The 71,487-nt window shown below is 40.2% G+C and overlaps 4 protein-coding genes across 7 annotated transcripts in view; 2 read left to right on the top strand and 2 right to left on the bottom strand.

Annotated features, from left to right (window-relative positions):
• LOC130572729 (dipeptidase 2-like) overlaps positions 1-12,658 on the bottom strand; it is a 13,607-nt gene extending 949 nt beyond the window's left edge. Inside the window, exons 1-11 of one of the 2 annotated variants that reach the window (XM_057364618.1) lie at positions 12,412-12,658; positions 9,006-9,258; positions 8,121-8,247; positions 7,510-7,639; positions 7,040-7,181; positions 6,129-6,198; positions 5,455-5,631; positions 4,872-4,959; positions 4,211-4,286; positions 2,529-2,664; positions 1-1,275 (exon numbers count right to left, since the gene is read on the bottom strand). The exon at positions 1-1,275 is cut by the window's left edge and continues 949 nt beyond it. In XM_057364618.1, coding sequence (XP_057220601.1) covers positions 1,090-1,275; positions 2,529-2,664; positions 4,211-4,286; positions 4,872-4,959; positions 5,455-5,631; positions 6,129-6,198; positions 7,040-7,181; positions 7,510-7,639; positions 8,121-8,247; positions 9,006-9,139 — 1,266 coding nt within the window. In that variant the 5' untranslated portion in view covers positions 9,140-9,258; positions 12,412-12,658 and the 3' untranslated portion in view covers positions 1-1,089. Of the gene's footprint in view, positions 1,276-2,528; positions 2,665-4,210; positions 4,287-4,871; positions 4,960-5,454; positions 5,632-6,128; positions 6,199-7,039; positions 7,182-7,509; positions 7,640-8,120; positions 8,248-9,005; positions 9,259-12,411 lie in introns of those variants that run through there. The other variant, XM_057364619.1, reaches the window with a different exon arrangement.
• An 8,062-nt stretch (positions 12,659-20,720) lies between these two features.
• On the top strand, positions 20,721-29,323 carry LOC130572691 (galanin receptor type 1-like). The gene is made up of 3 exons (XM_057364545.1): positions 20,721-21,444; positions 22,318-22,383; positions 28,808-29,323. Exons 1-3 carry the CDS (start codon positions 20,737-20,739, stop codon positions 29,123-29,125), a joined length of 1,092 nt encoding a protein of 363 aa, XP_057220528.1. The 5' UTR covers positions 20,721-20,736; the 3' UTR covers positions 29,126-29,323.
• Positions 29,324-30,717: 1,394 nt separating this feature from the next.
• On the bottom strand, positions 30,718-33,598 carry DDX28 (DEAD-box helicase 28). The gene is given in 3 exon segments (XM_057364614.1): positions 30,718-33,483; positions 33,485-33,558; positions 33,560-33,598. Coding segments are annotated over 3 exon segments (1,983 nt in total). The 5' UTR covers positions 33,584-33,598; the 3' UTR covers positions 30,718-31,598.
• DUS2 (dihydrouridine synthase 2) lies at positions 33,224-50,069 on the top strand. 3 transcript variants are annotated; one of them, XM_057364615.1, is made up of 16 exons: positions 33,224-33,288; positions 33,612-33,751; positions 34,615-34,660; positions 35,439-35,530; positions 36,460-36,503; positions 37,172-37,232; positions 38,358-38,405; positions 39,000-39,065; positions 40,695-40,765; positions 41,198-41,284; positions 41,395-41,563; positions 42,576-42,697; positions 44,284-44,427; positions 44,986-45,073; positions 45,693-45,766; positions 46,954-50,069. In XM_057364615.1, exons 2-16 carry the CDS (start codon positions 33,629-33,631, stop codon positions 47,189-47,191), a joined length of 1,473 nt encoding a protein of 490 aa, XP_057220598.1. In that variant the 5' UTR covers positions 33,224-33,288; positions 33,612-33,628; the 3' UTR covers positions 47,192-50,069. The 3 variants fall into 3 exon arrangements, with proteins under 3 accessions (XP_057220598.1, XP_057220600.1, XP_057220599.1); XM_057364617.1 differs by lacking the exon at positions 33,224-33,288 and adding an exon at positions 33,317-33,475; XM_057364616.1 differs by lacking the exon at positions 33,224-33,288 and having other exon boundaries at positions 33,483-33,751.
• Positions 50,070-71,487: the final 21,418 nt, after the last annotated feature.

Below are 71,487 nucleotides of genomic sequence, written 5' to 3'. Positions count from 1 at the left end.
AACTGACCCCTCAAAGATGTTGTGCTGCCATCTTATAATTTCATCATGAATCTCGGTATATTTGACTKAAATGTCTATTTTGAGCCTCAGAARAGCAGGTCTATCTCAGTCCATGCTYTTCTCTACAACAGTGGYTTCTAACCTCACAYACCTTGTGTATTTCAAAATGCATTTCAAAGGCCAAAACTGCAGATTTATAATAAAAAGGGCTCTGTCTAATCTCATGTCTATGTCCATTGGCCATGGTCTGATTTTAGCCAGATAGAATAAAAATAAAATAATAAAACATGTTACTGATAAGGATAATTGTTTAAATCTCAAAAGATTTCTACAACCCTCTTGTAAGTCAGAATTCCTGCTTTGTCCTGGCTTATTCTTGCTCCCATCCTCGTGAATATACTGCAAACAGCTGTCCCCAAATTATAGAAAACTATATACAATGTGGCCTGGTCACCTGCACCTGAATGCAAGAGGTCTACCTCCACCCTTCAGTAACTGTCCAGTTGACCACAGTCCTGGTCAGGATTCAAAAATAAGRTTTAGTACTTCAGGATGGGTCTCTAAAGCAGTGGGAGGCAAGCAGCCCAAACTGGAATAGGCTTGTCATTGATTTTGTCATCTTAAAAATCAGAACAAAACCCCAAGGAAACCAAAAAAGCACTCTTCTCCATAGGGCAGCCATCAACTATTGAYGAAAGTTGTATGATTTAACAAGAAGTAATATTTGAAAATGCATTGGACAGATGTCTTAATCACAATCTCTAGTTCTTGTGTGGAACTGCTGGTTCTGGACTCCAGTATTTATGCCACAATACCAATAATAAAACTATGCATCAAGTATTATAGAATATACTTTTTCTCTTTTAACAGTGTTGGTCCTGGTCTAGCSGAGATGCTACAGAATTTATCACTTCAAATTCTAAATGCTTTCGCTACATCATTTATAGTTTACATGAATTTTCAAGTATGCAGGTGAATTTATAGAAATTACATTTAAAATTAATTATAGTTTTCCATTAACAAAACACAAAAAGAGAAGTAGTTGCATTGCAGAGTACTCRATAAATCTCTCTCTAGACTCCACAGATGTTATGATACATAATACAGCATTAAACATGGTGCAATGGTCAGACTGAAGGGCTGTGCCACAGAAGGAAATCCAAAGGATGTGGCTGGCTGAGGCTGAGCCTTACGTAGGTCTAGGCGACAGGAATGTTGTACTTCTGGCAGAATTTCACTTTCACCTACGTCCGTTACTCCAAAAATGTTCCGCACCTACAAAAATTCAAAAGGTTGTCCCTGAAAGCCCGACTGGCACAACAGCAAAAGCTTTATGCGGCTGGTAAATTCAATGCTATTTCAAGTTACCCAACTCAAATTTTATTGCAAAACCACATTTGAACATGAGGAAATCAATATTGTGCTGATTGCATTCCTATGAAACACTTCCCAGAACTCAGCACGGATGTTACAGGCAAGAGTCACAGGTCTGACTGCTCTTATTCTTGGTTCTCTACATATGGAGCAAACAAACTCATGAGCCTTCTCCCCTGAAGTGAGCTCACACCCTCAAGACAGAGCTTCAACATCTCTAATTTAGAAGGGAAAAAATATTATTAAATCCCACTGATTGGTTAGGTGTGATGAATTTGAGCCTCTTCATGATGTCAATCTGCCACATGATGAGGCCAGCATTAGGTAGGTATTTTGACAGATTAACTGGAATAGAGCAAATTTCCCTGCTTTCTGTTCATCCAACAAGCCAGAAAAAGACAAGCAGAAGAAAAGTGAGTGAAGACAGTRAAAAGACAGTGAAATATATGTTGTCTATAATGCTTTGTGTATAGTATCTACTTAGTTATGCCTGTGAATAAATACAGTAGGAGGCAAGCAGCTGGAAGTTTCAACAGAAGCATTTGTAAAAGTTACCACTGAGGGGGCTCTACTCTTGTACAGTCTCCTTCCCTCCTCTCTTCTCATCCTTCTGGATTAACTTCTACCATTTATGTCTGAAACTCATTGGGATCTTGTTGTGTTTATGGCTGGTGAGCGATCTGGTCATGGCAGARGCCTCTTGAATAGCAGCCCAATCCCATGACAAGAATTAAATTGATTTGCAGGAGTCAACATTCCTTCCTGCCCAGTGAACACAGCCAGRCTGTGATCTGGTGCATCCGCAGTTTCTCCAAACCATGAAGTGATTCCATTTAGAASTCACTGATGTGTGCTTATCAGATTACTGCAGAGAGAAAAAGTYACAAAGAGCTTTGTCTGCTCTCTCTCTCATTTTCCCTTATTCTGTTAACGCTCTCTTGCCATCTTGGTTTCTTTCCCAGCATTTGGAATTACTGAATTAGGTGCTTACATTCCCTCATATCTCTCTCAYTGAATAAAAAAGAAACCYCAAAATAAAACACAAAAAAMCAAAAAATAAACCACGAAACACCCAAAAATAAACAAYGAAGCACCAACAGTTCYTCTTTCCCTCTTAGTAAGAATCAAGATTCCATTTGGGATTTTAATCTTACCTTTTCCACTTCCCTGAAGACACGGAGAAAGTTTTCCCTGAGGACCCCTTTCAGTTCAGTTTCATTCCATCCTCTTCTAAGAAGTTCCTCTATCAATGAAGGGTATTTAGAGACATCTTCCAATCCCTCAGGGAAGCTGTTGATAAGAGTCACACAAGAACACTCAACACACATCACTGAAAAATTGAAGAAAAATACTTTTAATTAGTCTTTTGCTCATATTGATATTGGAGTGAGCTCACTATGGACCCAGTTCTTCCTCTGAGAACTCAGCTGYCAAACAGAAACAGGACTGGGACACAACAAAAGGCTTTTTCTTCATCTAGGACCCAATAAACAGAACACAAATGGAATGAAATTGCACTTCTATACAGGCAAAACAACAGGATTGGGGGATATTAGAACAAAAGAGGAAAAGAATAACCAAAAATTCATGCATACGTTAGTCCACACTTTCCATCTGGCCTTTAGAGTAAGAGGAAACAGCTGCATCACAGATGAAGTTGGCACAATCCMCTCGTGTAACTGAGAACAAAAGGAAACCTGCAAACTCATGATGAGCTCTGGAGCTGCAGACAATTTTGTGAGCTCTTTTGTTTGCAAAGTATTTTTTCCAAAAAAATGTAATTAGAATATTAATATTGGTTTGAATTAACCCAATTGTTTAGGCAGTGGAAAGAAACCTATCTGGAGCCTTCCACTGAAGAATTAAAATAAGCAAAACTGTGGAGGGCCAGACAAAACTGATCTATGTCTTATGCTAATTCCTGTCAGAATAAGAATAATAAGAAATAAGAACCTGCAAAACCTGCATTAAACAGCTGTTTTCAATGGTATGTCCATGAGACTTTGACATGGTTTTGATTTTTTTTTCCTGTTCCATGAAAGTATGATGATAACCATCATCTCAAGAAATCTGTGACATTGCTTCCAGGAATTAAGATCTTAACGCCACCACCAATCTAACCGATGGTCTTTGAGAAAATGCATCTGATAAAATGTGTTCTTTTGCAGCAAACTCTGTTTTTATTTTGAACATTATAGTTTCAGAACTATCATGTCTTGGAACATGATACAATGGCTTTGTATTTGTATTTTACAGATGAGAGCCTGACTCTGACTTTCATTCCCAAGCAAGTCTGACTCCAGGAGAAAAACAAAAAAGAAAAAGGAGATGACRATTAAACAGAAAGATAAAAAGCAAAAAAAAGTTCAGGGTTACAGCTGCAAATGCCACCTAATCTGCATTTATTTCCTGTGCTGTAACAGCAGTAGCCCAAGAGTGAGGAGAAGTTCTGTGGTGGCTCTTCTAGCCCCAAGCACTTCCCAAGCCTCAAAAGCAGGAGTAGTTTCAAAGTATCAAAACACTTCATGCTGCCCTCGAGGACAGTGGAGGAAGGGGTTTTTCAGCCTCTCTCTAGGCTGAACCATTTACCACATAAAGGTTGAGGCAGCATTTCTGTCATTCATTTGTGGCTTTTGGAGAAAAAGAGCCTCTATCACTGGTTTTGTATGCACAAACCATCATCTAGAAAAGAYGATTGCAGAGTGCACGAGGATCCATTTCTGCATTTGCAGCACTGCTTCATACAGTTCTAAAAAGAAATGATTGTGCCCTTTTAAATTAATCAAAACCTGCAAAATTTAAGAAGCACATGTRATGTATGTCCACCTTTACCAACCTGTTTGCTCCATCATAGTCACCACCAATTCCTATCGATTCTGAGCCTGCTATTTTCTTTATATGGTCAAAATGATCTGAAAATAAATACCAAAGAAAACAACATCTGAGCATCCAGCAAAAAAGAAATATTACAGTTTGCACATATTGCCACTAGGAGACAGATCTCCTTAATTGTTCTTAATCAAATCCATTCTTAAAAAGTCAAAGGACACCCCATCAGGCAGCAATCTTCAAAACAACAGCTACACTGATTAAATGCAAATGAGGAAAGAGACATGATCATCACAGCACATTAATTCCTAACAAGCAGCCCAATTATACCAATCAAATTTTCATTATCCATTACATATCTATGTTTTCCACTCTTAATTATAAAGGCTTAAGGTGTTCTCCAGAAAGTAATGACTACTTTGGGATTAATGGTTGTTGGCTCCATTTGTGAGCATCGTGTCCTYCAGCTACACCCACACACCTTGTACCTCTTGTTATTGTTTAATGACCCTAAACTCAAAAAATACCTAGGGCTGGGCTGAGGTGTGGATGCAATAATCAAGCAGTACCATTTGCATGACCTTGAAAATGATGCATGCAYCAAGAAATTAGTAGAATCTATATGAATTCATAGAACCCACAAAAACTACAATATATTGACATCAAACCTGCAAGGGTAGAAACATTAACAGACTTCCTGCCACAGGCCAGTACGTCTGCGTTGAAAGTCACCATGATAATTCCCTTRTTCATCTTCTGAAAGATAGGAAGAGACAGGTGATGGGTGAACAGTCGTGTCCTGCAGACTTTGTGGGCGTCATGTACTGAACCTTCTACACCCATCCATCAGTGAGAACAGCAACACTGYGGTGGCAACACAATGCTTTCCTCCCTGTCCTTTCCCTGGGTTCATTTTACTTCATGTGGATTGAATCAGCAGAAGTGCCGTGACTACATCAAATAAACTGAACCAGAATTTCCAAGTATTGGCAAACACATTGTTTTTGTAGTCAAAGACTAAACATAACCCAAAGAAAATGTCTCAGAAGCAAATGTAAGCTGCTGCTCAGGGATCTGCTTCTAAATCAAATTCAGAGATGAGGAGGTGGAAAGAAAACASCATGATCTGAATGCAGAGGTTTGCTGCAGCCTAGGCAAACATTGTCGTTAAAACAAAAAACAAAAACCCCAAGAAGCAAAACCAACAAATTCCTTCCTCCAAAAGACAAACCCAAGGACCTTATCACTCACCAGTTGCTGGAGGATATCATCAGGAACATTTCTTGAGTGATTACAAACAGCAAATGCTGACGAGTGGCTGAAAATTACTGGTGCTTTTGAGATATTGAGTGCAGCTTTTACTGTGGAATATGAGGTATGAGATAAATCTATCAGCATACCCAGGCGATTCATCTCCTTTACCACTTCCTAAAAAAGATGTACAGACAACAGTGTCAGTATTAAATTTCCTGAAAGGAAGCTGTTAATTGATATATGTAAACAGATAGATTAATTCTGCAGCTGTCAGCTACTCATAAACATGCTGTGCCTGTATTGGTTTCTATGTACCTATCAATTTAATTGTASTTTATTCACTTCAGATTAGCTAGCACACCACCAAACTTAGAAATGCTCAAAACTTAGAAAACTTAGTCAATCTGAAATAAGTAATTTGAAGTGTTATTCACATCCCACTGTTTGCCCATATGAATTCATATATCTAATCTGGTTGTATTTCAATCTAGCACTTCTTTTACCTTAAGAAACATCACAGGGAATTTGGTTTGACTAAATCCTGATCACCTCCTAACCATCAAGAACTTCCAGTAATTAATTTTTAATKAGACTTTGCATTGAGAAGATATGGCCARGAGTTGTTAGTTGCATGACAGATTRCCCARATTAGCATTGAAAGAGATCCTTACTTGGCCAAATGCAGTCAGACCAGTAACACTAGGATAAAAGTTGTGTATTCCTTTAGATGATGATTCAGACCTTAAAAAGGGGAGTGAGGGAGGAGAAACATCATRTTATTCTGGAGAACACAGTATCAGCAGCTGAAACCTCTTACACTACACACAATAAAAATTATTACCATGTCACATAGCCAAATGTGGGGATGATGAGCTACATAACATGTATCTTGCTCAGACAGTGCTTTTTAAGTTCATAACTGTTTTCAGTTCACTAATGTTGATGTTTGTGAAGGAATTTAAGACAGGCAGAGAGGTGATTGTCAGCAATTTTCTGTTTACACAAAGTTCCATGAGAGAGCAGAGACACTGCAATGGCAGTTCCCTGTGCAGTCCCATGCACAGAATTGCCCTTTCCCTCAGTCAGTGCAAGAAGGTATTTTGTCAGTCCAGCAGAGAGAAGTTGCTAAGATTCTGATACAGGATCTCAATACCCATCTCTGTGAGCTCCACACAGGCCCTGAGCTTTCGAGCTGGCCAGAGGGGACAGTGTTGGAGGCTGCTGACTGCTGAGTYCTTGCACAGCATTTACCCTCTTTTATCTACATCATGTGCATTTTCAATACTTCTCTTTTAGTCAGTTTTGATCTGTGTCACTTTCCTAATATAGCAAAGGAGGTAGCAATTTTACCATCTTTGTGCTCTTAAACAGTTTAAAAGTGTCGAAATTGTGAGCATAATAAGCACTACAAAACAGATACAGTCTCCCACTCTACAYGTGGCAAATGATTTATCCCCAAAACCTATCACCTTGACTTGGTTCAAAGTCTTATCAAGTTTGTGTCTGAATCCATATTTCTCCCATCATGCAGCTGCCACTGCTTTGCAAAGCAGAGTCACACAAAAACATGCTCATGAGTTACCAAGGRGTGTTGCAGGAATGTGTTAAAGTCATGTAGCGAACACCCAAGTCATAGTACATCCTCAGTGTTGCCAAACTGCTGTCAATGGAGTGGCCACCTTCTACTCCAATCAAACATGCAATCCTTCTGCTGTCAGAGATACCTGRAAAACACAAGGGAAGGTAATTCCAAGGTAATTCCAAAGTAATTCCATGACAGATAAGAAGCCAGCTCAACCGAGCAGCAATTTTTTGTGTAAATTATAAGCACTAATACATATAATTTCACAGAATAGGAGCTTACAAAATACATATTTATATGGGAGTTTTTCCCATGACTGCAGTGGCCCAGGACTGTGCACAGTCAGTGGCTGTGGTTCAGAGGAAAATTTAGTTACTCATTAAAGCAGAATAACTTGCCTGCTTTCATCCCCCTGCACATACCTCCTGCAATCACATTTTTTTAAATTATTTTGCAGGAAGGAGCCTCACCTTGGGAAGTCACCACAAGTTCCAGCTCTTCATAGCTGTTACACATCCTCTTGACAGCATCGATCTGCTCTAAGGTCAGGCGCACAGCATCCTTGTTCTGAGCGCTGCAAAGAACATACACTGACCAAAACTGAAAGAGACATTGACAAGTAAACCAGATAACTTGTGTTTTGACTTGGAAACTTTCATWTGCTCATAGTTCAGGAGCACAGACCAAAATAACTTCCTGCAGTTTGCAAGGGAGTTGCCTCTACAGCTTTTCCCCCAGAGAAATGTTAAGATGCAAGGCAAGAGCACCCACTCCAGACATGGTTAAAGCCTCCTGACCCACTCAGCTACACCACAGTCCATGCAGAAAAGCAGATGTAATCTTCCTTTAAATTATATATCACAAAACAAATGCTCCTGTTTTGACTAAATGTAGCTGAATTATAAAACCCAAACTTTTGAAACACAAATGTTATGAAACTATGTCTGTGGCTTTTCAGTTTTATTATTTTTTTCTTTTTTTGACATAACGAAATAAAATCAGGGGTAGGAGTATTTTTGTGATTGAGAAGGAAGCAAATGTAAATATATGGTCTCAGACTCACCGCCGTGGCAGTACATACCTGAGCTCCCACATAACCAGCCTGAAGTTTTGCAAGGTTTGTGTGGGTCTGGTTGAGTTCTCTTAAATTGACTCTACTGAGTCTATTTTGGTAAAGTATTCTCAGCTGCAGTACCAAGTCATTGTGGCTAGAATGGAAAACAGATAGGTCTTGTGACAGAAATAAGTTGTTATCTTTCTAACCCAAATGTAATTTCTTCCAATGTTCACAGTCCCTTAAACCATTAATTGCCAATAATCCTTGCAGCAATAGATGCCTGAAAGTCTCCCTTCTTTTCTGCCTTTTCTGCCTTTTCTGCTCCTCTTTTCCAGCCAGCAGGTTGGGGGTGTACAATGAATTGGGAGAGGACAGCTGGCCCCAGGATATTCCAGACCATATGGGTCATGCTCAGCACATAAAGTTGGGCAGAAGAAGAAAGGCATGGGACATTCAGAGTAATGATGTTTGTCTTTGCAAGAAAACATCATCTGTGATTGCTGAACACCTTAGTCATGGGAAAGTGGTGAATAAAATCCTTATTTTGCTTTGTGTGTGTCTTTTGYTTTCCTTATTAAACTGCCTTTATCTCAACCCACRAGTTTTCTCACTTCTCTGATTCTCTCCCACATCCCACCAGAGAGATAAGTGAGCAAGAGCTGTGTGAGGCTCTGTTGTCAGTTGGGGTTAAACCGTGGCACCCAACCAGAAACCCACCGTGGTGTTTAGAGTAACAGAATCCTACATTAAATATCCTCTGAAGCCAAATTCCTTCCCCATACATCACTGCAACAGTAGCTCACTGCTGTATTCTCATAGTCCGTGTCTCTGCTAATCTAAACACGTTCAGCATTCCCTCCTCTCTAGCCAGGACTCACAAAGAGGGAGCATTGAACATATTTCATATACCCATCGATTAAACGTGCATCTTGCATCAGCTCTATGGCTCTTTCTCTCATTGATTTCTCACAGCTGAATGGCACCGTGTCAGAAAAGAGCAGCAACAGCCACAGCAACTTTGCTGGATTTCTCTTCATTTCCATTTTTGCCACAATTGTTCRCTGATGACGATGAAACAGCAGAATTTCCAGACTGAAGTGGTTGTAGCATTAATAGTACAGGAAGCTGAATGTCTCTCCTTCTTATAAGGCTCGCATGAATTCTGACAGAGAAAAGAAAAAAAAAACAAAGAAATAATGGTAAACAGAAGGGAAAGTATCATTGGAATCTCTGAAACTGCCAAAATTTTAGGATTTTAATGTCTCTGCCTATTGTGCTCTTGCACATCTGACCACTCCTTAAAGGCTGCTGCTGCCACCAACTCACTGCTGAAGAGAACCAACTGCTCAGGCAGAGCTGGCAGCCTGAGCCTGACACACCCTGCCCTCACACCTCCCAAAAAGCAAAACAGCTCAAGAAGATTGTTTATTATATTGACTGGCCTGTTYTCTTTATGTGGGAAACCTCACACTGAAACGAGCACTATCCTGTTTTCTGAGAAAGTCCAAAAATGAGCTGCTACTGAGTGCCTTGCCTTCCTAAAACACACAGAACTCCAGATCGTTGTCAGAGGAAAATTGTTGAAATCCAACAATTTTTCAAACCTTAGCAAGCACAATATGTGCCCAACTTAAAAAGGGTCACTTCATGAGGAAATGTGTGTGACAACAGCTTCGAGAGTAACAGAGCACCTCCTGCCCTTTTTTAAATGCAGTACTCRAACACTTGGACAACAGTCAAAAACATTTTTGCAAAGAGATTAGAAATAACTCCTTCTCCATGTAAAGCAAATGTAAGATCTACCAGGAGGTAAAAATACCTTTCCAGATGAAAGACTGGGTTCGCCTACACCCCACCCAGAGTTATTGGCAGCATTGCCCATCAAGCTGAGAAGCACTCGCTGCCAAACTGGAGGCACATGCCCTCACGGGACAGAGGGATGATGCAGCAGCATGGCCACAGCTGCCAAATAAGGATGCAACAAGGGGGCTTTGCTCTTTTAAAATAGATGGATTTTAAAGGAATTTTCAYAGTAGAAAAAGGAAGTTTTTCTGTGTGCTTCTGTCATTTACCATCTTTGGAAATRTGGGCAAGCTGCCTGCCCCCTCCTCTCCTTTCCAGCAGGAAAGACCGGATCTCAGTGCAGAAGATTCAGTAAACAGCTGCTATTTAAGTGAAGCAAATCTCAGTTAGGAACGGCATTCCTTTCATTCTATTTGCAGTCCTTATTTTCCATTTTATTTTTCATTAAGACACTTAACAGCCATTACATTATTCCTCAAATCTGTTGAATAATTGTGCCAAATCAAATATACAAAATGCATTGAAATAGATYCTGTTGCTCAAAATAGTAACATATCCTGAGAAATGAAGAAGGTTCATCCCCTCCACAGTCCAGTTATGCTGGGATCTCATGTRGATAATCCTAGTGCTGCTCTGAATTACCTGCTTCAGATCATGGCAGCAGCTTTTTTGCAACAGACAACACAAGGTGACCAGAACCTTCCTTACTGACTACTGACAAAAGTATGAATTCTCCCTTTTCTTTAAATAATAATTTAGCATAATCAGTAAAACATAAATCGCAAACATACTTGCAGGAGCAGAACACATGCCCCATACTAAGAATCTTTTTTAGAAAAGATTGATCTCTGAAATTCAGGGTAGTCTTTCAAATTTTTTGTCAGTTTTTCTTGAAATTCCTTCTGCCATCACYAGCACTAAATCGTGATTCCTGATTCCTGACATGTCAGGTTCACCTCTTCTGCCTGGGAACTCCCTTAGCGCTGTGTTACAGTGCGTGATTTCCAAACTGCTCTTCCTTCCCTGCCTATGCAAAGATGCAATGAAGCTCCACCAAGTTCCACCAAGCAGTGAGAAAAYACCGTGCTTATTGCTTGAAACAGGGGTGGAGGGGAATAAACACAGTGATGTTTGGAAGGCATTTCAGGRCAGCTCATCCCAAACCTCCTGGGGAAAAGGAATCCTCTAGAGGCCGTGACAGTGCTTCCATACACACAGAACGGGGGCTGCCCACGTTTTTCCAATCTAAAGAGAGCASTTTGTGTTATTCTGGTCATGCAAATCACACGTTTTGAGGAACTGTGATTCCTAGAAACACAACCATTTTCAAAAAACTTCCCCAACAGCAGTGCAGTCTCAGAATAGCAGCTCTTCTTCCATAAATACACATCAGACATACACATGCACTGTGAGACCCAAAAACTTTAGTGGAACAGCACTTCAAGAGAAGTGTAAAGATTAGAGAGCAATCAGAAATGTTTTCTTTTCTGCTCTGTGGCAACCATAGAGATTTCCCTCAAATGTCAAAGCACAAATGCAGACTTAACCTTTTACCATAAATGCAGACTTTGTCACAACAGGGAAAAAAGTCCTTGTATCTCTAATCTAGAAAATGTTAAATTTGTTTATGGCAGCTCAGCATGCAAAATGTTAAAGAGAGAAGGTCAAAAAACTGCCAAAGCAGCAAAGTTCTGATAAGTTAGTACCGCAAATGCAAATTAGATTCTGTAGGCATGTTTTTGGTTGAAAATCCCTCAAGCCCAAGTACAGGACAGATCTGCAGCCTGAATCTGTAGAACTCAGATCCTGACAAAATTACTCTAAAGGAAAAACTAAGGTTTTATAGCTTATTTTCTGCTCTGTCCTCATATACATATAGAAGTCCATATAATYTGTCAGTTCAAAATGCTTATTGGGAAAGTAGTAAACCTTGTTCACACAATAAAACTGTTCTGATGCTCCAAAAAGACTGATACATATTGTAGGTTTTGGTCCAAATATTTACTAYTTTTTCATTAAGTCAACAACACTTTTCAGGAAGATTTTTAAGCAAGAACTATACCAATGTGTTCTTCAAGTGGTTTGACTGCTGAAACAAATTATTCTTATCTATACATTACGAAATCTCTATTCTCCATTTGTATGTGTACAAAAATGCAATTCTTCGTGGCTATAAGAATTTTCAATAGATTTGCCATATCAAAGCATCTTCTCAGTTTCATGCAAAATATTCTTTATACTTTGACAGTGAGAGTCACTTGCCTTTGAAACTGTTTAGGTTAAAAAAAAAAGACACATAATTATATCATCATTCAGAGATCACCTATTGAAACTCAAAGGAGTATTGCAAGCACTACACAAAATTAAGAACATGGTATATTTGCACCCCTGTTTAAACAACATTTAAAATACGAAACCCACACAGCTTTTCCCCATGCTAACTGAGCAGAGCTGAGAAGTGGAAGTTGACATGAGATTTATAACTTTTCATTTGTTTATCTAAAGCAGTTACCTTCTTCAGATAATGCAGCCGAGTCKAAATCCGCATTCAGCTGTGTTGGATACAACAGCTAAATCTTGGCACCAGACCTGCCTGGCATCACAGCAGCAAGCGAGGAACACCCTCTGCTTCTTCAGCTCGTGTCACAGGCAGCACACACAGCAGGCATTTGGAAATTGCCACTCTGTGAGATGCAAGGTCTGTGAGTGAGCTTTCAGCTCAGTTACACCCACGTGGCGGCCCCAAGCCTTTCACTGTGCCTTGCTGAAAACCCAGTATTTCCTCCCTCTCGTGGCAGCCTGGCTGTGCAGTTCACAGAGCATCCCCTCCCTAGCAGCTGATGGGTTCAAATTGCTGCTTGTCTTGTTCAGAAACAGGTGCCTCTCACCCCAGGATAATTCAGGAAGGGATTTCTGGTGGGATGTTATCTAGTCCAGCCACYGGGTCCCAGGTGAGGTAACCCCAAAGGCAGATGAGGTTTCTCAGGCACCCATCCAGTGGACGTTTTGATCTCTTCGATGAAAAAGATTCTGCAAACTTTCCAGCCCCCTATTCCAGCTCTTGCTTATTCACATCGACTAAACTTAAGCCAATAAATGTCTCTGATCTGATTTCCACCTCAAACTGTGTCCTTATGCTCCAGAAAAGCCAAGTTCACCAACTCCCTGTTCATCAACAGTTTTTGCTGAGCCACTAAGCACCATCTTGAGCTTTTAAGAGCTCACCTCTTCGCAGGGTGAGAAYATAACTGATTTTTAAAGCTGCTAAAAGCCGAATGCTTAACTTGGTTCTTCTAGGTTTCTTCTATGATTTTATTCCAGTAGCCCTGGATTAGTGTAGGCAGCTGTCAGTGTATTATAATTCATACAATGGTGGCATTTGTGATGTGCATCCTTCCTGCAGAGTTCATCTGGCAGGACTGGTGTCTTAATAAATGTCCCAAGAGCTCTCTTTATTGTTCAGAGTGTTGCCACACAGCTGTCTGTCCCTGATAACAGCTATCCCTGTGTTTGTATCATGTTCTATTCACCTCACACATATTTTGCAGCAAACTGAGAAGCTATAAAATAACTGCAGCACTTTCACTGCAATCAGCTGCTGTCAGGAGACAGAGGGATAACATAATGTGTTGGAACTACATTTCATGCAAGGAAGGSTTGTTCCAGCCCAGGGCACCTTCATTAATTTCAGTGCCTACACATCCAAACCACTTGTGTTCTTGGCACTGGCACAGATTAAACCACACGTGACTACAGGTGGGAAAGCTGGGCTTTGTACGTGCAGGTGCCTCTTGCAGCAGGCACTTTTAACTGTAATTTGRTTTTTCATAAAATTCTTCTATTCTACCAGCTCCAGGCATCCACTACACTACATAGTAGCACCTCAGCATTTGCCATGGATATTGTTTTGTGTATGAATCAGCTTTAAAACCCCGTTGCAATGGCTTAGGGACCAGCCACATTGACATGGTATTCTGGGTCCTCTTATCAAGTATTYGAACTTGCTGTCTTGCTTCTGTCAATTTGGCATTTCTTGAGTGCACTTACCAGTGTTTTAATTAGAAACTGTTACAACAAGTTGGGAAGAGGAAATCCTGCATACCAGGATTTCTGTTTGCATAAAAATGGCAATACAAGCAGACTTTACTTTTGCAAGTTGAATTCCATCTGTTTCTTCTACTCATCTCAGCATGAGTTTCAGGCCCTAGAATGAAGGGAGTTCACACTTGGAGGAGGTGGTGGTRGGATGTTCTTGGGTAATTTTAATCTGTKTAAATCAGCATGGTTGCAGCATATYTCTYAGATAAAGCTTCAAGCGAAATGTTAATCTAAACTTGAGAAATCAAAGAGGTTAAGAACCAAATCAGTAAAAAATCTCTTTTTTCCATGTTGCTCTACTTTGTGGGTGCCTGAAGCTGCCCCAGATTCGCTGCTGGTTTGACCAGCACTCTGAAGTCAGCTCAGATGATGCCCTGCACTCTCAGGATATGTTCTGTTCAGGATATGTTCTGTGAACRTTCAGAACCACATCAACGGGCACCAGCCACCACACACAAAAGGAACAGGAAGTACAAAGATAAGTTTTTCTCTTCACGGAGTAAAGATTCCATGAAACACATCAAGATACCACCAAAGCTCCTAAGAAGGAAGTGAGAGTTGAACGTTGCCCTTTATAATGAACGCAGATACCTTTCAGGATGAGCACAAATTAGAACTATTCTGACACCCATCAACATCTCTTTTCAGCAGGTTTTTAAAAACTATCAAGGTTTCTGTGGGTTCTCCTGGCTCAATACTCTTACTGAAATAATTTCAGTAGTTTCTTGGAATGAAAGACGGAGAAAGAAGCAGCAGGGGAAAAAAAAAAGCTGCAATAAGCTTATCTAGTAATTTAAATTATGTTTATTTTAAAATAGTATTAATATTTACAAATGATAATGCCCAAATAGTGAAGCAAACAAAGCAAGACCTCTGTTTGTTTGGCTACCCATTTGTTCTACAAATATATCAGATGTCCTGTTTAACTCTTTTTATTCAAGCAAGGTGAAGATTCTGCCACGAGATGGCAGGAAATTCTCCAATAAAATAATATGTAATCTGTGATCTGATGATAGATTGCTAATTGGCAGAACTAGACACCACTTCTGAGAACCAAGATAAAAACCAGCTGCTTCAGATGGGTCGGCTTTTTAATTTGGAGGTTTTTCTCCCAAGGGAAATAAAAAGAAAAATCTTTTTTGAAAAGCCATTGAAGAGGTCACAAAAGCCTTGAGGATAGCAGAAGCTGTTGCCTACTCAGTTCTAAAATTTTATCCAAAAAGGTTTCCAGAAACAGTTACAAAAGGAAAAGGRRRAAAAAAAAGTKATTTCCCCACTCTGGATTGWCTTCTATAGAAACAMTTTTTTCCTGTTTAAAAGCAGAATTCTCAGGGCTCTGTTTCTGCCACTTCCCACTCCAATGTTTCAGAGCAAAGCCATTCATACCAGTTTAAAGTCGCTGCTGCCCTTGTGGCTTTAGGCACYCACAGCCACGCTGGGCAGTGAGCTCTACCGAATGCCAGCTTTCTGTTTTACACTGGTTTCTGAGRAGAGCCAATCATTTTGGTATCAATGAGGAAATCCAATTTAGAGCAAGTGTACTTARCTTCATTATTGCTCATAATAATGGGTTGATTGTTTTTTCCCTTGCTTTTCAGAGACTTTGCTTTGGGTTTTTTGGGGGCGATGCCAAAAAAWTTTCATCACTGCCTGATCTGAAGCTGTTATCCAGATAATCCTTGAGCAAAGCCTGGTTTCTTATTTATTCCTGTGCTCATGAGAAGATCCCAAYCACCTTTAGCTACAAGCTTGTCAGTACATGCAAGGATATTGGAGGAGGTAGGTTCTCACACCAGCTTTCCAAATAATCAGTTGTGTGCCAGTCTCTTCATTAGCAGTTCTGAAAGGCTTAAGCAATGACTTCTCTTTGATGTGCATCTGCAAACAGCTGTACTGGGCACACAGGAAAGTAGTGCTTATTTTCCTCCCCCAGAAGCATTATGAACATGAAATCAGCATGGAAATAAATTGACTGGTCGTGTGTCTTGTCCAGACAAAATCAAACAAACTGGAAACTAAGTAAAGTTGCTCATTCAGTCTGTCAGAGACTTTAATGAAAATCTAGAATTTGCTGCAATTGTTTTAAGCTAGTTGCCTCAGAATCTGACACAAAGCACAATCCTGGGCTTTTGAACATCCAGAGATGTGTGCAAATAAGAAATCCTAAAATAATATCTTTTTTTTTATGTAAGTATTAAGAAACTTCCAAATACTTTTGTCTTGGGATCTTTTTGTTAGACCAGAAAATTTATCAGCCTAGGATCTATTATTTCTGAGGCACTTTATACAACATATTKTGTTGCTTAAGAAGAGGTTTCTTTAACTGAGGAATTTGGCAGTAATTTGAATGAGTAGAYAGAAATTTGCCGTGGTTCTATTGGAAAGAGAGCTCCCTTGCAGCAATGAGACCAAATCACCATGGAAACTTTTTGCAAAGATGGTATTAAAGAGTAGCACATAGACTTCCATCTCTCCTTTTGTAATAAGCAGCATTTTGTGATACAGTCTGGAGTGAYTGAGTAAAGGACCAGGACTTTCTCAGAACTGTTGCAGAATTCTGTTATGCTCCAGAGCTGGCCAGATGACAGTACATCTTGTTACAGATAGTAAAGTTATAAGAGATGAATGGACAAGTGATCTCACCCAAACAGCTTGGTAAAGTCAGGTTTATATACATGCAGGAAAAAAAGATTTGTGAACTGGCCTTTAACCAGTTTCTCACCATGAGAAGCTAACGAAGTGTTCTCACATTGTCTAGAATGATCTGGTTTTCACATCAGGGWGGATGAAGCTCACACACTCCACTGATGCTGTAGTGTCTCCTTACCTTCCTTCRTGTAAACACCAGGTCTGGTGTTGAGCAGGGTGCAGCACCTCTCCAGGGTGAGGCTGTGCTTCTGGCTTTCACAACACAAGTGTCTCAGACTCTGCACTGGGATCTGATTGTCCTTTGTATAGAGTCACATATGTATTTACAAATATATCACATTAGGACACAGATTAAGACATCTTGTTCTTCTGTGCTTAGGCCAAACTCTGAGAGATCTCTCACATCATTTTGTGTCCTCTCCTTCACAGAGGAGCTGTGCACAAAACCACAGATGCACACAGGAAGAGACACATTGTCTTCAATGTGATGACATAAGCCAGAACAYGTTACTTATTCTCTACAGAACGCTAAATAAATGTCAACAAGCATCCTGTTTTGAAATTTAGCATGGTTTTGACATATTCTTGTGCTGATTTTACACATATCTACCAACACTGTATGCTAAAGTCTTCTCCCTCTGTAGCTTTATTCCAACATAATTTCTGTTAGAGCTAAAACCATAATTTTTTACTCAGTTGGTTGGCAATAAACGCATAACAAACTGTAAAACAATTTTACCTGCTTTACCAAAAATTAAACTGCAGAAGAAAAATTGCAAACAGTGTGGATTTTGGCTGTTTAAAAGTTGCTGTTTTATTTTTATTATAAATTCTAGGTAAGGCAAAAGCAATTTGTAGGGTATTTATAACAGCTGTCTGTCCAGAAGGACAACAGGAAAAAGTTTTATGAGGACATAATGGCCAGAATGAGATACATAAGTTCAATTCTTATCATTCATCCAAGASACTCTAAGGTTACAGCTCACAAAAAGTGAAAGGATTTGCTTATTTCTAGCCCTGGGAGGTTTGTACTCCTTGCAGCACTTCATCAGAGCTCCTCCAGGAGCAAGACTAACTGGAACAGCTCAGCCTGGGGGCTGGTTTAGAGAGTTATCAGGCCCAGGTAYCAAAAAGCTGAGCCATGACTATCAAAACAGCATACACCTGATTTTCAGTGCAATTAGGAGCTGAAGCACCCATTAGCAATCAGAACATGGACAAATTAGTTTGTACCTACACAAGCTAAAAATGTTACCATTTAAATACTAGTATTGAATATTTTGGGCTTCTTTACTCTGCCTGTATTCTCAGGGTTGACATTCTTCCACTTTTCTCCTTACAGCAGGACTGCAAATTTTTTTTCATAGAGGTCCAGGATTATCTTCTGTCAAAAAGATACCTCTGATGCCTGTTTAGTCAGAGATGGAAGTCCAATGCTTCTAGCCCAAGTCAACTCAGACAAAGGCAACAGCATCTGCCTTCCAAGTCAGTCTTGGTTTTGACCATCAGGGTTGTCTTGTCAGACTTCTACATTTTGCCCCCACAGAGAAAGTATTCAGTGTCTTTTTCCTACATCCTTCCACTCATTTTTAAATATTCRTTGCTTCACCTAAGAAACAACAGARTTTCTAAAGAGCAGCAGAATTTRTACAGGCGAGATATTTCATGCATCTTGATCCACAGGGCATTAATTATTTCTGGTTTCCAAGTGAAGCACTGTGAATTTTAAAGCACCACACATAATGTGGTCATTTCCAGCAAATCATACATTACAGGTTCATTTGCTATTTATGCTTCTGGACTTACTAAAGTGACTTGACCTTCCCCTTCTAGCTGGACAAATGGAWAGGTCTTACAGCAAGTGCTTTATCTTGGCATAGTCAGTTCTTTTTTGACTGCATTTGGACTGGGAATTCTCGAGGACAGGGGATTTCTCCCTGTCAAAACCACATGATTTAGAGCAGCTGAGAAGTGGCACAATGGAGGAAACAGAAGAAGCAATCTTTAACTTTCTGAAACTTTTGAATGCCATGGTGAGCCTACTTTCAGGGTAAGTTTTCAGCAAAGCTTTTAAATTAACACTGGAAATTATTTCCTCATGAGTAAGACCAGCCCGGAATATTCCCACACCAGCCAAGCTCCGTTTGAAATCAGATTTGCAGCATCATTAGCCTTCTCTAAAATGCTGCATGTATTATATGAATAGTATTACAAGAAATAACCTTACAATGGTCGCATATTAGCACAAAAGGAAAAAGGGAAACCCATTTAAGTTTCATGATTTAAGGGGGTGTRTGGGCACAAGAATGAGAGAGAATCGGAGCAGACAGAGTTATGTACGGAAATGTTTGAGGGATGTTTGAGGGAAAGAAAGGCTGAGGGCGCCACGGGAGCTGCCTGAAGGCAGAAGGAGGCGGAATGTCAGCAGATGGCACTCGGGCTGCAGCACAGCCCCAGAGCTCACACGGTCCCTCAGAGATCCCAGCAAACACACCGAGCGGTCGGCAATGGGAAAGCTTAAAGGTAATCTGCCACGACAAGGGGAGAGCATCTTTTCCCGTGCAACTTAGGCATTTTTCCCTCCCTGGTCACCTTCCGCCTCACCCCATAATTACCCCGAAGCTGTAGAAACAATAAGGGATTTAACTCCAGCTCCGTTTYTAAGCAAGGCTACGATCAGAACAGCCTAAGGAAGGCAGCACTGTCACCGCTCAACAAGAGCTTAGAAAAAAATCGCAAGGCTCAATGCCGAACTTCGTTTCTAAAATTAAGGTGCTGCCCCTTAATGTCCAAGCAGTGGACATTCACAGGAGGCAGTGGTGTCCCGCTCTGATCGAGTGCCTGGAGCTGTAACCACTGAGAATAAAGGTGAGTGCTCTTCTCTGCAGGCAGCTGCCCTGCATCCATAAATCGCTGTGTGCAGGTTCTGCTTCTGTTTGCCGAAACTTTGTTCCCTCCTCACTGCCWGCAGAGTTCGCAGAATCCCTTAAGAAATGTGAGGAAACACAACGCTAAAACTAACCTGCCTAATACCTTATAAAACATATGTACTGTTTCTATAAGTAAGCATTAAAACCACGGTAAATAAGTCATTAATCTTTAATAAAACTTCTGTTAAAAAAGCATATTTATATTCCCTGGCAGGGAATATTAGAGCTGCACACAGCTACTAAGACTGAACATTTTCTTTTCCAGTGCAGGTRTTGTTGGCACTGCTGGGCTGAACCCAAAACATCTTCGAAGCTGGGTCAAAAAGKTCCATGAATATCCAGGYACTGAGGAAATTAAAAAGATGTCCSAGAAGTGGCAGGATCCAGGACTGGCTCTAAAGCTCTCCCAGCTTTTTGTGTTGGAAACACAACTATTCAGGTAGCTTTATGATCTAATGGGAGCATTGAAKGCTATGAAACAAATAAACAAATAAACCCTTCTCTGTTGATTAAAAACAAGTATTTTAGCTTTTTTCCCTTCTTATGCAGCCAGTAATAGCGCTGCCCCTCACAGCACTGCACATGCTATTGTTCAGCAGCTGCTGCTTATCCATCCTTTTGGATGAAATGTTGCTTTGCTCTTCCCCTCGTGAACAGTAATGCATGGGGACAAAGCTGGCCTGGAATTATTGTCTGCAGGGCTCAGGTCACWGACAGCATTTGTTCTCTCTGCCACAGCTCAGCGTGGAGCTGGGAAAGCAGGTATGACAGCCACAGATCCAGGGAGTGTGGGAGGGAAGCAGAAGAGGAGGGGCGTGAGGAAGCCGAGCTGCTGCTGCTCTGCCGCTGTTCYGAGCTCCCGGGGCAGCCTCATCCTCTGCTCTCCTGGCACGGGCTTTTTCTCTGCCACACTGACACCCACTGCCAAACCTGGATGTCACCTCCTGGATGACACAAATTCCTCAACCCCCTTTTCTGCCAGCCCCTGGAATAATCTGTGCCAGAGACAGAGGGAACTTGGAAGAATCATCTGAAGAGAATTGGTCCACGAAGGAAAGACACGGCATCGGAAAAGGCAAAAGTTCACCTCTGGCCACCCCTTACAAACACAGACGCACCTGCCAGCAGGCAGGGCTGCAGTGACTGTCCTTGCCTGGCTCATGGAGGAGCAGGGAGACAAATCTGTGCTTTCCCTTGGAGCCAACACCAGCAAGTGCAGCCTTGACACCAACCAAACTGCGGCCCCAACATGCTGGGCGGGAGCGACCCGGGGCGGTCCGGAGGTGGTGATTGTACCCGTGCTTTTTGGGTTGATTTTTCTCCTGGGAATGGTGGGAAACACGTTAGTGTTGGTCGTTTTGGGGCGTCTCCGGCCCGGGGGCCGCCCATCRCGCAGCGCCACCAACGTCTTCATCCTGAACTTGAGCATCGCGGAYTTCTCCTTCCTGCTCTTCTGCGTTCCCTTCCAGGCCACCATCTACTCCCTGCCAGAGTGGATCTTCGGTGCCTTCTTTTGCAAGTGGGTTCACTACCTGGCCATGGCAACGATGCTGGTCAGCATCTTCACGCTGGTGGCCATGTCTGTGGACAGGTACATCGCCGTGGTCCAYGCCAAACGCTCGCCCTGCATCCGCAGCAAGCGCAACGCTGCCCTGGGCGTGGCGGTCATTTGGCTGCTGTCCCTGCTCATCGCCATCCCCGTGGCCCAGCACCAGGCCCTCATGAGTGGCCATCAGCAGGCMCCCAACAGCTCTTTCTGCTGGGAGCACTGGGCACACGGTTCCACAGCCAAGCAGATGTACAAGATCACCATCCTGCTGGTGGGGTACCTCCTACCCCTGCTGTTCATCACCTGCTGCTATGCCAAGGTGGGTGCCAGGGGTTGAAATAATGTTTAAAGGGAGGGAAAGATCCCAGGCTCTTGGTGGCTTTTGTGTGTACACAGCTACACAGCCAATTAACTGATCCATCCGTTTCCTTATTCTCTCCTGGTACAGGATACTGTTTTGAGTCAGGGGGAGGGAAGGAAAACAGAGGATGAAATCACACAAAAATGATTACAACTACTAAGATGACACCCAGCCTAACACCCGAACCTCCTATAGACTCTTGCTGCTTTTTCATATTTTTCATTTTGTTCTTTCTGAATAACAAATGTTTGCTTCTGGCCAGAGGAAAAACCCACAGAGGGATGAACATTTCCAGGTTATTGCTGTGCTGTAACCAGGTTTCAAAAGCTAGATCTAGATGGTAATTGAGAATTGCCTTCAGTGCTCCAACACACCTTATCACTCTCCTCTGAAGGGAGAGGGCTCTTTGACCACCACATTTGTTTGTGCTGCCTTCAGGAGAGGCAGGACAGTGGCACAGGGTACAGGACCAGCAGCCTGCTCTCTGCCCATGTGCATCATCAGCCTAGGGAATAAATGTAGACAACCTGAGGCACACTATAAAATTCAAAACCCATGTGAAAACTCCTGTGGATTTCAGCACAGTGCCAGCTGAACTCTATATATGCTGAACTGCTGGAAGCATAGCAGTTCTAATGCTCTTTCCAAACCTTATTTCTTGAAAGAGAAAGTGGAGAGTTTAGAATTAAAAGTCTGAAAGCTTCAAATTCATCTTTGAAGTAATGTTAAGACAATTATTTTAAATTTTTGGTGCTTGTATGAGTAATTGAAGTACTAATATACAAAGTTCAATGTTCCATCCAATATATTGCTCCTTTTTCCACCCCCAAGGTTTTATACCATCTCCATACGAAAGTGAAGAACATTTCCAAGAAGTCAGAGAGATCAAAGAAGAAGGTAAATATCTTTAGTTTAATCTGCAAAGTCACTTTTCCCTTCTCTTCCATTACCTGTGATCTTTCTGCTGTCTGTCATTGTCCCATTTACCACAACATCGTACCCAGAGTCTGTGTTATTTGAAGACATGTAAGGGCTAGAAGGACAGCTTAAGAGGGCCCTGTTTTCTTAGGACAAACTACTCATGGGCAATGTTTAGATACACTATCATAAAATTAGTTACAACCACATTTTGTTTGAATGGGTCCAGTTTATGAATAATCCAGAGAGCTGTGACAACTGTCAGTGTTCAAACACCTGCTGAAAAGAACAAATTTGTCTTTAGAAGAATACTACAAATCCTACAGATAGGTATACATCACCAAAAAGAAAAGGAAATGTACATGGTTTGTGAAYGGTAAGCTTTCAAGTTAGAGGATTATTATATTCAAACTACAGCAACCTTTTCAATTCATGCACACATGAAATTTTGCAAAAATCTCCCTTGAACAAAGTTTGCTGCATCCTGACTTCACATTCCATTATCAACAGAGTTTGATCTTTAATTCAGATCCCCACGTGGAAATTTTTATATGTTTGCCATCTACATGTCAATGTTGGACATGCTCAATTTAATGTGTTTTTCCATTTATATGTAACATCTGTGCATTAGATCAAGGAAGATTGTTTAGAACTTTTTCAAGCTTAGGATGAAATTCTGCATGATGAACTAAGACTGTGCCTGCAGAAGAGATACATGCCTGGCTGTTTTCCCATTCAATGCCATACTACCTGTACAAATTTGCTAACCTTGAAAATCAGAAGCTGCAGGATTCCACTTTGAAGCTTTGGATAATCATTTTTTGAGGACAGCCAGCAAGACCACATGCTAAGAAATCCTGTGCACCCCTCTATCACAAATAAASTATATTTCAGTTCTGTTAATTCTTTTCTGAACTCTGAACAGCAAGCCTGTAATTTGGCTCCAAGGAAAGTTAACAATTCCTTGCCTGACAGTGTTGCAAATTGTTTCATAAGAGCCCAGCCCCAGGAATTCTGATCGTACATCTGCCTTAAGTAAGACGATTTAATGATGGAAATTAATGCAAACCAAGATCTATCATGGCCCTGTGGTGCTTTACTGTCCTCTGGAGCACACCATGGTTCCACAGCGTTTACTCAGTTGGGTCTTGCACATCTTTAAAGAACAAATAATAAGGCTTGCAAACTGAACAATTTGCAATGGTTTTTTTTTTCAAATTAAGAATGTTTCTTGGGGTGTGAATTTCACAGCTATTTTGCAATGTCCCTTGAAAGGATGGTAGGAGTTCTGGGACCTTGAGGCCAAAAGCTTCAATTAACAGACCAAATGAGCTGTTTAAAGATAACAAATTAGTACTGTGCTTTTCTGTTGGTTAGCTACAATAGAAAGGTGAGCCGTGCTTACCTGGTGGGTAAACAAATCAGCTGTTCATTGCTTCCAGAGCTGAGTAAACACAGAGACATATGGAGTTATTTGGGACACTCCCTGGAGTGCTGCACTTTGAAGGTCATACAACAACTTGAGGTAAAACACACAGAATTCCTTCAAGGTAGATGATATTCCTGAAYATCTTGGCCAAGAGAAGCAGATAAAAGTTGCACTGTAACTGCTTTCCTACATGSTAAACTAATTATTTGGCTGTTGTTYATGCATACTGAAGGYTTTCATGTAGACAATGAATGGGATGTTCAAGGTCTTGGCATCTGAGGAACAGCAAATACAGCAAAGGAGTGTGGAAGATCCTGGGACTTACTGAGCAAAAGAATATAATTCAGAAATGAAATCCTGCACATTGTCTGGTTAACAGGAGCCCAGGGCAGCAGGAATTAAGAGCATCATTACCAATTAGGGGATAATAGAAATATCCCCATGCTCATACACACTTATGAATACAAAGTGAATAAGTTTCAAGGGCAYCAACAGAGGAGATTAGTGGCATGATCCCAGAATGAGAGATGTGCAGATGAACAGTTTGAACAGTGKAGGTTGCTGGGAAATGAAGAGTCCCTCTTAGCACATTAATCAAAATGAACCGATAACATCTGAAAATATATTTACTTTAATCCCTCTTCTTCTTCATCTGCCATCCCTGTCTCAAAGAAAAAAGACACAGGACAGTGAAAAAGAGTAATTTCAGTGTTTTCAAACCACTGAAAAATTACACTCAAGTGTAATAAACARAAGACCAAAGGGCAGAGATAAGTGCTTCAAAAGTAATTAACAGATGTGTGCGCTCTGAAGCAGAGGAAGCCACTACCCAACATCTAATTTAGTTGAGAATAGGTATGGCATTTTTTGAACAAGCTGACTGGAACATTCTGCATTTATCACTATGAGCATGTTTCTGGAGATCAAATTGTGCTTGGGACCTTTCTGTCAGAACTTTATGGGTRTAAAGGAAAAGAATGTTTGCAAATCCATCAGGGGGAGCCAGATTTGCAAACAAAACAAACAAGAAYGTGGCACCAGGAGTGAAGAAACTGGTGGTTTTTCCTTTGCACGTTGGCTCACAGATGGACTCAGAGCAAAGGGATGTTCTTGATTGAGTATCCCAGAATACACAGCCACAAAAATTGTTTTCCTCAGAGGTTGGTAAGTACCTCCAGAAGTATAGTGGTATATTGCACTGGGCCTGGGCACTGACACAGGGTACCTGAAGTATTTAAATCAAAAGCTTAAAGCACCATGGGTCACTCCTTTTTTTCCAAGTCTTCATTACAGTAAATGACAATGTATAGTGAAGTCTGTAACTCTGCAGTTTACCAAAATCAAGTCTGGGACAATCAAAACATATGCCAATTGTCTCTCAAACTTCAAGAAAAAAAAAAAAGATACAAGTTAGAGATTAGCATAACAGGAGAAAAGACWTATCACATCATCAGATATCAGACATCCTCCTACAGAGCAGTAACAAAGGAAGAATCAATAGTTATTTGCTGATAAGACCATGTAGATGAACAGGCATAGGCTTCTTTATGCTTCTTCACTTAGAAACATGGAAGAAAAAAAAAGAGAAAAAATAAATCTCACCATATTCAGGAAACAGCAGTTGTCTCACTAAYGAAGCCCAGTGCATCTGCAAGCCAGTACTGTTTAATAAAAACCTAATTGAATGTTCTTTCCCATTTTTGTGTGGCTGAGGTACACAGTAGAAATTGATGGTCTGATCAGCTCTGAAAAATGATGTGCAGCTGGGCTGTCTCCAACTGGGACTAAACTAGGAGAGTGACAAGCTCTCTACCCCTCTAGACTGTTTGATGCACTCTATATTTTAATCTCAGGATTGTTTATTAATCTAACATCCACATAGTTCTTCCTAAAATATGTAAATCCATRGAATACTTAAAGCATTTGACTCATTACAGGACAACCTTAATTTTCAATATTCAGCTTGACAAGATGCATGACGAGTTGAGGCTTTCATTAGAAGCTTATCAAGAACAGCTCTAAAACACAATTAAATGTTAAAGACTTCATCATCCTCCAGAATGAGGTATYTCCCCCCAGATGTTTTTTAAACACATTTCCAATTGCTTTTTGAAGGACAGGGGAAGGCTGAAAGCAAGAAATACCTCGACCAGGGCCAGGCAAAAAAAAATAATCAAAGGGCAAAATGGACAAAGAAAGGCAGGAAAGTATAAATGAGAGGTAGATGGCCTACAAAGAAAACAAAAGAATAAGCAAGTAAATTCAAGACAACCTKCATTTGACAGAAAGAAGCGGGGGGAGAGGCAGGAACAGGACTTTATCTAATTATCTGACACACAAAAATATCTCCTTGTCTTTGTTTGACACCATGCTATTGATTCACTGTGCAGCTTAAACACATTTCAACAAATAACACAGTAAGTTGTTTTCTGCTTGAAAGACTTACAGGAGTCTTTAAGTCTCTGTTAAGAGATTTAAATAAGTAGTGGCCATTGTACATATCTATTATGGAGTCATCAAAACTTCCGGGTCAAACCAGATGGTTTGCATTGAGTAGGGACAGCTTGGCCAACAGWAATGCAGTAACTGTGCAAACTATCACAGCCCACAAAAGAAGCTCCAAGAGTACAAAAGCTATTTGGATCAGTCCTCCATGGCTGGTCCCAGACTGTAGTAGYRATAGTTTAAGCTACAACAAAGTTAYCATATTAAAAGGCAAACAGTGTTTTCAGTTTCCATTGTCTTAAGGATATGTTCCCTAACTTGAAATAATAGACAGGAGATCCATTTTYAAAACCTGTTTCTTGAGTCATGAATCATGTACATTATTGCTTGAACATTGCCTGTGTTTTCCATCTGCAAAACCCCAAAAAGCCGGACCCCAGAAACAGCTTTGTCCTATTAGATAACAACTGCAAACCCATTTTGTAAYACTCAGCCCTATGTTAAATGCACGGTTTGTTATTTCACAATAAAAGGGGGGGAAAGACTAGATATATAAGCCTTATTCAAAAGAGTATTTCASTGCTTGTAGCCCCCTAATTTAAGCAGATGGATGCTATGAAAGGTTGCCAGGGTAACAAACCAAAGCTRCTTAACATTGCTAGAGGGTAAAGAAGTAGCACCATTATTGCTGGTGAAAGCTAATGATGGGACCTGTTTATTAATCATTTCTGTGGTACCCATCATACACAGTGGGTAAGCCAGATCCCACAAGACCACTWGGTCTGTGTCTTTCAGTCTCATCAACTTCTAATGATTCCAGTGTATTTCTAAGGGCAAGGTCTGGCTCCCAGCATGGTCAGTTTGAGGATGTTTGGTGGTTCAGTTTGTTCACTCTCAGGGAAACATCTTTGTTATCTCAGCTGTCAGCATTCTAGCAGGTGAAACAAGGAAGCACCTGGAGTATGCCAGGTACACAATGAACCTACAGGCTATTGCCTTTCAAGATTAAGGCAAACTTATTTGAGAGACCTATTTGACAGAAACCCCTTTTTCACACTTATATTGTAATTTTGTTGTCATGCAGTAACATCTTTCTTAGAGAGGTTGATGGGTACAATTAAATGTAGCCATGACAACCACCGATTAAATTAATTTTTGTCCTAGAAAATTATCCCTTTTCTAGGAAAATAACTTTACACTATTCACTGAAAATCAAGCAAGGGATTTGCTGACAGAAGCATTGACTTAGACTAGYAAGGCTGTAAATATTGAGCTGAAATGAAATGTAAGTTTTAATTTTTTTCCACTGCTTTTCTGCTACTTGTACAACAATTCTCCTTAGGGGAAGGATATCATCKGCATGTTTGCAAGTTGTTGTATTTATTAAATTGTAAAATGCAAATGAGGAACACTAAATACCATAGTTAAAAAGATGACACTGTGCAGAGAACCAAGTGGGGAGAGAGGAGGGAACTCACCAGCTATGCATCTGCTACAGAACCCCAGAATGGAAGGATTAAATGAAGAAAATTTGCTCACCTTGTATTACCATTTGTATTTTTGAAAATTCATTAAGTCAGGTGAAATTAGCCCTACAAAAACATTAGSAAAGGATCTTAGGGCCCCCAAGTCGGTAATCTCCGAGCCTTGCTAGGCATTCAGTGAGTGTTCTAGAAGTACAAAGTGAGAGAAAAGCAACATCATCAGCTTTCTTAAACTTGAAAAGTAGGATGCTGCTTCCACAAGCCTCAGGGTCTTACAGAGAGAAAGTTGAAGTGARTTGTAGCTTAATTTTATTTACWGTCACGATTAACCTTAATTTTGTATGGTGATTTCAAAGAGCACTGTTYTCAGGAAAATTTTACCTCAAGTCAAGCTTTGGGATTTACAAATGACAGACTGTGGCAGAGGCTGGCCAGCTCACTGGGGAGCAAGCACTGCAGGGACACACCTCTAACCCAGCCAGCACAGGGTTAGTCCCTGCAGGCACAGGAAGCCTCCCTCAGGCCAATCCAGCTAGGACCATTTCTAAACCAAAGAGCACTGCATATTTAAAATAAATCCTCTATGCATTGGCTTTCTGGGTTTCTCCCATAAAAGTGAWGATACTGGAAAACCTTTCTCTGCAGGCCAGTCTTTATTACTCCTTTCAGTGGCATGTTTCCTTGCAAGCTGTTTTCCCCTGMAGTTATTTTCAATAGCCTTAATGCTCCTCAGCTTCCAAATGTTAGGAAATATTATTTCCAGTCATCCTTGTAACACAGTTAGCATTGTTGCAGCCTTTGTACTGTTTGAAGTTTTACAGACACTGCCTCTATTGTCTATCATTGTTGGCTTGAGCCAAAACCAGTCAATCCAAGTTTAACAGAGTTTTTAGCATCCTTTTTCATATTGGCACAATTAGCCCACCTGGCAGTCATCAGTATTGCATCACCTGTGTTATGCTGCCTTCACTACTGACAGAGGAAAGCATTCCACAGACTCACTTGATCACTGTGATCGTTTAATACACGACCTTGTCTTTYCCAGACAGCGCAGACAGTGCTTCTSGTGGTTGCTGTGTTCCTGCTCTCCTGGCTGCCACACCACATCATCACCATGTGGGCAGAGTTTGGSCACTTTCCCCTGAACAACATCTCCTTCACCTTCCGCATCATCTCTCACTGCTTGGCCTACGGGAACTCTTGCATCAACCCCATCCTTTACGCTTTCCTCTCGGARAATTTCCGCAAGGCCTGCCGGCAAGTCTTCACCTGCAAGTTCTTCCTGCRGCCGGTTTCGGCTGAGAAGCTGGCCAGAGTGCGCATGGAGAACTTCTCTACCACACACTCCACCACGAACGTGTAAATCAGGCTCACAAATATGTTTCAGGAGGGAGAGGAGGGCAGAAGGCTCTGTCTGGGGAGAACAGGTGTACAAATGCATTCCAGGGAGCCGTGGAGTCTGCAAAAATGTGGACTTTGCCAGATCACTGGAGTGGTAGGAGACATTTCCCTCTGGCTGTGATGACACTTGACAGAGCTTGTCTTAGGGTGTCTTGTTAGACACTGGGCTATGTGCAAGAGAAGTACCTGAACGCCTGTGAGAGAGAGCCCAACTGCACTTGTGGTTGTGCCCATAGGATATAAAATAAGACTTACACTGAAGGTAGAATATGTACAGACAAGGAGACAGCAGTTAATTACATCTGTAGACAGTCATTCAGATGTGAACAATGAGTGATGCAATGTTCAGAGAACACCTTGGGAGAAGTCAAACTAAACTCTTTGGATGTCTTTGCTTCTTCAACAAATTTGATTGTATGTGAGCCTGCAGTAGGGTCTCTAAATCTCCTGGAAGGCATTGCTGTACATTTACATGTTGGGCAGTTACACTTCTCACATGACGTGTCAGTGGCGTTGCYGTCTGCATTTGGTGGCTCTGTATCAGCTTATATATCCCAGGGTCTCAATGTCTGCATGCTCCTGTGCGTAATTACTGCTGTTAATCACTGGCTGTGGCAACTGCCTACTGGTGAGCAACAGYAGGAAAGTGGTATTTCTCAATATGTGCTTAAAGAACTGTAATTTTGTTTGAAAGWAGTCTATGAAAGGTTTTGTTCGTAAATAGTGTTCTGTGAGTCTATCTACCCAAGGCTTTTTATTAGCCACTTYATATAAAYGCCTGAAATTTTGTGGTGGGGKTTTTTTSAGGTTTYTTGTTTGTTCGTTGTTTTTTTGACRAACTGTTATGATCAAGAGTGCTCTAGCAACAGTTAAGAGCATTGGTATCAAATTCAAGTAACTRTATCAAGTGCCTATTACTTCAAAAGCAGGAAGAAAATGTCTGAAAGAACTTTATTGTTTCACTGTGTTGTCTAATTTGGTATTTCTGTGTGCCACAATCCAGACTGTCCCGTTCATAGACTGTAAAAATGTGAGTTACAGGAAACAACAAATTAATTGCTGTCCATGCAATAAACAGGTTTCCAGTCTCCAAATGGATCACTCCTCCACTGTATTTCTAAAACTTAGTAGCCTCTGTATTAAATAATTTTACTGCAGTTTGTAACTTCTTTTAAGAGCCCCCCAACTGTGCAGTATCAACAGAGGACATGTGTACAATAAAACAAGGTCATATTGACCCCCACTGGCCTGATCTTCAGGTGCTCATCTGTGCAAGTTTCCTCTTTCTTTAGCTTTTAATCTCAGAGCAAAGAGTAGCTTTAGTGCATTACTTCCTCAGAAACCAACGATTTAGATCCAATGCTGTGATCTTCTCATTTACCATAATKTAGAAATCTACTATTTCTATATTCCAGGTGATAGCACAGCCCTAAGTAGATAGCTGGGAAAAACAGCCACTAAAAGAAAAGATTGTGGTATTCACTGCAACAGAAATCAGAACTAAAATGCTTATTTGTGCAATTATTTACCATGGATTACTAACTAGCAGCTAGATTTGAAATAACCTCAGCYTCACTTCAATTCTCTTGGTTTGAAGCAGAATAGGACAATGGCACAACTTTCAAAAGAAATCCTGCACTCACTCTGTTACTTGAGAGTCACTACAACCTCTGAGTCAACATACATTTTTCATTTAACAGAAGTCATCTTTTGGTGTGTTGAGGTTGGGGTTTGGGGTCAGAAACTGGGTATGACACTAAAGTACGCAGAAAAAGTATGCAGGAGCTTTTAAAATTTTATTTAATACAGCATGAAGGAGCAAGATTCCATTTCTCAGTGAAAGGTAACCATAAAGTAACAAATTAAGGCCCTGAAAGAGCCTCAAGCATTACTGTGCCTTCTCATCCCACTGAACTTCACAGGTCTAGAATTCTCTGAATTAACTGCTACATCACAGGTAAACCAAGTATCATTTGATCTTTAGTCTTTCTGCTTGTATCTGTAACCGGACAAAGGTGTATCAGGGTTTTCTTCCTGCCACCCTAAGTTTTAATAACCAATATTAGCTGATGGTGGTGGGCAGCAATGAAATGCAACAGAGCTGTGTATCTTACAGGCATACTTTCATTTTGATTTAAATTTAAATTATTAAGTCTCAAAATAAGTAAACCAAACCAACTGATTATATAATTCCTCAGTGTTCTCCAAGAGCATCCTGTAACTCACTTACTAGTTTCCTTTGGGAAAGCCACATGTTGTGATGGCCATGGAAATGACTACTGCAGCTTCCAGAACAGTGMACAAAGTTCACCTGATCACCTGGCTCCGAAACTCAACTCTCTATTCTTTCACTTAGCCTTACACACAGCAGCTCATTTGTTGTGCCWTAATGACTTCAAGGTAAGCCTGTACCAGGGACTGCCTGGAAACCCGAATCAACCTCCTTTAGGTGCAGATTTATTAATGGAGGAGTCCATTCCTGGGAGACCTGTCCTTTTCCGGGCTGCMGTCTCTATTTTCCGTACCAGGTCCACATCCCACCGATGGGTGACAAAACTAAGCACAGCTCCAGGCTCCTTGCTCCCAACGCGGCCAACTCTCCCTGCGCGGTGCAGGTAGTCCTGCAGGGTGTCTGGGAAGTCATAGTTGACCACCAGCTGCACACTGCTGGTGTCCAGCCCCCGAGAGGCAAGGTCAGTGCAGACCAGGACGGGCACCTCACCTTTCTGGAAAGAGGCAAAGATGCCAGCTCTAGCAGCGGCYGACATCTGTCCCTGCAGCCTCAGGTGCTTGATTTTGTGGTCGTCCAGGATATAGCCCAACCAGTTGACAGTGCTGGCACTGTTGCAGAAGATGAGAACAGCCCCAGCAGATGATGGGCGCTCCTTGAGCAGCTGYAGCAGCTCAGGCAGCTTGTCCTGGCCTTTGAGACGAACAAACTTCTGCTGGACGTGAGGCGGGAGGCGGTGCAGGCTTTGGGTACTGAGGGTGACAAACCGGCCCACGTCMGTGAACTTCGCCAGCGTCTCGCTGAGCCCCGCGGGGAAGGTGGCTCCGACCACCACCACCTGCGTCCTTTCCTCGTCGGGACCGACCGGCCCGGGAGCGCCGGCGGCCAGGGGCGCGTGTGCCAGGATCTCCTCCAGCAGCCCCGTGAAGGACTCGTCCATCAGCGAGTCCGCCTCGTCCAGCACCATCCAGCGCAGCCTCTCCAGGGCCAGGAAGCGCCGCCGCAGCGCCTCCCGCAGCGCGCCGGGGGTGCCCAGCAGCACGGCGAGGCCCGGCGGAGGTGCCCGCAGCTGCCTCCGCAGCCCGCCCGCGGCCCCGCCGCCCGTCAGGCCGCGCACCTGCGCCGCCAGCTCCCGAGACGGCAGCACCACCAGCCCGCGGGGCGCCGCCGGCCCCGCCGCCTCCTCCGCCGCCTCGGGGCTGCCGAGCAGCCGCTCCAGCAGCGGCAGCAGGTACGCCAGAGTCTTCCCGCTGCCCGTCTCGGCGGCGCACAGGGCACTGCGGCCGCGGCGCAGCGCGGGGATGGCGAGGCGCTGCACGGCCGTGGGCCGGTCGATGGAGAGCCGCTCCAGGCCGGCCAGCAGCGCCGGCTGCAGCCCCAGCTCGGCGAAGGTCGGGCCCTGTCGCGCCTCAGCCGGCGGCACCTGCAGGGCGGGAGCCGCCTCCTGCGAGGGCTCKAGCTGGAAGTAATCCCCGTACGCCTTCCTGTGCTTCCAGCCCGCCGACACCAGCGGCGGTCGTTCCCAGCGCCCCACCGTCTGCCAGCGGGGCTGGCTCAGCTCCGGCCGCCGGCTCCGCAGCAGCAGCTTCCCGGGGCGCGGCGCCGCCGCCTCCCCCTGCCCGCGCCGCCGGCGCTGCGCGCCCCGCTGCAGGCGCTGCCGCAGGGCCCAGGGGACGCGCACCACGGCCCCGGGGGGCTGCGGGCTCCCCGCCGCCGCTGTCCCGCTGCCCGCCGGCCGCCGCGGCACCAGCAGCGGGAGGGCGAGCACCGGCCGCGCCCGGCCCAGCGCCATCGCGGCTCCCACGTGGGGCGGCGGCGCTGCCCGATGACGCCTGAAAGAGGCGCTGGCCCCGGTTCTCCCCGCCCCGCGGAGCCACGGCACAGCCACGCGAGGGGTGAGTGCGGCGGGTGCTGCCGGTCCTTTCTCGTTCTCTTTTCTCCGCTGCCGGCCGAGAGCTGTTCCCGCGCMGCGCCCGCGGGATTGACGCGGCCTGAGGGGCTCGGCAGGGCCGGCCCGGCGCCCMTCCCTCAGGGCAGAGCCCGTGTGGCGGGGAGCATCCCCCTGGGCTCCCTCACGGCTGGGTGAGCCAGCCCCGCTGCCGGGCGAGCCCTGTCACAGCCGGAGGGGCACCCACCGTCCCTTCCCGGCAAAGGACACATCTGTGTTCCAGGTAGGAAATGACACTCCATGGCAGTCCCCCTGGGCTTTCTTTTTCAGGTGGTACGGCAACAGGAATGACGGTGAACACGCCGCTGTGTTTTAGAGGAAAGAAGATCCTGGCTCCAATGGTGCGAGTGGGAACGCTACCGATGCGTCTGCTTGCTCTGGACTATGGTGCCGATATCGTGTACTGTGAGGTATGGAGAATGAGCGCATCAGGCCGTTTTATCTGATTACATTATTATTAAGAAAAGTACAAATATATAACCTGTTCTTTTTACACATCATTTTGCATTAAAAAYGAGGGAAGAAAAATCTCTATGTCTTAAGGCATTTCTCTGAGCAGTTCTCAACTTATGGCAGATCCATATTTTAAGGCTGTTCAGTGACTTCAAGTAATTTACATGTAACAATTTCCTCAACTTGTACTTTTATGTGTGGTTGGGGCAGTGGTGGTAGTAGTATTTTTCTTTTGTATTTTTTTCAGTGGGGTCAGTACTTTGAAGGAACTTTGAAGACTGACCTTGTGTCTCATCTGGTTAATTCTGCTCCCCATGTATTTCTACTCACAGGACTGCTGTSCTTGTTTCTTACCTTCTTTTAAAGCTGGCTAAAATTGTGGTCTGGGTCCTCWGTACAAGAAAGATGTGAACGTGTTACAGTGGATCCAGAGGAGGCCATAGTGATGATCAGAGTGTTGGAACACCTCTGTTACAAACACAGGCTAAGAAARTTGGGATTGTTCTTCCTGGAGAAGGCACTGAGGAGAGCTCATTGAGCCCTTCCAGTACTTAAAGGGRATTTTAAAAAAGAGGGAGAACAACTTTTTACAAGGACAGATAGTGACAGGACAAGGGAGAAGAGTTTTAAACTAAAAAGCGGAGAGCTTTAGATTAGGTGTTAGTAAAAAGTTCTTTACCCAGAGGGTGCTGAGGTACTGGAACAGAYTGTTCAGAGAARTTGATCTCTCTAGATGATTATTTAATAAAATGGACAACTGTGTACAGCTGACTGGCTGAAACAATTCAACTCACTGAGATTTTTTATCCTTTCTTCTCAGGAGCTGATAGACATAAAGATGCTGCAGTGTAAGAGGGTTATAAATGGTAAGTATGGCATTTCTTTTGATAATCCCTGTAAGCAGTCTCTTTTCTAGTTAAGARGAAAGGTAATTATTTCTCTGAAGCATGTTTATAGTGATTATACTGATGTATCAGTACATATAATCTCACTGAATTGTATCTAGGGACTTACAGTAAGCTTTTGAAGTGCTGCCTTAGACCTGTCTGTTGCTACAAAGTTTCACATTTTCAGTTTGGACTGCAGTAAAGACAGTTTCCAGTCATAAATCTTTTTAAACGTTAGTTTTTTGTGACATGATAATATACACACCTTTTAGTCTACTGCAGTAAGGAAGCAACACATACRAGATCTCCCTGTTTATCATTCATTTATTAACTTGAGGTCCATGGGCTGTACTTGGCCTAACAGGATTGTCTCTGCAAGTTCTTAAAAAGGTATCTTTGAGACCTGGCCCTGCCTGAGTGGCATAGAAACAGTGGGAAAACKGACGTTCACTACAAATCTCCTCTCTCCTCCTGCCCCTTCCCAAAAATAGTACTGTTCCTTCTGGCTGACTCATCATTGGACTTGTTCTGGTGCTGATGTTCATGGCAAAGGCTGTGGGGTTATTAGGGAGCACTGTGGGAGGGAGATAGCAGTGTGCAAGAAATGACCCAYGAGGACATACAGAGCCATTAGCTCTGCTGTTTGTGGACGGCTTTGMTAGCATTTCAATTATATATAAATTACATAGTCATATGACTTTTTTAATTTTTACATCTGTGTAGAATTTTTGTCTGTTCTGTCTCTCATTTCATACAGAAGTACTTGAAACAGTGGACTTTGTTGCACCTAATGAAAGAGTTGTTTTCAGAACCTGTGAAAGGGAGAGGCACCGTGTTGTCTTCCAAATGGTAAAAAAACAGWTACTCTTCTAACAATCTCGTAGTTGAACGAGGTAGTGCTGGTAACACGTTGGTGTCAGCCTAAAGCAGCTCTTTGTATTGCAGACTGTCAGTTTCTTGCTGCTTCARGTGGAGGTAAAGTTTCACACCGAATGTGTTGCAGAATTTCAAAGCCATTGAAAGTACAAGATGCTACATTGTAAGCTCTCTTTACAGCTGTTTTCAGCACAGGTGATTAAGGTGAATTCTGTGCTGACAGCAGCTTGTTTTTGTAATAGGCATCTTAGATGTATTTCTGAATTTACAGATGCCGAAAATAAATTGTGCTGATATCTGATCACGTGTTGGAAGTTTTCCACTGTCCTGTAAACAGTCTCACTGCAAAGACTGAAAGAAATTTAGTATAGATAAGAGAAGATTAATGTGTTCATTAGCATTACACAAATGGAYTAAAGGCTGGAGAGAAAAATACAGCAATTTGCTCTTAGAGACCACTTTGTGTAGGACAAGAGAGGATGGGGCTTGGAGGAAGGGAGAGCGTGTGGCCTGCATTAGATACTGAAAAGACCTTTGTCAGTGGTAATGCAGCCCTGAAATAGATTGCTTGTAGAGGCTGTAAAATTGTTATTAGGGGAGCTTCTTATGAATGTTAAAGTAGGTATCTGTTGCTGAGGGGCTAAGAACATTTGATGGTGGTGTAGGTAAAGAGGGCAGACAGACCTCTTTGGATCCCTTTCTGTATAAACKTTTATCTTTCAGTGGCTGACTCTAGTACATGCTTTAGCTAAAYATTTTAACTATCCAGTGCCTCTGAGCACATCTCTGTCTATACGAAATCTTCAGAGCAAATAAAGTTGTGCACATGTGCAACTAAGCATGATTTTTCTTATTAATTTGATGATATTTCGTAATTCTAAATCCTCTTCTTTTACCAACAGGGTTCAGCAGATGCTGAAAGAGCCCTGGCAGTAGCTAAGCTTGTGTAAGTCATTTTCTCTCACCTCCTTTCCACCATGGATTTGTTTGGGATTTTTGTACGGAAGCATTCTTGTCGACGACAGTTTTTTGTGATTAAGAGAATCAAGGTAGCTCTTGATAGAACCAGAAGAAGTTCAGCTGCATAAATTCTGTGCTGGGATTGATGACTTTTTGCTAGTGCAARTATGTYCTTGATCTCTCTAATATGAATTTCKCTGGGTATTGCACWGCTGCAAGACCAGTACATCTGAAAATGTCTCTTACTGTTTGTGGTTTGAAGGCTCTAATATTGTACTGAGCAGAAATTAAAAGTGGTTCTCAAAAAGGTGTTTTTAAGCCTCCATTTAATTAGATGGAAGCTTCCATTGGATTTGATGTAGTGATAGTGGTGAAATTAGTGGTGGATATACTTTATAGGGCATATATGGTATTTGCAGCTTCTGCACAGCCCTGGTTGTTGAAATCTTTGGACAGAGTGATCTTCAGACCATCGTTAATATTTATATATTTAAATRAGTGAGAAGATAAACATTCAGAAGTTCAAATGAACTTTACCTTAAGTTCTCATTTAAGCCTTAATGATGATGGAACAAATTACCTGGAAAAATACCTATTGCTTGATTCTTGTTCTAACAGACTAAAAAATATTTTAATATTTTGTTTCTCTTTCAGAGAGAGTGATGTGGCTGGTATTGATATCAACATGGGATGCCCAAAAGAGTATTCTACTAAGGCAAGTGGATTTTGATTACWCTTAAATGAGGCTTTTCATTGGAGGTATTGAGTGTGGAATACATGGTCTGGTTTTCAAATTCAAGCAGTGAAATTTTGATGCAGAGAAAAATGKAATTTAATTTTCTGTAATAAACAGAARACTGTYAAAAGTGTCATGGCCTTAATACAGYAAAATATCATAGGCTKTTMKAAMAGCCTATGATCATCTAAWATTTGTCATTTGAGCAAGTAAACAGTCACAATGCTGAATTCAATTATTTGTCAGTTTTAAGTGGAAGGRCAMTGGGTCAGTTAAAACTTTTGTTGYTGTTGTTGTTTTTATTGTAAAGCACATGCAGTTCTAAATTAGTCCTGTATCTGTGGCTAAAACAAAGCGTTCAAACTGGTTGTTAGGACTGTTAAGCCACTCGGTGTAGAGATAAAGGATCACAAAATTGGACCATGGCATTCCATTTTGATGTCAAATGCTCCACAAAACCATAACTGAGAATAAAACACCAAAATATACACCTTGTACGAGGGTGAAAGATCAAAAGTTCACCTGCTGGTGAATGTTATCCTCCAACAATAGTCCTGGGTCAAAAAAGTTAGCTTGTACAAAACAGTTGTTGGCCAGTGTGTCTATGTGTGCAGATGAAATGGTACAGGAAGAACAGCTAAAATATTAAATTGTTCATAATTATGTTAGGTGTTCATTATTTCTGTTCCATACAGGCGCTTAATTTGTCTTACTTTCATTTTTTTAATTGTAGGGTGTAGACAGAAACTACTGACAATAAAGACCTCTCAAACATGGTGGTTTAGGTTAAAACAATAAATCTGTTCAGCTGTCACTTAACGAGGAGAAACTGGATGACTATATTTGCTAAAAATAGCTTTTTGGAATCCTGTCCACTCCATCAAGTAATGAGAGCAAGTTTATGCCCTGAATTACTGCTTAATTATTCTGATACAGTTCTAGGAAATGTTTCACCAAAGTATTCACTAATGCTCCTGTATTTTARATTTTGCCATTTTTTGCTTAATATAACATTGTGCTTTTTTGTGGTCTGCTATTAGGCAAAATAATTGAGTAGAAAAATCTGTTTGCCTAGTGCATAACAGCTTCTGTCTGTTTTKCCAGGGAGGTATGGGAGCAGCCCTGCTGTCTGATCCTGACAAAATAGAGTCTGTAAGTATCACCTGGTGGGGTTTAAGCTGCCTTGGAAAGAATTGTGCACTGTGCTCTACTGAAAGCAGGAATGAGTTGCATAATGAYAAATTTGTAATAACTAGGGTGGAATACTCAGTTTAGAACACTAGAATTAAGGTTATAGGTAAATATTCCTGATTTAGTTCTTCTTGTCATTGTCTGGACTATAAAATTGCTACCTTTTTTCTTTTCAGTTTAAAAACTTCCAGTGTGGTGCTGTATTTGCAAGTTTTACATGTCTATGTATGTAATTTAGAATTACCAGTGTTTACTGGTCACCTTATTAAAATCARTGTTGGAACTCCATCAGCAGTTAATTGCTCTGTAAAAATCCAGTTGAAATGAAAAAAAAGTGAAAGTAACGATGTTGTATCCAAAACTGGTTTGTGTGTCTACTGGATTAAATTATATATTCAGTTACAGATTGCATGTGTCTGTCTACCATGCAAGATTCTTTATAGAGAATAGTTAACACTGTTACATTACTCTAATTTATTTTCAAGAGCGAAAGAAGGAGAGTTCTAGTAATGTCACTGTTGTGATCAGGTTTTTGTCYTTGTTTTCTTTTCCCAGATATTGACCACCCTTGTGAAAGGAATTTGTAAACCWGTAACCTGCAAAATCCGCATTTTGCCCTCAGTAAGAACATAAATCATTGTGCTGAAGTGCTCAGTTGTTATTTCTCTGACTTACTATCAGTTAGAATATAAAGTGTTCTAGAATATTGTCATTGTGTACCTGTTGCAGTGAAATAGCACTTGGAATTACAATTTCTGTTCGGGATGCTGCCCCAGCCTGAAGGGTTATCTGACCTGCAGTTGCTCAGGGATTGTAACTGTGGGCTTGTCAGAGTCCATGATATGCAAGGACACAGAGGCTTTTATCCTTTAAATTTCTTAACTTAAGTCATTTTTGTCACAGAGGTACRAAAGGGTGTAGGACACCACCACTCAAGCAGCCAGTAGATGCTGTTAATTCCTGTTTTTCATGTGGGGTGSCCAATAGGTGATTGTTTTCTGTTCTTTCAGACTAATTTTTCYTCCAAACCATTCTGCTGTTCTTGCATTTAGAACAGCCAATGAAGTTACAGCTTCTGTCTTTTTCAGGATCTTTTTCCAGACTTTTTTTACAGCTGGTCTAGCTTCCTTATTGCTTTTTCTTTTTTTGCAGATGAATTCTCTACATTATTTTTAAACCTCCAAGAGATGATTTTAAATAATCTTTTAAAACTGATTATTTTGCAACTGTGTGTTTAATTACCTGCCTAGACGCTATGATTGCATATGACCTAAATAGATATTTCAGTAGATGAATGAATTGTACCTGAGCCAGCTTTGTTCAGAAGTCATTTATGTGTGATAAACAAATGAAGCTTGTGTGAAAAGAATCAGGAACCCAGTCTAAGATCATTTTGGTTCTGAAGTACTAMAGTATTAAATCAGAGAATTGGCACCTCTCCTTTTCATTTTCTACAACTATTCTAGAGCCTCTTTCTTTTTGTTTCAAGCTGTTTTTGCATGTCATCCATCAGARCAGCAGGTGAGCTTCTGTCTCTGTGTCCCTGCCAGCTGGGACATGTTGCAGTTTTCAGACTGAATCTGCTATGTTTGGGATGAGCCACAGACATTTCTCTAGCTTTTAAGAAAAAGATTTGTCTTACCTTTTTCTCATTCTCCCTTTCCCTAAAGCTACATAAGGCAGGCTGATGCAGCAGTCCATCAATTTTATTTCTGCCTTTTGAGAGCATCTTACCTCTTTGAAGATATACTGAGAGCTTCTCCTTTTTCCTACTGGGCCTTTTGATTCACTGGTCATATATGAAAATCTTTAGAGTTTTTTAGATGCTGTTTAACATTTTTAAGACATATCTGACAGGAATATTTATAGTTGTGTGATTGCATGCTGTTGATTTCAGAAGGCATCCTCTGAAGCATTTTAATTACAATTTACAGAGTARTCATTAGAGAGGGCTTGCTAATCAAATGTTTCAATCATTTTCAATTGACAGTCTGAAAACCTGTTGGAAAATATTCTCCTGCTACTCAGTATTATGTTACCTGGTTTGAGAAAGTTTGCAGTCTRTAGTTTCAAGGAAGCATTGAAAATGGATTCTTATTTTTCCCATAGTATGTAGTTCTGTAATTGAAGTATATATTAAATGGCTATACATATTGGGCTTTATTGATGAAGCACAGAAATCTCATGGTCACATGATAGTTATTCCTTTTGCTTTGAATTAAAATCATGTCAGTCTGTCTTATGTCTCAGGTTGAGGATACTGTGAATCTGGTGAAGAGAATAGAAAAAACTGGCATTGCTGCCATTGCAGTCCATGGAAGGTAAGTTGATTCTAGGCGAGAAAGACTTAGAGTTTTTTTAGTTTGTTAATTTTAGGCAAGAAAGATTTAGAGTTTTTTAGTTTGTTAATGAATGGAGCACAGTATGATATGACTGGTATAAGTATACTCCATAGTCTAAATGTAATAGATGGTTCTGATTTCAACTGTTAACTGAATTGGTGTTCTAGGAAATCAAGCCTCTAAATAGGGAATGGAACTGCTTGCTGCTCTTTTCCTAAGTATTTTTTTTCAAAGACCAAATAAAATTAAAATAATCTTGCATACTTTGTCTCTAAAAAATCAAATACGTAAAATAAATCAGTAGAAACAAGTATATCCCAATAATCCTTGTGTCATGTCTGCTGCAATTTAGAAATCTATAAATTCCACAGGAAATCTTTGGTCTTGCCTTTTTTTTTGTTTGTTGGAAAGGAAGAAGGAGGAGAGGCCTCAGCACCCTGTCCACTGTGATGTGATCAAGGCCATATCTGAAGCCATCTCCATTCCAGTAATAGCAAAGTAAGTTGGGCTAAATAGCTCGTTATGATCTGATGCCTRTACCTTATTTCAGATTTGCAAGCGCAGGAAAAGGAAGCACGATTAATTACAGTAGTTTTGTTAATTTTTAGTGGAGGATCTCATGACTTCATCAAAGAATATGCAGATATTGGGACCTTCCAGAAAGCAACAGCTGCCTCATCAGTCATGATTGCTCGTGCTGCCATGTGGAACCCCTCTATCTTCAGAAAAGAGGGGTTTTGCCCCTTGAAGGATGTTATGCAAGATTACATCAAATATGTATGTTTTTTTAAAGCTCTTACTTGTAATTAACATTCTTCAGAATTGTTAATCCAAATGTTGCTGCAGTATTTTAACGTCTCTTCATTTCAAAGGCTCAGTTCTGGGGATATTTTAACATCGTGCACATGACATGAGTCTCGCAGTCAACCACTGCTTTCTCTRTGTGATTTTGTTCAGAAAAAAATGTTCAGAAATCTATATTAGTGCTTTTTAGCCTTAGTTTCTTGGGAGCATTTATGAGATTTATAAGGCTATCTAAAATGTCCAGAAATATAAAAATATGTCATCCATCTCTTTCAAAGTCAGTTGTACAAATTGGATAAAGTATTATATATGGTACACAATATTGAATATACCATATTTAACAGAAAAATGAAGGAATATTAAATACTCACTTGCTCCTAGATTCAGCTTTAGAAATTAATTGTTTTTCACAAATACTGTCAAAGAAGTATTCACAGCAGGGAAGCACAAACRGTGATTTGCCAATAAAGTAATGCTGTGTTTTAGTACTGTTGATGCATTAGCTGAGTCATCTAATATATAAAGTTTTATCCATTATTCAAAAAACCACAATTTTAATGACATCATAGGATATAGTCATAAATCTGTAACTTTGATCATGTCATCAATTCAAAAAATTTTTTTCCTAATTTGATCTTGCTRTTAACAGTTGCTTACTAAAATATCAGTGCATTACTAGTCTATGATGTAAACTGGTGAACTCTTTCTTCAGAAGTATGTGAGTCAGTTTATGAACGTTAGTTTGTGAAGTCATGCCAAAATAATCAGATTGTAGTCACACTCATGGTTACTGTTGAATATGTTATTGAGGCTAATAATCAGATTGTAGTCACACTCATGGTTAGTGTTGAATATGTTATTGAGGCTACCGCACTGTAGTTTGCCTTTCAAAAATGATTTTGAAAGTCATCAAGGAACTGTGCGTGGTGCATATAAGATAAATTTGTTTGGTGTGTTTTTAATTACTTTTGTCTYATTCCACCAGGCAGTGAGATATGATAATCACTACACCAACACAAAATACTGCTTGTGTCAGATGTTAAGAGAACAGTTGGAAACTACTCAGGGTAAGAAGCTGCATGCTGCACAGTCCACACAGGAGATCTGGTAAGCATGGATTTCAGAAAGAGGAATTGTACTCTGTCAAACTTGCACACCACTTCTCCATCTAGCATTGCCTGGCATTTCACACCATCAGAAGAAGTTGCATTTGTATTTAAAATACAAAAGGAGCTAGCCTTTATTATTCTTAAAGAAGCAGTGGAATCCATGAACAACATTTAAACTTTGAAAGTTACTTTTCACTTAAGGAATTTAAAGAATTTAACATGTTTTAGTATAGCCACAGCTTATAGATTTTGAGCTTAGGAAAAAAGATATAGTATAGAAACTCGAACGATCTTTTGCAACTTGAATTAAGCCTTAGCCCATGCRGAATGGGTAATTAGAGATGTCACAGTTCATACACATAAACATTGGATAGAGATCTAGTGTAAAACTTGAGGCTTGATATGCTACGCCTGACAATTCTTTAGGGGCTTCCAAAACCAAACWTTTTTTTTTTAMTATTTGATGCAATACCAACTTCAAAATAGGCTAAAGCAATGTGCGTGAAGGAGAGGGGGACAGAGAGAGCCACTTGTTTATGAAACTGCTTTCTATCAGCAAACTCGGTCTTTTAACCCCTGTTCTGAAAAGCTGTTTCATGTCCAGATAACTGAAGAACATTCGGTTTTTTTAAATGCACCAGTTTATCTTCAGACAAAAACGATGCATAATTCTGCTGTCTCCTGGTGGTGAGGATGGTCACAGCCATTTGAGCTACAACCTCAGTGCTGAATGCAAGAGAACAGCCTGCTGCTCTTCCCACAAAACATTTGCATAGCAGTACATAATACATTGCCTTCCCTTAGAAGCATAAGTGAGCACTGTTCAGCTTCATTGCTTTTTTACTTGGAGCATTGGAGATGTCTTTGAACAGTCCCATATCAACCAGAATCCTTATAACAGAAAGTAAAATTTTTCTTATGCTGCAAGTTTGATTTCCATTATCATCGGCAGAGAATCAACAGTCTCAGTTTTYCAAAGTAGATTCAGCCTGCCATGGGTCTGAAATTTAAAAGGGCTTGAGACTTCTGCCTTTGACTAAAATTCTGATTGCTCTCTCTCTTTCTTTGGGCTTGTGAATAATACTCTGAAGTCAGAAAAWCTGAGATTTTGAGCAGTTTGGATGCTATAGTATTTATTACTTATAGTATTTTTAATCACTACAATTAGAAGAAGAATCTGTTTCCTACTTCTTGCTCGTATTGCCCTTGTGGAGTTGGTGCACCAGAGTCACTTGGAGATGTTTTGTCTCTGATTCATCCAACTGCAAGTTATTAAATGAGCTAATAACTTGAACATTATAGGACTTGTATTTCTGACTGATTCTGCCTGGACTTTCAGGCTACAAATTTCATATGTAGTGCTGGAAATCAGAACATTCTTTTTCTATTTGTAGCTCCACAATGTCTGGTAAGAATTGAAAGAGGAACAATATGCCACTGTGCAGAATATATCCACCATTCCACTTAATTCTCTGTACTCTGACATATACTCTAAACACAATTGATTTCTAGGCTTAGATTATCATAATGTGATACAAAAATTTGTGAACTGATCTCTAATACAAAGGAGTTCTGTTTGAATAGTGAAGCCTTTGAAATGGGTGACTTCTATGAAGAAACAACAGCTATTTTTGAAGCAAAGAAAACATCTTTAGAAACCAAGACACAAGATGAAGATGACCAAATAGAAGAYCCAGATGTAATAAAAATGGCTGTTAGATTTGACAAGTAAGCATGCAAATCAAGTTTTTCGCTGTCTTGCATCTCTGAATAGTAACTGTGAGRCTTACAGTGTCCTAACAGCTTCTGGGAAATGATTTGCAAAACAGCACTTACTGAGTGAATTCTTATGAAGCAGTAAGTAAACATCATTGCATAATCACCACTCTTCCTGTGCCATTTGGATGTTGTAAGATATTCTTTAGTTCTAGGCTTCCTGAGACTGCATGTAGAAAAATATATTATCAAGATATAGAGCTCAGTTATTTTTAGTGAAACTTGACTAAAACATAATAATTTTYATATAAAAAGTAAGTATCTTTTYTCTARCTATATYACTGCAGGGTGTGAGTGTTTGGGAAGAATTAATAGAAWAGTTTAGATTTTATTTTAGATGATTTGTCAGACCTATTACGTAAGTTATCTAATCAGGAACAAGCATCTTTGTCATCATTTGAGCTGTAAAATTAAACCTCAAGTAGCTGGTAGAACTAATACAGCAAGCAGCACTGTCTGTTTTAAAATAGAGCTTTTGCACAGTTGTTTACCACAAATTTTTCTGTCTAGGCGAGAATATCCWCCACAGATCACTCCAAAAATGTATCTTCTGGAATGGTGTAGGAAAGAAAAGCATCCTCAACCTGTTTATGAAACTGTGAGTCAATGAAAAACCCTTTCAGACCTCTTCCTCTGCCTTGTATATGAAATTAAGTATTTTAGGACTCAAGGTAGTGAGAAATTCTGCTTCCCAGTCTGGCATAGCTCTTTCAGAAAGCAGCTGCAGAAATGGTAATACACATAGGTATGAAAATAGCAGCTTATTTTATTAGAAAATAAAAAATTSAAAGTCAGACCTTCAGTCTGCTTTTGATTCATGTGTGAAAGTTGTTTTAACTTCTTGGTCATTAAATAGGAGCCCATGACTGACTTTCTTTTACTACTTCTGTGAAGTGAAGAATTAAATCTTGGAATGTTTTCTCTGTTGTTGCACACTGTTATGAATAGGAGCTGTATGGTGCAGGAGCACCTGTTTGGTTAGATGGGGACTTTTTTTTTTTGGAGAAGGAAAAATATTTGCAGCTTGGACAATTATTTTTTTTATGTTAAATATGTATGGTTGCATTTGTGGTCTGAATTACAGGAATTTTGAAGTTGCATTGTTATTCTTGTTGCATTATACCTGTCGAGGAATATTGATGATGTCATTTTTTTTCTGTAGATTACATGGCTGATTTTTGACAGCTCCTTCTCTTTTAATTCTTTTTATTCTACAGGTTCAAAGACCACTGGATAGATTATTCTSTTCAGTAGTGACAGTAGCTGAGCAAAAATACCGTTCAACTCTGTGGTAAGCCATCCTTAATGGGTTTTTCAGCTGTATTTTTGTTTTTGAAATGTAGCTTAAAATCTTGCATTAGAAGGGTATTCCAGTTTATTCCAGTTGACTTTGATAAAGGAGGGAGAAAGGATTAAAAATTTCTGAGAATTGAATGTGACAAGAGGAAGTCAGCATTGGCATGATCAAGTAAACAGTCACAGATTTTAATTCACTTTGTGTTAGTCCACAAGTTGTATTGGAAGGGGAGCAAATAGGTGACCCAGTTCCAATCTGTATGTGGTGAGTTCAGAAAGAAGCCAAGGGAGGCAGAGGGGGRTGCTGGAGGAGGTTATGTCTTCAGCCTCTACAGCAGCTCCAATCCCAATAAGGAGTCAGGACGAAGTGTCTATATACAGTGAAGCACAGGGGAGTGCACTGAGTTCTTGGAGATCACAGTTAATTGGCAGCTACACCCAGRGCTGCTCTAAAGTTTCATGATGGTATTTTATACAATCATCTATTAATACAGGAGTTGACTTGAGGCATTTGCACCTAAGGTGATCTTGATTTAACTGCAAAGCTAGAGCTCAGCATTGAATATTTTAAACAGGACAAGTGCACACAACTGTTTTGCAGCCTTCCTGTTCAGAGACTTCAGGAAGTTATGCTTAGCTGGTATGAAATTTTGAGAAGACAATGTTTTCAAATACTGACTTCCACAAATGTGTGATGTGCAGTCTCTCTCAGAAATGACAGAATTTTTAATTTTATGGAGCAGCTCCTGCTTTTGTCAGCATCAATGAACTTGTACACCTGCCAGAGAGTATATTTAAGCCTGATTCTCTTTCAAGAAAGTGATCCTTCATAACTTAGTTTTGTTTAGTGATCAGATTTGTAAAAGTTACTTTCTGAGGATAGCAACCACTTGGGCCAAACACACATTGACTCTGTCCCTTTGAAATGAAGAATTTTTTCGGAACAAGACCTAATAGAGACAGATTTTCTAGGAATGTTGCATCAGGAGTGATGCATAAACCACTTGACACCTAGCAAGAYTGAATTAATTTCTTGAACTGGCCTRTTTTGTTCTTCTGCTGTGAGGTGACTACAAATGCTGCGTGTTTCATGAAGTTGCATCAGAGACAGGAAATTGTCTCTTGGCAATGTAGAGACTTCAGTTTTTACTTTTACCTGTGCTCTGTCTGCTTGCTCTTCAGGGACAAGTCCAAGAAACTAGCAGAACAGGCTGCAGCTATTGTCTGCCTGAGAACCTTGGGTGTCCCAGAGGGAAAGCTCTGTGAGGGGGAAAATCACCTGATTAACAAACGCAAGAGGGACGAGCAGGAGCGCTTGATTAACAGAGACCACGGAGAAGAACTTGCTGAGCCTTCCCATAAAAAGGCTAATTTTATTGAAGAAACTTCTGACATGAATGTGCCTAAGATGCCACGGTAGCATGGAAATGAGAGGTTTCATGCCTATGCAGCTATGAATGAGCTCCTATTTGTATATCTTGCTRTTCACATTTCATTTGGATTCTCTCAGAGACAGATAAATTTCCCAGTTGTGAAAAATGCCACTGAGATGTTTACTGTTCACCACTCACTGTCCCTATGGTGCCTTTCAGATGATTATTGGGAACTTGATTTTAAAGAACATGGAGAAGATAATCCCAAATAATAAATTTTTTTAAAATATCAAGTATTTTCARAGCAATTTTGTCATTGTTTTCATTACTTGTTTATTGTTTCTATGAAGCCTACAATGTGCTGGTAAGAGATACATTAATAATCCACAAGCAGAGGAATTCCTTATGGAACTGTGTAGTTAATTAGGAAAATTAATGTAGAAAAATATTAATAGCTAAGTAGATATGATTGTGTCAGCTGAGTTTTGTGCATGTCTTGCAAGCCTTGTTTACACCACTCATATCAAGAAAAAGTTTTTTGCAGAGAGAAGGACTTAAAATTCTAAGACAGGGTTAAAATGGCATTCTTCTGTGATAATTTCTACTACATTTTACCCTTCAAAAATATGGCAGTAGAGTTAACCATCCTKTCCTGGTCTTTGGTATTAACAGTTGTGTCTTTCGAGAATTGAAGCCAASCTTGGTAGCAATGACTCTGTTGAATGAAGCCACTTTGAGCTGTTTTTYCCTTTTGAACTTGAAAGTCCGTGTAAATTTCTACAAGTAGAATACTTGCAATAATGGGAATCTGGATTTCCAGATTTCTGCAGGATGCTGTCAGAAATTCACATGGACCTGTAGTTGAAGGTGGATACCTTAACAAAGTTGCATGAGTACCAGCCTGGAGGTGCTTTACTACTCCTGTTTTATTACTGAATATGTGCCTTGGCTTGGTTGATGGAGAGGGTTGGCTAATACTGGCTGCATASTTTGTTATAATGAAACAAATACTAAGTTAACACTTGTTTGCCAGGTGTGTATATTAAATCAAAGGGGTGCTAAAAGTTGGGGGGCATGTTTTTCTTTTCTAAGATGTGCAAATATTCAAATCCTTCCTGAAATTATTAGGTGGCTGCCAATGTTGCACTTAGCCCTCTTAGCTCTCTGCACCAGTTGTACACATTAATGGGCTTGTCTGTGCTGTACTTGTGGATAGGCCAAAGAGAGCCTGTGAAAATCAGAGTGAGGAGTCATTCTGATGGAAYGAGCTTTTAATGCTAAATATAGAAGGGCTGTAATTCTGGGAAATGGCTAGAAAGTGTAACATTTGACACCTTTGATCAGTTTCAGAAAGAACCRAAGAAAACTTGCARTTGTACATATGTGTGTGTGAATGTCTAAATGTTATGATTTAATGACTTTCTGGTACATACTTTCATACCTCATAACTCTGTTACAGCTAATGTGTGACAACTTACCCTACTTTGATGATTCAATTCGTCCTAACCAGTCCTACAGATAGGGTAATTGTATTTTTCATGTATGTTCCCTTCTCAGGACTGGTATTAAAGTAATTACTTCAGTGACCAGTGCTTTCCTCCTAGAAATCATTCCATTTGCATTACTTTAAAGAGCAAACTACACTGGTTACTCTTGAGTTTCTCCTGTGCTTCTCTTCCCTGCTATACCTTCGAGAAACAGAAGGTGGCAGATTTTTTAAGGGTTTTCAGAAAAATATGCTAACTTCTGCAGTATTTAAGAATCCAGCTATTGCTCTTCTGCATTCTTGCATAGAGTGGCRATTGACTCCACAGTTGGGTTGGAGGATATTTAGCCTCACTTTTCAGAATTGTTTTTTCTTTGTTTTAATTTTAATATGGTATGAACATGATACTTRGGCCATACTGATGAAAGCTATGCTCTATTTTAAGTATTTGCTTAGTGAAAACGTTTCACTATTAATCCTATGGAACTCTGTGAAACAACTGGAGGGTTTTTTGTCCCAGGGGTACAGTCAGCCAACAAAAACACACTTGTATTTTTTTTTACTTGATAGTGATGCTGCAGAGGGTATCTGTAATGATACCTGCCCAAATGTGGTCCATGGGTACAGGGAGATCTGTAACTTGTCCTCCCTGTGTTCTGCTTGCTACAAGCCTGAATGGAAATGCAGAGATATTTTTACCAGCCTTTAGTGTGGATGCACTCACTGTGGGTCTACCTCCAGGGCCTTGCTGGCTGGAATGCTTTTTGGAATGTCCCGGGCTCTGAGCCCAACCCCGCCCTGGAATGTGAGGTTAAATGTTGGCGGTACAAATACAGAGTTTGAATATCAAAATCCTAGAGTTCCCCAGCACTGCAATTTCAGAAACTGGCAAGTGAGCCACATGTCAGCTCAGCTGCTCTCCAATTCAAAGAATAAGCATGCCTTGGGTTGCTGGGGAAGGAGGGGGAGGTGGGATGGTTTTGGTTTTGGTTTGGTTTTCACTTACCCATTATGAATCACAGAAGAACATGCTTTTCAAACACGTCAACTGGCAAGATGCGAGAGGTCCCAGACAGGTGTTAGCTGGAAAGCAGTCTTCATTCACAAAAGCATTTCACTGCCATTCTTTACTCAAAATTAGGAGCTCAACATAATGAGAGCTGTTGCCTTATTAAACAAGAGCCTGCTTATGTTTGGACTCTGAGGCAAGAAGTGATGAGATGGCCTGTAAGGCGTAAGTTCCATCTGTACCACAGTGCAAGAGGCTGATGTTTGAGGCTTTGAGTCAGAGGTGCTGATGACAAAGCTGATGAAAAACATTAAAAGCTAAACATGAAAAGCCAGCCTTTGGTGAGGAGGGGGTGCATCATGTATTGTTAAAAAACAGTTGCCTGGGTCAGTTAAAGAGCTCTGCTGAGCCCCAGGGGAGTCTGGTTCAGACACCCATTTTCCAAGGAAAACCTCAGTTTTGTGGGCTTTGTGAGAGGAGGCTTAAAAGTGTACTTCACTTGTGGTGTTCACTTAGCTCCCAAATTAAACTGTGTTGTAGGAGCTAATGTGAATCAGCTGTTAAATATCTGTTACTTAAACAAATAAATACTTTTCCCTTGCCCTGGCATGGTGGGAGAGTCTCTGTTTTCTGTTTTTAGAAAATTATTGTCTGAGAGATATCCTCTTGTGAGAATTTACAGAGCTCTGTAGTACAAATCTGATACTTTCCCCACTTCAACTTAATTTCCCTTTAAAAACTCCATACATTTGTTAATGCTTCAGTTTCTCCTTGTGCTTGACGTGAAAAATTCCTGTTCAACTGCCTTCAAAAATTATTGTTTAGTGATTGGAACAGAAGTGGATATAATCCATGTATAGTTGTGAACATGGATTTTTTTTTATTACTATTTTACTGCATAGAGCTGACAGAACTGGATTTGAATACAGATCTTCAACCTACTTTTTAGCTGGTTTAAAACTGTATAAACATGTTTCTTTTTCTAACACAGTTTTTTGTTGATTTGCAAACTTCTCTAAGCAGTGTTAGGCTGCTGTGCCTGCTTTTGCACTTGCCACTGCCTGTGCATAGGTGTTAGCATGGATTGTCAGCAGCTGGTCATGGGCCTTTGTGTTAAACTTCTTAAACAGAAACTGTTAAAGTGGCTTCCTTCATYGTGGTCAAAGAAAAGTGAGTGTTATAAAGATATTTAACTAAAGCTAGTACATTTTTATCTTTTCTAATCTCAARTGTTGGAAAAGATTGCCTTTTTGAGTTTAAAAAAATCAGGCTCTAATTGAACTTCATTGGGAASCTTCTCAGTGACTTACCTGATTTGATTTGATTCAGTGTATGCTTATTTACTTAAGAAATGGACTACCGCAGTTTTCTTTAAATTTTTCAGGCAGGAAAAGTGCTGGCTGTTTTGGTTTTTTGTTTGTTTCATATTTTTCTTTGTCATATACTGTTTTATTAGCTTCCTGAATGCTATAAAATTTAAAGCAAACTTTCTGGCCATCTGTGTATCAGTTCCAGTTACATACTCATACGAAATCCCAGGCAACGAAAAGTTTGAAAGCTGAAACCATTGTTTTGTTTTGTGCTGAAATAGAGCCAAATCCTGGACACCAGACAACACAAGTAAATATGTGTGGGTAGAGGTACCTATCGGAGCCACAAAACCCATGAGATSTGAACACTGTTAAAAACAATATAGGGCAGTTTCACTTAAGCAGAAGTGTGCATTTATTTTCTCTGTATGGCATACAAAGGGGGTGTTTGTAAGGGTTTTTTTTAGAAGTTAATTGAACATTGTGTGTTCAGATGTGTAGGTGGAAGGGAATGGAAGGTGGAGTGTTCACAAGGGCATTAGAATGATATGACTCCACAGAGGTGCAATATTGAGACTGCAGGACTCAGGCAGTAAATCACTGTACAGTTAGACCATGATGCCTACCTGTCACACCAGTGGCACGGTAATTATAGTTTGCTGTCATGCTGCCCTGTGACATTCTCTTATTACACCTAATAGCAGCTTTCATATTTTGCTGTGCCTGAACATGGAAAACTGTTGTAGTTCTTAGAAAGTTTATAGCCTGTAGGCTATAGARATCCTGCATTATGAATGCTGGATTAATAGCTATTTAATAAATTACCTTCTCTCCCATTAACTTTTATCAGCATGCCGGGTGTTGCAATGGAGACTGTAAAATCAGTGGTAGTTTGCTCACTGATACCATGCATGACAGTGCAGCATGACCTGAGAGTGTGCATATCCCATAATGGCAGCAATGCTGGGTGAAGGGTTAGAGAGAGAAAAAAAAATAAAACTAGTCACTGCTGTCTTTCTCTACAGTAGTACTGGTACAGCATTTACCCATGGATTCAGTATTTACCCTTTTCCTTGTGTTCATATTTRGTATTTAAACTCTTGTGGGTCTGTAGTAGGATTCTCCATTCTTTGTTAGAGACAAAATGTGTAGCGCAGCACATTTTTTTAAAGTGATGCYTTATGCCACAGAAGCAAACACAGCTCAGAGTGGGATGGAGGAAAGAGTTTCCATTCAACTTTGTAGAGAAACACACTGAAGACAAACAGATTTGATCCACCCACACTTTGTTATTTTCTTCATACTTAATTGAAAAAAAATCAATTTAGAGAAGATTTTACAGAAAAGGTTGTCATATTTCATGAAAGGAAGAGCTAACCTCATCCTGTTAAAAAACAGCTTGCATTTTCACCTATCACTGCCTGACTGCCATTGTACTTACTGTTTTCCTCTCAGCCCAGGCTGTGTATTCACCGGATCACCTGGTCRGATAGAACATTGCACCCACACAGCTCCCTCCTCTCACTTCCCCTGTTCTTTAGAACCCCCTGTGCACACTGTCATTGTACTGACAGTGCAGACTCACTGAAAGCAGCTAATTGTATTCCTTCTTGCATTAGGAATTTTTATTGGATGTTCTAGGACTGTGACTTAAACTGATTTTTTCTAAATACAACTCAGCCCTTAGAGAAGAAGCTGTCTGCAACTTTTTAGCAAATTTTGGGATAGTGACAAAAGCTAATCTTAGCATATTGATGTTACTCTTCACTCAGGTCTGTGTGGGTTGGGAAGAGRGTTTTCAAATGGTAATTTAGAATAGTTTCTGCTCAGTTGTTTTCTCAGCCTCACTAAGCTAAAGTTAGCTTTTGTAAACACCTTTCTTTCCTTCCACTTCAGTATTTAGAGTAGGCATGTCAAGCTGACCAGTCTTTTTATCTGAACATAAATAGTCACCTTGTTAATCCCTGAATTTCCATTGCAAGCCTTTCTTGCATCCCTGGGTGAACTAAAAAGAATTTGGGATTCAGCTCTTACAGCAGGTATTGACTTCCATTCAAGAAGGTTTTTAGTTGGGGTGACAAAAAAGTGAGCTGGTTGTTTTCCAGTCTTTGGTCTGCAATAGTTGTTTCTGTCRTAGAGATCATTACAAAGCTTCTTCCTTGAGGTTTGTAGGAGACAGTTGGGAGCATTCAACTGGTGCAAATGTTGGTTTTCCTTACTGTATTTACTCACAGTGCAGCTGGGATCATCAAGATCATGTGCATGCAAAACATCCTGTTGACAACCTCAGCACAAACATCAGTGGCAGAAAAAGAAGAGTGATTAAAATGCATTTTAGTCTTTTCAAGTACAGTATCTCCAGATCAGGACTAAGGGTCAGTGATAAGGGTGTCTGTGGAGTTTGCACAGTTACTGTCTGTAATGTAGCTGATCTCCTAGAAGCATGTAATAATTTTCACTCTTCTATGCAAATTAGCAGAGAAATAAATGCCATCAGGAGATACAGACCAGCAGATGCACTTTTCTGTTACGCTTCCTTCTGATTGAAGAGACAGAACTGAAAAAKGTCCGGAATATTTCTATCCAGTATACTTCCCATTTTTATTGTCTGATCAATATTTTGCAGACAAGTTCATAAGCTTTGCATAGGTGCTAAACTTATTCTGTTCATTTGTGTGGATTAACCAGTTAATGAACAATATACAGTATTGAGCTCTGTCAGCAACATGGGTCTACATAACAGAAATCCACCCCCAGTGCATGGTGAGCTGCTGTAGTTTAACACAAAACTTGCATCAAGAGGATCTTCCTTGRTAAGTGAGGAAGTGGCATGATCTGTCATTAGTTTCCTTCTAACGAGAAACAGGTATCTGCAACCACATCTTTAGACTCCCACGCCACTGTGGATATCAAGATGTTAAACTTGGTTTATTTTAAAGGTCATCATGTGAGATCTCATGCACAATTTCTAAGCCATAAACAAAACATAGCTCCACAAAAGGAAAATGCAGATTATCAAAAGTGAGTGAAACTTAACACAGTGCCTAAAAATAGACTCCGACATTACTTTTCTGACTCAAAAACATTAGCAATTATGCACAGGGTTTGAGTTTTTTTGGTATGTGACAAAGTTCAGATCTATGTGGAATATAGTTTTATTCTCTATATGACAATAAAATTCAAAATAGGCCCTGTGTTAAGAGTATATGGAGCATCTGCTGTGTAGAATTTACCACCTAAGAGAATGCAGCTGAACAGTAGAGGAGACAGGATATACCTATACAAAGGGTAAAAGGTAGGGAGGAGCACAAAGCTGACTGACCCATTTTTCACAAGAGTAGAGGAGAAGCTGGAGTACGTGCTTTTGCATTTTTTGTGCTCTCTGTGACAGACAAGGATGGATGTGGTAGAGGAGGAGGAAGCTCGGGGACTCGGAATGGACTCATGGTATCATCAAGACAAAGGAGAAAGAAAAACATTGTACAAAGCAGCTTAAAGAATGTGTTGTGGGTTAACTGGTGAGCAGAAAGTTAAAATAGTCAGGACCTGGAACTGGGGTTGYATGAAGCAATACTAATGTCAGGGTAAAATGATTTGCTGTCTCCATGGGTGCTTTTAGTAGTGATTTAAGTATGAATTCAAGATCCTGGATGATGTCCTGAATTCAGATCTCCCCACTACATACATGAGAAGCATTGCCATGCTTTCTTATATGTGATTGTTGACAGAAGATTGTTTAAAATGGAGATAATATTTTTTTCAGTTTTAACTAGTTGAGTATAAACCTTTAGACTGAATGAATTATAATGGATGAAATGCTGGTAGAATTAGATGGATTAAAGTAACATACTTTGGATCTAAGTTCTCACAAACTTAAAAGCTATTTAGCCAAGGAATTTTGCCCCGAGCTCTTCTGTTTGRTATTTTTTAGCTGTGTGCTTAAGAAGAAGGAACTGATGTCCAGTAATTCTTGGGGAATGCATGAGATTTTTTTGTGAAATGTATTATATTGAACTGAAATGGGAGGTGAACTGAAGAATGCAAAAAAAAGGTATTGAATGACCATCAATTAAGGAAGTTGCTACCTGTCCTTGTGTCTGATACGAGCATTGGAATGACACTGTTTGAACTAGGTTGCCAGTATATTCTTGGAAGAATTTTTCTTGAAACAACACACTCAGAGACACTCAAAGCTACTAAATGAACTAATGTAGCATTGAATTCAAATGTGTTACACAATTTCTTAAAAGAGACAGTGGAGCTATAACTCAGGCAAGGCACTATGAAGGCTGATTTGACATCTGTTCTGACCTCTTTCATTGACCTTTTCACACTCACCAGTAATTTCATCCCTTTACAGTTCCAGATCCTCTGTTAGAATAGACACATACCCATACTGTTATCAAGGCTCACCTGATAGGCTGTGGGTCAAACCAAAGTATCAGTCCTTTGCCTCCTTCTTGTTACAACCTTTTTTGCTTATTACCTCCTCTGTTTGGCCAACACAGACGCTTGTGGCTGCTTTTATTTTTCAGCTGRATCAATTCCCTGATTTGATTCACTCTGGCACACAAATCTTAGTGGTGCCACAACAGCAAGAATGGCACCTGAGTGAGAAAGGATACCTGAGAATGGAGAGTGTCTAAGGAGAGAAAATGGGGCCTGCTGAAGTCAGYATTAGTCACCTAGGAAAGGTCAGTAGAGCCAAAGCCTGATTAACTTCAGCCTAACTTTGCATTTGTGGATCTTGTTTATGGGCAGCATTCATATTAGTCAAATGAGACTTGTAATTTTTTGCATTAAATTATCCCCACAAATGATGACAGTCATGGCAAAAGAGCCCTCTTGAACAAGGATATGGTACATTGGGAGAGTTTGCTTTGTAAGTTCTGTGATTTCTGGGAGCAGTTAAGAGAAATGTTATTTCCATGTCATTGAAGTTGTATTGTTAAAATACCAGTTTAAATGACTGGCTACTGGCAGAAGAGCCAGACTGAAACAGATCTTGGAGCTGGCTGAACTTCTCAAGTATTTATTCAGTTTTGTAGAACATCATGCACCCCTGCAATGAAATCTGTGCTGCAAGAGTTCTGCTAACAACAGCTGCTYAACAGCCATGCTGGCTGTGCTTTCATGAGCTGTAGCTCTAAAAATGCCTGTAGTGTCCAGGCACTCAGACACAGTGGGGAATTGTTGGGCCAGTATTTGCATTATTGAATGGCTGCAATAGTTGTAATTCAGGTGGAATACCCATTGATTTTGATGTATATGGGAGCAATGCGAGTTTGTGATGGACGTGTCCATTTATAATCCTAGATTATGATTTTAGGAAGGACTGTCTTTTATGCCCCAGAYATTTTATTGCTTCTTGTTAGTTCTCAATAGGGAACATGACAGCTGATAAACAATTCACCCAAGTGTAGAATCTAAAATTAAATATCTTGTTCTACCTCCTTTATCCTCCCACTATTGTTTCCTGAAAATAAACATTTTGAAATAATTATTGAATCCACAGCCTACTTGTAAATTCCCCCTACTGGGGAATTAGTGCTATGGAAGAAGTCTGAATTAGTCTGTGTCCACTGAACTTCTCTGTCTATGATTTGGACGTACTGTGACAAGTCAGTTTTACAAGTGTGTCTTGTAAAGCGTGGAAATCTCGTGCCCCTGCATCACACTCTCAGATCTGCAAGTGTGTACAACAATCTGGCTAACTTGACTGGGAACTGATGCAGGGTAAAAACAAGCCTGCAGAAGAAAGTGGTTTTATTAGRTGGAATTTTTGATAACCAAGGGCCACTGCTGCCAGAAGAACCACTGAGGAACCTCTTTTATTCCCGTCTAGGATGCCTTTGAACCAGGTTATATAGTTCCTGGGCTACCCAGGGCCCCACAGTTCACATTACCAGATGCTTTGGACAAAGTCTCAGTCCTAAATGAAAGATGAAAACAGATACCTTTTCAACAYAGAAGTGGCAGCTGGAAGTATTTAAAGGATAGATATTGGCAACTACAAATGAGCTGAAATGGAAGCTAAGTGGAWTCTTGTATGTCTAACAGACAAACTGCATTCTTATACAAAGTGAGTTGTCTTTCCTGGCAGTAAAGCACTCAGACTTGTTTCTTGACTGGATAACAGATGCCGTGCCTCTCTTCTTGTGTATGCAAGATAACAGCATTTAGTATTTGGAGGGGAGTTAGTCTGCAGGAAAGAAAAATTGTGCCAATTCAAAGTATGGACAAGAGAACAAATATACTTCATCTTGCAGCAGTTTTTGAGTTAACTGCTTTTAATTGCAAAGGATTATTTTTAAAATAGGATTGCCAGAGGCTGAATTCTGCAGATCATTAAAATATAAGTACTTTTTTCCAAATGGCCATCAGTTCCTCTCTTTCAAGAAACTGCTGTACTGTTGTCTACTCCTATGATACTCCTAGGGTTTCCTAGTGAGATTTCACTCTTCTACATCATGGTATTCATTCACTTTCTATCAGAGTATTAATAGCCATGGTAACCAACTGTCAGTAAGAGCCTTGTCCAGTCCCTGGAGTAACGGAAGCCAACAGAAAGCAGGATTTTTCATTTTCGTTCCTTTCCCATGGTTCTCTGATAATTTGCCACAAAAAGCAGATTATTTTGACAGAACCAGGTTAGGGAGTGGCTCCATGTGTAGTCAGGCTGGCAGCTATAGGTGGCATGAAGGAGTTCGTCTCTCTGTACAGACCAACTGCACAAGGGTGACCATATCCTCAAATTCAATAATGCTTCTTCTCAGATCAAAGCAAGGAAGACAGAAACTCCATTCTCAAAGTCCCTTGTGATACAGAGGCCAAACAAATCCTTAGCATATAGTCTGTATGATTTCTGAAAGATAAATTTGAAGTTCTCACTGCTCTAGACAGGCAGATGAGTCTGATCCTTTGCTTTACTTGGCTGTGAATGAAGCCAAAATTTGCAGAGTGATCCTCCATACTGAACTGGTCCCAAAGAGCATAAGGGATGGAAAAAGGGGAAGGGAAATGTCCAGGGGAAAGAATTGCAAGAAAATTTGTTCCAGGATCCACACTAACCTTTTTTCACTCCTCTTTGATGCTGCTCTTGAGAATTTATTATTTTCTAAATGAATAAGGTAATGACATCTTGAACAATATGTCTTCTTGAAGAGTCCAGGTATTTCTCACAGCTGCTGGGACAGGTGTCAGACAAACTAGACAGTTATCTGTGAATTATATCACATATATCTGGGAAAGCATGTAAACTTTTGGGACATTATTCCCACTTCAAGGCACATTGGCAAAAATAATACAGTTGGCTCCGGCCTCCACGTTCCTACCACATCTATCTAAGCCTAGATAAGATAGAAGCTCTTTTAAAAAGATTTATGCATTTGAGTTTTCTTCTGACTTCTGGCTCCAGATTTTTGTCTATAGATTAAAAAAAACCACAAGCATGAAGGATTACCAAGAGTCGTTTCTGAAGGAAAAGATTTGGGAGGGGAGGAGSAAAACAAAAATGTGCCTCTGTTCCCTAAAACAAAAGCATATTCTTCGGAATGTCTTTATGGAGGTTCTAAATAGGAAGCATATACCTTGGTCAGTAAGTGAAAGGTACTTAGTCTAGTCCCACTGCCCTTCAGAAAATTTACCAGGGCCTGCAAGTACCAYTGGGGAGGCAGATAGGACCTGTAAACAGACTAAGTGTTAGGGATTACCTCCTACCTCATGGAAAAACAAGTACTCTATTATATAGACTAATCACTCAGCCCTCTATTCATAAAAGTGGGGAATGAGCAGCTGCTTAACAGCTCTTGTTTGTGTGTTACAGAGCCTTTAAAATTCYGTCTATGAATTTGTACATACAAATACCTATATTGTGTATCTGGTTTGAGGACATGCAAATGTACTGGACCTTGGAAGTTTGTACATTCATATGGGGTTGTAAAACAGTCTGCATATTGTAATTTTTAATTTTCCAATAAACTGCAAGAGTCAGTAACAACAAGCTTGTTCATGCAGAAGCAGTGTGAAATTGCAACCTTATCCAGGGTGGGAGAGAAGGAGAGACCCCCATGGAGGGCTGTGTGTGACACTTTTTAAGTAGGAGTCTCCTTGGTCCTCATGGTGCAAGTCTGGTTTTTAGGTGGATGAGGGAGCTTATGCAGGTTAAAACCTGTATTCTCCACACCACTTCTACCCCACTCCAAACAGTTCTTTGGGGGCAACAAGGCAGAAAGAAAAGGAAGGAACAAGGAGAAGGAATCTGGAGACAAGRATGGTTTAAGATAGAACCTGCTGGCAAAAGCAGCATGTCCTGTAGATATCAGCTAGTTTTGTTGATTTTCATGATATTAGAAATATTAAAGCCTTCCCTTCTCTGTCCAAGAGGAGAATTGTCATGATGTAAGATATGTGCTGTTTCTTCTGCTGCCTTGGTGAGGCAGAACACCCAAAATTTACATGTACACCATGACCTTTCCCTGCACATATCTGTATTTGTCACATAAAACTATTGGTAGGAAAWGTTCAACAAGTCTAAGTCATTTAAAAGTTCAAGTTTCGTTTTCATTACAAATATTAAAGGCTACATCCCAMTGACTTAAAATGAAAGAATGATAAATTTCTAAGGCATTTTGGAAATGAAATGTAGTTTTTGGAGGTAATTTATCGATGTAGACTGTTTACTCCATTCATTGCTAAGATCCCAGTCCTACTGTTGTGTATGTCAAGCTTCATTTCTAGGCACTGTCATAAGAACTTGGTGGGTGTCAGAGTTACAGTTCAAGTCAACTGAGAGGCATTTTTGACTTCGTGCCATGTAACTAAAAATCACAACAGAAGTTGTCTTTCTAGTTGAATATATGGGGACTTTTTATTTAATCTTGTAAAATGAAAAYAATTATCTCTTCTTTAACTGCATGCAACTTTTCAGTAATAACAAAAATTTTACATTACCATCCCATTGTCTTTTTTAGTGACAAGAGGCAGTGAGTTTACRTAGGATAGAAGTCTCACCATAATCTTCTATTTTTAGAACTGAACTCTTTCCCCACAACTCTTGAAGACAAAACACCATGTGTGAGGTTGACTACTCTCATCATATTCCAGCTGAGAACAGAAATAAAAGYGCCAGCAACATCACAAATAAGCCTTTTTCTCACGAGACTTAYAGCACATTTTTTTCTGACAGAAAGCATTCAGATGAATTTCCAAACTCTTAGATGTTTATCTAAACTATACCCACATTTTTTGACCTTTTGTAGCTTTCCTTATATCTAAGAGTAAAAAATATATTCATCAGGGCTATGGCTTAGAACAACAGTCATCTCTAGTGGATAGATTGTTTGTTTTTTAGAGTTACTGGTATGAATTGTGTGGAGGGGAAAAATTGATGAAKTGTTTTCTAAGTGTTTTAAAGATCCTCTCTTATTTTAAGTCCAAGTTTTAGTCTGTTATTCATGATTTGCTATTTAATAYACTTCTTTCTGACAATGATCCTTTMAAGTGATTATCCTTATTGTATTCAGTATTTACTGAATACAAAATGTCTTTAAAACTATGGTTGACAAGAGAAAATTCTATAGCAAATAATTCAATATCCCTGTATTTATTCACTTGCAATAAGTCTCATTATTCAGACTCACTTTCTCCAAGTTTCACTACTGCTCAGCCCCATCACAGCTTTTCCTCCAAAGTCCCTGTGCAGCAATGTATTCACAGCATTWATCCTTGAGCTCCCATCTCTCATTCCTATGCTCGTGGGTCTGACTCAGGGCTGGAGTTTCTCTCAGTGCTGCCCGCCGTGCGGTGCCCAGTGACSGGGGCTGTGCTGTGGTTTTGTCCCATGACACACAGCTTTTGGCAGCTGTACTAACTTTAGATATCCTTGGTTGTGTTCTTACTGCAGCCACCACACCATCCCCGCGTGGCTCTGCTGACACAGCTCTTTGTGGGGCCACCAGTGGATCACATTGAGGGGAACTTACCGACCTGAACAATCCTCCCCCTCTGYCCCAAATGAAGCCAAAGCTGGGTCAGTTCCCTTGGCCTGGCTCATGGGGTGGTCTCACAAAAAGCTCTGCTGAGCCAGCTGAGCAGATGGGAGGCTTCCAGGGCASACAGGGAAGGAGCAAACCATTACACTGGCATTGCCTAACAACATATTCTTATAATCCTCGGAGTACAAAGAGTTGCAAATACTAAATTTATTTCCTAATACTTCTTGTTATAACTGCTGATTGCTGATTTTATGTTTAAATGTGTAAGGGAGGAGGTTTTGAGACTTAGGTGTTATAACTTATTATGTGGCCTAARTTAATTATTCAAATTGATTAAAATGTTGTTGGAGAAAAATCTGTACTTAATATACCCCAGTTGGCATTAATGGCAGTCTGCGTGGCTCATACAGATCAAAGCATTGCTTCTTCTGCTAATTATTCTTTAATTGCTAGGTTAATATCATATTTGGTTTATCTGGCGCAGTAAAGATTCATGTTTAAAACAGCAACAAATGTCCTGCAAATGGGGTCAGGTCTGGCTCTGTTCCCTGGATTAGAGTGTGCTCTGGCATTCGGTCAAATTGAACCGATTCCAGTGATTTCTGTACTGTACCTGACTTGGGCTGGCTTTTCCTCCAAGTCTTGCAGGTCAGAAACCTATGATTGTGCCTCTGCTGCCTTGCATTCATTCTCCATAGATTGTTCTTTGATCCAACCTTCAGATATCCCATGGTTTAAAAGCTTCCACCCCCCTTGCCCCCACTCTCTGTACTTTGGCACAAGGCGAGCAATTGACAATTTCTGTTGAAGCAACAGATTCATCCTTATTAGTACCTTATKTTTGAAACTGAATATGATCAGTTGGTACAAATTTCTCCTTTCATTTTAATTTTATGGAGAAGGTGTGGAGACATAACAATAAAGGAACAGGAAAGGGTTATATGCAAAGCCCCATCYTTTACATGTTTGTTGTGGCCACATTGCAAAATAGGTGCATAATGAGAGCTCTGGTACACTCCCATCAAATACCTCAGAGAATTGGCTCTGGGGCATAGGCAGGTGGGCTGGTGGTGAAGAAAACTGAGGTGATAAAGTTATGACTGAGATACAGGTTCCATCCTGATTTACACATGGAAAAAACCTGCTGTTTAAGCTGTGTGGGGTAATGGGGTTTATTTGAACTGTGACTGGAAGGGAGTGTCACTGGGTGAGCTGTGGGTGCCCGGGAGAGGTCACCCCTTCCCTGGGCCCAGCACTCATCCCACCGGGAAATGAGAGGGAGCAGCCACAGGCAGAGCTGAGCTGAGCTGAAAAAAACCTGCTTCCGAAAGAAAATGGCTCCATTCCCACCTTGTTTTGCCCCAGGCAGAAACTTAACGCAGCAAAAGTGACTGGAGACATCTCCACCCGGTTTAGTGAGTTAGGGCAGTTCTCAAACGAGGGGGTCMTAGGGGAAAAAGGAAAAAAAGCCCCTTTCCACGCAGGGAAGTGTCCGGCTGGGGCAGCGATCCCACCGCACCTTTACTGTGCTGTTCTGGCGAACCGCTCCTAACCAGGCATGCTGGGCCATTTCTGCTGAATGATGTTACTGTTCCCGTGGTGGAAGTATCAGGTTTGGTGAAGTTTCATCTGTTTAATTTACCACTTGCCTAGAGCTAACTATAGCTGCCGTCACTCTTTATCCTGGGGGCTCACAGGAGGGTGGTTAACCACGGAGCGCTGGAACGCTGAGGGTCCCCGCGCTTCTCTAGGACCTCCTGTCAAACAAGTGAAACCGAGCTGGCTCAGCTCCCTCCCCTGTGCCACTCATGCTACCGTATAATGAGCCAGTTCAGGGAACTGAGACAAAAAGTTGCTTTCTTTGGAGCACGAGACTGTAACTGGCTCAGGTCCCTGAGCTGCCTTAGTGCGCAGTGCTCGCATCAGCACAAATCACCCACGGGAGGGTGCAGGGCCAGGCTATGGCAACTGAAAACTACCTTGGCTTGGGGTGGTAGAGAAATACACCCTCAATGGAAGCAGAAAAAATAGAAAAACTTCCCTTCCAGAATACTGTTTTTCTTGAGCAATCGAGCCACTACTGAGAAATGCAGGGATATTAAGTACAAAGGAATTTAAATCCTTGTAAMATTTTTAATTTTGAGTCATATTTGGGCCAGTTAAGTTATAAGTATTGAAGGAGATTTTCCAAAAAAGGAATAATTTCCACCCCTTCCCTTTTGTTTAAATACCTGTCATTCTGGTGATATTATGGGTTAATTAGTTTATTTTCTGAAATGTATTTCTGGGATATTTTCCCTTTAACTACTTCAACCCATAACCTCATGTTCTGAGAGCTACTTAACCTTTGGTCTTGTACAGTTTACTGGCAACCATTCCTTTCCTTTTAGGATTTCTTATTTGTGATTCCCTTAGCAATATAAACCACATATAGCTACTATTTCCTAACATGAAGCCTCATACAGATAATTGATRTTACAGTTAATGAACAAAGAGTTTTGGATATTTCACAAAGTTACTGACACCAGAAATGYTGCACATTAATACCAAACTTTTGACTTCATTTAGTGTAAGAAGAGATTGTAATCTCAGATTAAAATCATACTAAAAAGTACATCAAATTTATTTTCCAACTGAAGGACTACTATAGGAAAGAGTTAACATTGCTTGGATATCCTATGTGYAGTTCTATGCCTTAAAAAGTTTGGATTTCTGTCAAGTTCTGCTCTGACATTTCTTGGCTTACAAATGTTTTCTACACTAATTTTAAAGCTTAATTTTAAACTCTTACAATCAATTTTATTATAGCCTCAGTATAATTTGTTAGGGAATTCCCAAGGAGAAAAAGTCCAAGAAATCCAGTAAGACTGCTTTTAATACTCTGAAGATATATAAATACCAATGTTGAAACTATTTTTAGTTTGATCTTTTGTCTGATTCACTGGTTCATTCCAATTGTTTTGTACCAAGCACAGTCAGAGCCTGGTAGCCAGTTGAACTGGGTTTACAACTTTGGAAGCTGCTTAGACGAATAACTTTCATGTACTGTCTTGACTRGAAAACATTCATTTTCAGTTTATGGTCATACTGGAGCAGACACACCCCTCCCTTTGAGATAATAAATACGAAACTGCATTCTGTGATATGGATCTTTAATACATTGGCTGGTTTTGGAAGGTGCTACTGTAACAATTTTTAAAGCATAAAATACACTTTTTCTKAACATAGATAAGCACAGATAAAACTTGGAGCATGCAGTGTCCCATTTGGTGCCTCTGGTGCTTTAGAAGGCTTTTCCTTTTAATGTTTCTTGAACAACTGTATAAACCCAGAGGATTAGAGTCTGCTGCAGGAGAGCACCAAGAAGGGCAGCTGTTGTTCTCTTCAGCATTTTTTTGCTGAGCCATCAGGACAGCTTAATGCTACTACATGCTAAAAAAGTCATGCTTTATRGTGATTGTGGGTACATGGAGTCCTGCTGAATCCCTGCCCAGCTGAAACCACTCCATGGCTGATCAATTGTTTCTTCTTTTTGAATTGTGCAAAACTGGAGAAGATGTATATGTTTTTACACAAAGGGAAAGCTAAGTAGCAGATTGCAGAGACCTTTTCTTGTCTGTGAATATATTTAGTTCAACAAAAGGGTTTATTAGATTAAAGCAAAAATTCCCATAAAACTACCAGCACCTCCCTGTCTGTATTTTACCCATCAGTGTGGAGGTAACCAGCTTCCATTATCTTACATTCTTTGCCCCCCAAATGTTACTACCTGGATTACTACTATTGKTTTTGTGTAACAATCACATAAACTAGAAGTAAATGACAAAATTAGAGAGCAGTCTGAACACTGAGCAATTTTCTAATGATACATTTTGCAATTGTTGTCTGCTTTCTGATTAATCAACAGATTGGGAACCTTGGCATCAAAAAAAGGCTTTATAAAAAAAGTCAGACTGAATAAAAATAAAGCTGAATAGTTAATTGATTTTCCCAGGAGCCAGTGCAGCCTTGAACACTTTAACTAGCCAACATTTTAAGTGATAAAGGCACATGACATTTTGTTCAGATAATCGTATTTTTGGTCTGTCAAACTCCAGCAATTATAATACCTCAAAAGCACATTATGTAATGAAATACATGAGTAAAAAAATTATTTTGATCACTCTAAAGTATGTATCATGTTTTAGAATAGATGTAATCTGTATTTTAACATGAATAACTGTTAATGTCATGGTTTATACAACTGTTCTAGACAAATTCCATTTTTTAATGGGAARGTAATCTATTTAAGTTTGGTAAGGAGCTCATAGAATATTTTACCGATCAAATAATGTCATAATGTTGAATTTAACAAGTTTAGCCTTTTCTCTTACTGGTTTTCTTAATGGGAAAATATTTGTAGCATATTGGTATTATTTCTTCTTAACATATGGGAGCACCAGACCCTGGTCTCCAAAGGACTAAGCGGCAGATCAAATATTTTCTTTTGTATTTGTAGACAGGTGATTTGTGCATATTCAGGTATCTGTGGCCTTTTTGATAATGAAAGCAAAAGGACTGATCATATGATTTGGTTTTGCTCGATGATTAAGTGACATGAACCCTTAYGATAAGATTTCCAGTTTGAATACATGTTAAAAATCCATTTTATGTGAGCATTTGAAACTCTGTTGTTTCGTTCAATATAAATTAGCAGCCAAACCATTCTTTATATACATATCTGATGAATTAATATATAGGATCTACAAAAGCAGCAAAATGAAATTAATTTTAAATGGGTAAACCTTTAATGAGTAATATTCTTCCAGAGCTGACTGGGATCACTTTATTAATTGAACAGCTCATTCTCCAGCTAGGAAAAATACTGAGATAATATTTAATCAGTTATTCCTTTCTGTGTTTTGTCTTTTCTATGTTCCATAAATTTTTAATACACCGCAGTACCTTTATCCCAATCCATTCTGCCAACATATAAGGAGCTAGAGGATGCAGCTAAGCTTATTCTTGGGAAGGGGTTAGGGTAGAAAGATAAGGATCACGACCAGCAGCATAATATCAGATGACTGGCTGTAATGAGGATTGATTCTGTGGCCAAATCGAATAGTTAAAGCTCCCAGCCCTTGCTCTGTCAAAGAAGAATCAACCCTCTTACATGCTGCAATCTGGACATCAAGCCAGGCGGAAACTCAATCAACTAAAAACTGGAGAGGCAAGAGCAGCTAATGAAAACCATCACCTCTATGCCAATGCAAAGACAAAAATAAACGTAAACCACCTGGCTGGCCTGTTTGACTTCAGACTGGGATGGATTACAGCAAAAAAGACACATAAGCACCTGCAACAGCTGGGATATGGCAGTCATGTTCCACATGTTACCTCTCAGCTGAAACCCATTGTATCCAAATTAAGATGTTGACTCAGWAAGCTTATTAGGCACAGACTAAGCRAGTGGTGTGAGCCTGTGTGATCTAAGGACTGCAAAATGGATCCAHCTCCACAGAGGAAAGGTGGAAGTCCAAGATCCAAACTGCTGGGGAGCCTTTAAAGTTTTCCGCACCATTGGAATCTATTGTTTCGTGCTGGCTTAGCCTGATCTGAGTCAAGGACACCAGAGTGCTTTGCACAAGGCTGACAGCCCTGCTCACTGAAGAGTGAGCCTGTCAGGCTTCCTATGGAACCCTGGGAATAGGCACATCAGGAACAGTTTACTAATAACCTTATTCTAGTTGCTTATTCTCAATAATGGTGAAAAGCTGTAATGAGCAGAAATACTCTTTTTCTACCCCTGAAGAGAATTAAAATAGGGATGAAGAAACATTAATTTATGAATAAGGGAAATCTATGTATCATTTATTAAATTACAATATATGAGGAGGGATGACTAAAACTCATGAGATTATTATACTGAAGTTCATCAAAGAAATCAAATGTATATATGAAATACAGAAAAACCATTGCACCTGAAACTGCATATGCATTACACTTGAACAAAACAGAACYGTTCCACAGAAGGACCATAATGTTTATAGATCCTAGGATAGAACAGCAAAAAGCTCAGGGACTCAGATCCCATTTTGCTACAACTGTTGTGTGATGCTTCTCCTTGTCCAGTGTAAAGAGAAATACTGGCCCAAATCATCTGGCCAGGCTGCTGGACTGTTCAAATGGAGTGTTCAAGAAATATTTCAGACTTGAGAGTCCTTACTCAGATGCATTTGCAATCTAAGTGAAAAGAGGAACAGAAGTTGTATTATCTTCACCTTAGAGGGAAATTAAGGCAGTGTTTTGTGTCTGTGTAAACAGCAAGTTACTTGTGCCCCTCTGRAGTCTGAAAATTAGACTGCAAGAAAGGGGCAGCTTGGAACAGAGCCCGCATTTTCTATATTCCATTAGTGTACAAGAGGACTGTCTGCTGGATAGTGAACAGTCAAAAACGAAAGGCAAAATATGAAAAAGTAAGTAAAATGCCATCTTAGTCTTTTTATCAAGCCTAAGAACTTTTATAAAACGTCATTTGAGTTTCCACAAGTATTCATCCTATTCAAACATCACTGTGCATTAAAGGAGTTTGTTCTTGTTCTGGTAGAAATCTTGGTTGTCATCTGATTTCACTCACAAACCACTTTAGGCTTKGTAATAAGACTCTAAGGTATCTGTAAAAACAATCATTTCAGAAGCAAGTATTGGTGCCTGGAGTGTCCTTATATACTSGTATCAGTAATAATGCAGCTTATATTTTTACTTTGCCTTTACTTGATGATCTGAGAGCAAAACACTTGAGTATGAAGTCTGTGGGTAGAGCCACGCAGTTCAGTGCCAGATTTCCAGACCCTCTAGTCTTTTTAACAAGTGTGAAGGTAACCTCCAAATGGGAGGATTCCAACCTGCTCTGTAAAACTATAGAAATATAAAGCAGCAGCAAACTTTATGAAGTAATGTCTGCTTTTCATGGCATGTTAAACAAACAATAAAGCAAAGCAATGATTGTTTAATGTGAAAGTATATTGAAGAGAAATATATTAAAGTGTATTTAATATGACTGCAGTAGGTTTAGGAGAGTGATGAAACTTATGGGGGAAAAATGTAAAATGGTTAAATGAGACTGTGACCTCATTAAGTTTTTATGTGGGTATGTTTTTGTCAGCACACACCTTGTAGGCAATCTTTTTTTTTTTTTTTAACTTTGTAATCTTGTTATTACAAATGCTYCATTGATCAAACACCGAGCTCAGGATCTAGATCGGAGTGTTGTAATTAAGTCACAGCATAGGTAATCTTAAAAGTATAACTGTAGATTTGCACTGAAAATTTATCAAAGTTCAGTTAAATTACTGTCTTTTACTCTATTTTTTTGCTCCCATGTATTCTAATGCCTGAATTAGCACAACTCCTAATTTTGCTACAAAACTTTCCAATGCTATGCAATCTACTTTTGTTTTTGTTTTGCTTTTAATTCCCCAATGGCAGAAGTTTCATATTTCACCCAGGCACTGGTAATTAGCCAAGGAAATTATTTTAAATGCCAGATGTCACATATTAAATATAAATAACCTATGACATTGTGTGCAGAATGCAAGCACCTTTCCTATATGACTGCTGAATTTAACTGTCTTCAACATAGGCTCTATATGGAAATATTATCTTTCTCCTACATAACACATTCTGCTTGCTTAAACAATGGATGTGCCTTGTTACTTGTRAGAGACATGAAAGCTGTGATAATTTTGTCTGCCATTTGCAAATGAGTTTAAGTGTATTAAGTATACCCACTGATCAAGGAATTTCCCTTGTTGTACTCACGCTTTCTTCAATAGCAGCTGTAAAAAACATAACCCTTCTGCAGCCAAGGAACACTATCTGCTTATTCCAGGAGCCTTTCTCTGTGCTTTCCCATCTGCCCTTTCYATGCCACGCTGGTGTGTGTGGCTTCTAAACTGCTCCAGATTCAACCACAAACGGGAATGAGATCAAGCACATGAAACGCAACCTTCTGCGTTATATTCCTAATTCGAGGCTGTTTGGTTGATTGAATCATGCAGAACGAATGCCTGACCATGCGTCTTCCAAAGCCTGTTCTGGCGACAATTGCACAGCTGGCTTTGATTTGCTGCCCATAGGAAGGGGGAGGAATGCCTGTTACTCCAACACAAATACAGAGCTGGGATGTGGCTGCAGATCCAGAATTCCTAGCTATCCAGCATCGGATGATGTGTGGAAAATAAAACACAGCACAATGTAGCCCTCAGGTTTTTGGAGCTGAAAGTCACAACACGCCTGAAAAATAGCCGCAGTTTGGAAAGGATTCAAATACCACAGGAAGYGCGTTCCTTCCTTCTCAAGGCACATGCAATAACTCCAGCTCCTGACCAGATCAAGGTGTATCCCCATCTGGATTCAATAACACAGCCTARAAGCAACAAGGACAGAAACCACCTATGCATATTAAATAAATGAATAAATAAAAGCAACTTCTCCTCACAAAACCACAAGTGAAATAAAGTTGCTCTTGTTACTGCCACYGTTTCATTTCTCAGTAGCCAACGAAAGCCAAATCAGCCATCCATGCCCGGGACCTCAAGAATAGGGGTTGACATAATTCCCTGGAAATTGATGTGAGCTCACTCACATCAGTTGTTTTACCAACTCTCTCTCAGTCAYACCCCARTTGTTCTTTAGCTGTGTAGAAAAGGTTTGAAGGTGTATTTCTTTTTACAGTTTCAAATRCAGAAAGGATGTGCTTTATGGTACAGTAGAACAGAGTCAGCAAAATGAAAACTATGGTGAAGACAAGACAAAAAGAAGGGATATGTTGCCAATGGAACCAGTGAACTCAAAGAGATGTATTTGCTTTTGAAGTAAAAAGCTTTATAAGGATTACTACAAATAACTTACAATACCACCTTACCTTTTACATATTCTCTAAATTYTTACCTTCTTAGCTATGTGGTCATGCCATAACCAGTTACTCTGTTTTATTTAAGGACATATAGTCCACTTTCTTTTTCAATTGACAGCAGTAGATAGGACTAAAAGCACTACCTAATGTCCTGCATGTATTATAGCTTTCTGAATGAWTTGTGGAGACAAGAAACAGGAGAGACAAGATTTATTTTACAGTTAAAGGAATGAGTCATTAATATTAATATCTTTAATTTAGAATATTCATTAGAAATATACTCTGAGCATCTTATTAACAAACATGGATCAAATACTTGGGTTCAAATCCCTCCCTAGGAWGAGAACAAGTTTGATTGTATTTTGTACCAGGGACATAATGAATAATCTACTGGTATAACAGAACAGGAAACTGCTGTGGTTGCTCCATTTGCTGTAATCTGACACAACAATTATTTGACAATAAGACAAAGTCTTATTACAGCTGCTCTGAAAAGCAAATGATTACCTAAAAGTTTTTAGACAAAAATTAGCTGTTAAAAGTAATTTTATGTATAGTGTATTTTACTGAATCATTCCTTGTAGATCTGTTTTCATTCAAGAACGTATGAGGGTTTTTCTTAACCACAGTTAATCCAATTACACATACTTTTCCAGCTTGTCTTGCTACGTGACCTTGGATTTAGAGATAAAAAGAGGATACAGGCCAACTGGGTGTGAGCTCCTTATAAAGGTTCAGGMTGTCTTCAGGAGAGGGAATTGTCTCCCCTGACAAGAGCATCAATCTTTAGTTTAAGTGTTGTAGGAACAGTGGCTGTAGTTGTTCATGCATTTTCAGTAAAGAAATAGCTAGTGGTGTGTGGGAAGTGACAAGGACAGTGCTTTACTAGATAAGTAAAAAACATATGGCTGCTTTTGCACTAGAAGCAACTTCCCATTTTGGGCAAACTTGAGCAAACTCCTGTTGTCCCAAGTTCTGCAAAGTATTTTTTTAATATTATGCATTCTATTTCCACTAGAATTGCAATGTCACAAAGAAGCTTTTCATTTAGGCTTGCTTTCTTCAGCACAGATTACTGACCTTCCTCAGAAGTGCAGAGAGAATTCACTGCACTCTGTTAAGAGTCTCTGGATGGAGAATTAATCACTGTAGTCAATTCCTCTTCACATGAACCTTCTTTTCTCACTTTCATTCACAGGCTCTAAGGAGAACATCCAGGTGCAAATGCATGCCTTGGATTATGACATGTTTGGATCTGTCTAAACAGCAACAAACATGGAAAGACACTGAGCATAGAAATAATTAGAATAATTTAAGAATCGAACAATATTAATCTCCAGATGGCCATAGAGTCACAACATACTAACTAGTTCAGCTGATTGTTCAACTAACTAATGAAACCTTGGAGACAGCAATGATATTTMTGGTTAATCTAAGTTTCACATTTCGTAACAAATTAAATTGTAAATATTACATAACTGTCTATAGGCAAACTTGGCTACTTGTGAGTGGTAGTTTAAATCCCATCAATGCCCAAGTTTCAGCACAAGCCTAACATCTTCCTAGATCACACGTATTAAGAATGAATATTTTACTAATTCTGCAGCACATAGTGATTGTTCCATTAAATTAGAACCACAGAACAGA

The sequence above is a fragment of the Malurus melanocephalus genome, unplaced genomic scaffold (genome assembly GCF_030028575.1).
Source record: "Malurus melanocephalus ecotype Western Australia unplaced genomic scaffold, MMel_1.1 scaffold_40, whole genome shotgun sequence".
NCBI lineage: Eukaryota > Metazoa > Chordata > Aves > Passeriformes > Maluridae > Malurus > Malurus melanocephalus.
This window is presented reverse-complemented; position numbering and strand designations above follow the sequence as displayed.